Raw genomic sequence first — 72089 nt, forward strand, 5'->3', positions numbered from 1 at the left:
TCTGTTTATTCTAAATTTTACGACGATAATTTGAACTGAAATTTTGTTGTCATTCGTTAATTTAAATAGTTAATATTTTCAATTATTTCAATAAAAATGTTGACATCATGCTTACATGTTTTTTATTGGGAGGTTAATTTTTTTTAAATCATGTAGCATTTTAAGTGGATAGTTAATTTTGTTAACTATTTTGATTAGGGATTGTAATGAATATTGTGTATTTGGATATTTACGGATATTCAGTTAGTTTTTTGTCAATTCAGATAATATTCATATTCAAATGTTTTAATTATTATCTGTAGCAAATAATGGATATCTAAATCTACTTTATTTTAACAAATAATGAATTTAGATATCTAAATTTATCATTTGCATTACTTTTTAAAAATTTTATTTAAAAATATTTTTATACCGACTAAATGTTGATACTAGCGGATTGGGAAATTAGATAGATAATTTAATTAGTTTGGATTTGGATTTAGATAATAATACTCGTTTTTGATATAGATAATAAACGGATTATGATTTAAAAGCAAATTTGCATATTTGGGTTCAAATTTTAAAATTTGCAAATATCCAACATGTTGTCATCCTTAATTTGAACTAACTAATGACATTATAAAAGTAGAAAGATCAAGTTTGTAACACCCCTTACCCGTATCCAACACCGGAATAGGGTACGAGGCATTACCAAAACACATACACTTGTAAACGTATTTAACCGAGTTATAAAATTTCATCAAAATTAAAACTTTCAAAATAATTAACATGTTTCTATAACTTTTCACAATATATCCTCAAAATATTATAATCATAATAATTAGGGCCTGCAAGACCCGATACATACTCATGCAATTTAATGCTTCATTTCCATTTCATTCAATTCGCAATTTCTCATGCTCATAATTTAAATCATATCACTAGAAATTTCCATTTAATTCACGTACAATTCAATGACATCAAATTCAAAACTAATACGTATTTACCATTTAACTCAATGTTTATTGATTATACCATTCAATAACACATTTATGAAATTCTCAATTTAGCAATGAAAATATCACTTTAGTTTGAATAACAACATCGTCCTGATATAAATACACTACCACTTATCCATTTACTTTAATTCTTTTGGGCCCATTTGTCACTTACCATCCTTAATCAAATTAGGGAACGGTCACGGAAAATTGAGTACTTCACTTTCACTTTGCCATAGTATAACTATGGTCTTACGTATGATCACTTATCACTTGTCCCTGATCAGATAAGTGTAGCCACCTATCACTTTGTTTCTTGATCAGATAAGTGTAGCCACTTATCACTTTGTCTCTTGATCAGATAAGTGTAGCCACTTATCACTTTGTCTCTAGATCAGATAAGTGTAGCTAAAGCTATCACTTATCACTTTTCACTTGTCACTTGATCAGATAAGTGTAGCCGAAGCTATCACTTATCACTTTTCACTTGTCACTTGATCAGATAAGTGTAGCCGAAGCTATCACTTATCACTTTGTCACTTGATCAGATAAGTATAGCCGAAGCTATTACTTATCACTTTCCACTTGTCACTTGATCAGATAAGTGTAGCTAAAGCTACCACTTATCACTTTGTCACTTGATCAGAAGTACTCAAATCCGGCGTTCCGCTCAATTTGATCATTTATTCATATATCAGGCTTACCAACATGTGTTAATTCATAAACCATTCATGGTATTATTTCATGCCAAATCATATACTGAATATACCATACACACATACTATGAAACTTTATTTTCACACATGAGCTTAAACCATGACCAATAATGCACAAAAATAAGCATCATTCATATTTCATCGTTTATGAGTTATAATCAAACATATGACCATTTATACACGAATCATTCATATATTTCCCAATTTTCCTCCTCCTCCTCTCCATTCCACATCCTTAATGTGTATAACACACTTAAACAACATTAACCATAATTTCAATATTCACTAACATGTATATTCAAAGCTGTTTATCCGAGTCAGAGTCACTAAATTATTTTTATCTGGAGCTACAGAGCTCCAAATTAAGATCCGTTAATTTTCCCTGAAACTAGACTCACATATCTTCATACCATAAAATTTTCATAATTTTTGGTTCAGCCAAATAGTACAGTTTATTCTTTAAATTTTCCCCTGTTTCGCTGTCTGACTGTTCCGACCACTCTTCACTAAAAATTAATTATCTCATTGTACGGAATTCGGATGATGTTTTAGCTTGTTTCTTATAAAAATAGACTCATTAAGGATTCTAACCATATAAACTATAACTCATAATCATTTTTGTACAATTTTTAATGATTTTCCAAAGTCAGAACAGGGGAACCCGAATTCATTCTGACCTTGTCTCACAAAATCTATTATATCTCATGATTTACAATTCCATTGCTCACATCATTTCTTTTATAAGAAACTAGACTCAATAAGCTTTAGTTTCATATTTTATTCATCCTCTAATTCAATCTCTACAATTTTTGGTGATTTTTCAAAGTTACACTACTGCTGCTGTCCAAAACTGCTTTAGTGCAAAATGTTGATTTCCATTTTGCCCCAAATTTCACAGTTTATACAATTCGGTCCTTTCTCAATTAACCCCTCAATTAATCTAATTTTCTCAATTAGTACTTTACTAGACATTATAAGTTGTTACACAACTATTGAAATTCAGAATTTCCACATATAACTCTATCTTCAAACTCTTTTACTATTAGGTCCCAAACATTCACTTTCTATTCAATTCTTTCAATAAAATCAGCATATGAACAATTTAAAGCTCTAATTTCATGCTAAATCATCATATACTTCCAGCACATATTCATATCAACTTTCAACTTCTTTCATAAAATAAAAAACTAATGGATTTAACAAGTGGGCCTAGTTGTAAAAGTCATAAAAATACAAAAATTTCAAGAAATAGTCAAGAATTGAACTTACTTGTAATAAAAATATGAAGAACCAGCTTGAAGAAGCCCTTCCATGGTGTTTTAGCTGATGAGAATTCAGAAAAATGAAGAGAAATCTGGATAATTCCACTTGGGTCCTAACTTTATTAAGCAAAATTTGCAATTTTCCAATTTTGCCCTTAATTCTCCTTACTTTCTTGCTGATTTCATGCCTCTGCCGTCCAGCCCAAATAGACCTTGGGTCTATTTTCCTTTTAAGCCCTCTTCCTTTTATCATTTAAGCTATTTAATCATTTCCCAAAATTTTGCATTTGTTACAATTTAGTCCTTTTTGTTCAATTAATTATCGGAACTTTAAAATTTCTTAACGAAACTTTAATACTAACTTTTTAACACTCCATAAATATTTATAAAAATATTTATGGCTCAGTTTAAAATCCCCGAGGTCTTGATACCTCATTTCGATTCTAATTATTTTAATATTTATTTCTAGTGCACTATTCACTATTTCAAAAATTTTCCTAACTTCATATTTAACTTATACTTACTAAATTAATAATATTTTCTACCCATTTGTCGAATTTAGTGATCTCGAATCACCGTTCCGACACCTCTGAAAATTCAAGCCATTACATTTTTTTTTTCGTCGGATTTGTGGTCCCGAAACCACTGTTCCGACTAAGCCTAAAATCGGGCTATTACAAAGTTATTTGAGAAATTAAATATACAAACCGAATCACTAATTTGAGCATAGTAAAGGGATCAAAACCATAAAAATCAAATTGTTTGTGTTCATAATATGTGGCTAGAATTTTCTTAGTTAACAATAGGGAGTCCTCAACTTCTAATTGACCAATAAAAAATTTTCCTTCATTTTCTAAAGTCACATGATAAACAAGTGGAACTGCATTAGCATGTTTGAATGAGGACTACAAATTCATGATTATACCATTCTTGTAGATTGTATTGAAATCATCTCATTCATATGAACACCTCATCTGTTAAATGATTGCTATAGAAACCATCATCTTTATTTTATTATTATTTTTTATGATTAAGGTATCATTCATATTGTTTTATAATTTATATGAAGATTAATATTTTCGAGTTTCATCTTCAGAGTTTGAACAAATCTTAACTATTATTCTTCTTTTATATGAGTTTTGAAGTTTGAACAAATCTTAAAATTGCTCTATCTAAATTAGCCTGTTTAGTAGTTGTCTCTTAATCAGCTAATGTATATATAATACATATATATATATATGGGGAAAGGATTGTATGAAACAAAAACACCACATCATCCTATATTATTTATCAATTATTTAATGTCATTTTTTTATGTCATTAACATATCATTTTGGTAATTTTTAACCTAAACCGTAGGTCTAAGATCCATGATCCAAGGTTTCAAGGTACAGGGTTTAGGGTTTAAGATTCAGGATTCAGGTTAAAAAAATTACTAAAATGATGTGTTAATGACAAGAAAAAAGATACTAAAATGACATTAAAATTGATAAGAGATACAGGATAATATAACGTATCTATTTTATACGATTTTTTCATATATATATGTACGAGAGAATCAAAAGAAACCAAATAGAATCTTTTTCATTGATGTTTCCAGGTAGACCAACCACTAATCATTCGCAAGCAATGCTAAGAAAAGAGTTTCAAGTTTGTACCAAAAGAAGAGAAAGTTAATTAAAAAGAAGGCTAAAAATATTTTTGGCATAACACATGCAAAAAGCTGAGGAAATGGTGTGAATGGATGAAATGTAGAATTGAAGCATAAGAGGATAATTATGATTGTAAGCCACCATTGCTCTCTTTTCTTTTCTTTTTTTTTTTCTCATCTTTTATCAAACCTTATTATAATGAAATAAAGCATATACTTTCCCTCAAATTTTGTAAAAGAGGGCTTTGATTTTTTGGTCCCACTCAAATCTTGGCTAATGTGGGCTACTTAAAAAATGTACCTTGTGGGTTGTCATGTGGTCACCTACAACAGTTCTAAGCACCATAGGTGTGTATATAGTTTAATTTGATTCTTTTGAATTAAGATTATAATAAAGTGTTCACACTTTTTTTTTTGACTTGCACACTTTGTTGATAAGTACTCACTTGTTGAGGCGTGAAAGTCTCCATTTGCTATTAATTGATTTTTTTTAATATTTAATCGTTAATCGAATCGAAATATTTCGATTAATTCGGTCGATTAATCGAATTAACTAAAATTTATATGTTTTTTTTTATTAAAACAAGTATAAAATATATCAAAAATATAAATTGATAATATTCATTTGATTGAATTAACCGAATTAAAACTACATATAATTTGTAATGTTAATTATTAATTTGGATTAATTCAGTTAATTACTCGATTTCAAATCGAATTAACCGATAATTAAACTTCTAAAAAATCATTAATCGACCTCCGATAGAATTAAATCAGTTCGATCGATTAATTCGATTTTAACTAAAATTTAAACACTCTTAATTTTTTTTATATCCCACAAAATCATTCAATAATAATGGCAAACAATTTTTTTGGAAATTAAAATTTGGGTTGCCGAGAAGGAAAGAGGTTGAGGCGATTGTATCAAGAACTTAAAAAGATATTTACCAAGTTATTTATACTTTGTTTTGATGGGTACTTGTGATACAAGTATCGAGTCATGGAAAGCCCTCAATTTGCGCACTTGAAAGTGATAAAAAAGAAAAAGAAAAAAAGTGATATTCTATAAGTGAGTGTTGGATCGAATTAAGTGAAAAAATTTTAAGTTAATTGAGTTGATGAGTCTTATTTTATCATTTTTACGAATCGAGTCGAGTAAAATGAAATTTGAGTCGAGTCGAATTGAGTGGAATTGTTCGAATTAACTTAAAAAAATCAAACATATCAAATTAAAATCTTGTTATAATATAACTAATTACATGTTATAGCGCATAAACTTGAAACCATATATATTTGAAAACATTTTCAAAGTAAAATAATAATAAAAAAAGATATTTTAGTATGATAAACTTGAACCATTTATTAACTTATTTAGGTTCTAAAATTATTATTGTAGAAAAAATTTTAAATTATAACTTTCTTTATATATTCTTTAGAATTTTTATAATTTTTTTTGAAATTGAAATTTTTATAAATATTTTGATTTTTTAAAATTTATTTTGAATTATTTTTAGAGAAAGATAAATTTGCTCATTTTTAAAATTGACAGATACCAAAGAGATATTTATACCAATGTGTTATTCAAATTATTCGAATTGTAAAGTTTAACTCAATTCAAACTCAAGTTACTTATTCAAGTTGACTTAAATAACTCAAATAACTCAATTTAATTAACTCGAAATTTATTTTTTTGTCAATTTTCTCAAATTAAATCAAGTTTTACACACCATGTTATTCTGCTGTATAAATTTTGTCATCCTATTGAATGATTCAACCTTCGTTTATTAGCAGAGGTGGAATATAAGTGGAATTAGAGTTAGAAAATTTTCATTAAACCTTTCAAAATATTTAAAGATTTTATTTAGATTCCATAGTTTTTTTTAGAGAATTCTTAATAAACTTTACAAAAATTTTAAAAATTTTAATTAGACTTCTTAAGTTTTTTTAAAATTCTCATTTAATTCCAAAACTTTCAAAAAAAATTAATTTAGATCCATCAATTTTTTTTTAAAAAATATATAATTAGTTCTCCTAAAATTTTTTCGGTTTAATTTATTAATTATCTTTTTGAAACTTCTCAATAAACGAAGATATGCATTCGTTTTGAAACCTTTTTTTTTTGGATAATTACGTTTATTTTCTTTAAATTAAGAGTTAATTTTTTAGCTTCATGAATTTGTTATCTATTTTATTATTTTTCACATGTAATTATTTTATTGAGTTATTTAACTACTAAATCACATCTCATTAAAAATATTCTACATATGAAATTCTACATAATTCAATTAGCTTTTTTAGCCATACTTTCATCAAACCAGTTTAAAAAAAAATAAAGGTTGATGGTAAAAAAAGAATTCAAAAATACAATTAAAATTATTTTGACTAAATATATAAACGTTAGTACCCAAATTTATCATTAACAGTGCACGTAAAATTTTGTACCCATTTTGTTTCACCCTCGTAATCCCATTTGCCATAATTACTGTAAACCACATGGATCATTTGTAGCTAAAGTACCATAAATAAAGACCCAAAACATACAAAATTAATTAAGAAAGAATGTACAAAATCTGGTAGCTAAAGTGAAGGCTAACACAGTACAGTACAGTACTTAGGTGACGCAGCATAAGAATTAGAAAGCTCATTATCACATCGATCTTCTTCTGTAAGAAAGTAGGCACTTCATTATTAAGCTAGTACCCACGAAAATTAAATTGTCTTAACTACTTCTATAATTAAGAAATTATAATTTTTTTTAAATTATAAAAAAAGATAAACTCCAATAATAATATGATTAGCACGACTTGAATCTAGACTACATCCAAAATGATGAATAACTTAATTATCAAATCAACACACAAGGTTCTAAGAAATTGTAAATTTACGGTATTGAATGATGGATATGGAGTTTAGAAGAAGGTGTTTTTGGAAATTCTAATTGTATTTTGACTTGGTATAAACGTATCTTGAGGTAGAAAATTGATCATGTTGGATGTATTTGTATTCTTCTTGATTACTCATGATATAGGGTTCAAGCTAGTGAAAATTACAAAGTCACGGCTCTCAATACATACATTTGGAAGTTATGGAAAGATGTATTGTCTTACCAAGGGTCAACATGTGGATTCGTTGTGACTTGACTGGGGCTCAAGCCTATGCATGCAAAGTCTTCCCGTCCAACGGAGGTTAGTCTTCAAGGTCCTATAATTACAACTACGTTTGGTAGTTTGGTTGTTTGGTTGTTTCAACGTGGTTGATAAATTATTTTATGGACTCTTTTTATTATATTATTTATAAATTTTTTTAATTATTTAATATATTTTAGTAATTTTTCTATGTCATTAACACATTATTTTATTTTATTTTTTTACTTTGAAATCCTCGAATTTAGAGTTCAGGGTTCAAGGTAAAAAAATTATCAATATTATATATCAATGACATGGAAAAAATTGTTAAAATATCATTAAATAATAGAAAAAAGACCATAGATAATGTAGTAGGAAAGATTTATAAAATAATTTCTCGTTATACTCTCTCATGTGAGTAGGGATGAAGTTAAGGACCCTAACCTCTTAAAATGAAAAATTTTATTTTAAATCCTTTAAAAATCAAACCCATAAAAAATTTCTAATTTCAACTTTACTAATAAGATGTTGACTAGAAAATACTAATTAATTGATAAGAATGTAGGTAGCTAAAGTATCATAAGTGAAGGCTAACATTGTACAATACCTTGGTGAGAGCAAAAGAATTAGAAGCTTAATTATTACATAGATCTTCCTTGTGGAAGAAAGTAGGCACGTCATTATTGAGCTCAAACCATGAAAATTAAATTGTCTTAACTACTTTTATAATTAAGAATTCCAAATTTACAAACTTGAATTATATGATAATAAATACTCCATAATTTTACTTTTTACAAGCAAAAAAAAAAAAAGTAGTGCTTGAAAATTGACCATAATAACCTCAATTTTAATGCTTTTTTTTAATTTTTTATTGTTTTTTTAATAATCTTATTATATGTTCAGATCATATCTGTTTTTTTTATACAATACTTAAAACTACCCATAATCTCTCCTCAACTCATAAATAGGAGGATAATGTGTTTCAATGCACTCAAACTCTTATCCTCGATAATAATACTCATATCAATCGAACTAATATCATATTTAAATAATGAATGGGGCATGATTTTGTAGGAATTTAAGGGTAAAAAATTACATTTGAATGTTTGGTATTAAATGGGATAAATTTTATGGCATGCAGGTGACATCATCTTGGTTTATTGTCCCACCTAACATATTCTTTTTTAATAATTTTGGAATTAATCTTTTCAATTTCACTATCAAATTATTACTCTTACGGAAATTAAGCCATTTCCCCCCCCCCAAAAAATATATCTTTTTTAAATTTACTTTTTGGAAAAGAAATGTATAAATATTGATTGTTTTTTAAGTAAAAAAAAAGTTGATAGAATAGTGGTAAGCTTTGAATTGTAATTGAAATTCAACCTGTATTCGATTTTTAAATTTGTAATTTTTTTATTTTTTATTTAAAAATAATATAAAAAGATAAAATGTCATCATAATAATAGAAATTTTAACTTAAAAGAAACGAGACATTTTATTAATTTTATAATTGAATTGATGATTCGATTAAAAGTGATATCAATTCAGTAAAATACTTAAACCCTGATACAGATATATATCAATTATTCAATTGAATTAATATTTTTAAATTATTTTATTAGTGTAAATCAAGTAATGAGTTGTGATTTTATGATTGAGAAATAGTATGAATGATAGATGATAAGATCTAAAATTGATTGGTATTTTATTGCAATTATGAATGATGTATGGTAGCCAAAACATTGGGACCCTTTGTTATTGTTGTGTGGTAGCATCTTTAACTATGGGACAACCACCCACATGGACCGTCATCCCCCTTCATTATTATTTAATTAACATTACTTTTAACTTTCATATCACATTTTTATGGCCTCTCATACAAATTTGAATTTTACTCTCTTGAGAAAACGAGGTTAATGGTTAAGGGTTTATAATTTACTGTTTCATCTGGTTTGAAAAGTTTGAGATGTAATTAACTTGTTAAAGAAATAAAATTGAAAGGTAAAATAGGGGATCTTTGGGGTGAAGGACCGAATTAAATCTATATAAGACTATATTTCTTCTATTAGACATTGATTATAATAGGGTTGTTTAACACTTAAAATGGGTGTAGTCGAAAACCTCTTGTATTGTTGTTTTTCAATATTAGTGAATTTCTCTTCCTCTGCCCGTGATTTTTCCCGATAAGGGCTTTCCATGTAAAAGTTATGTGTTATTATTTTTCTTTATTATTGCTTTGCGATAATTCCTACTACCATTGTTGACGTATAATATAACAATTTCAATTTTAACAACGTGCCATTAAATATATTAAGATTTCACAAATACATAAGTATAGTCTATAATACAAACATAAATATGTTCAATACAAAACAAATTGAAAATCGGAATAGATTTGTGATTTACATCAAATTAAATTTGGACAGGAGTCATACATAAATAAACTTAAATCCAAAATAATTTGAGGGAGAATCGAGCTATTTACACATGATCGGCTCAAAATTGAGTGTTCAAAATCTTAAGTCAATCAAAACTTCGTTGAAGGTATATAAAATCACAATTTTTTTGATGTTTTCGTAAAATAGTAATAATTATGTCAAGCATGATAAAAATATCATGGAAGCCCTTGTATTAGGACTTGAAATTTATTTTGCTCCCACTACTCAAAAGTCTCTAATAAAAATTACATTCATTTTTATTGCTAAAAACTTAAAATTTTAAAACCTTAAAATTTCGACAAATCATACACTTTTAATCCATCAAATATAATCCTATAATCACTCCAACTTTCACATACACAAACAAGAAATTGTTAATTTCAAGCAAACATCAAAATCCGGACTCGTGCAAGTACTTTCTTTTAAAATTCACTCTTTTTCTACATTAACCAAGAACAAATTAACATATACAAACAATATTGAATAAGGTCCAAAACAGTGGTGGGTAAAGCACTAGGCAGTGTGCTGCAACATGGGCATTGGCAAAGGGGACCAGTCGGAGCCGCCAACTCGGAAAATATATGCACTACCCACTGTCTCGATGCAGTAATTGCTGTGATTAGTGGGTTCCATTTATCTCCAAAATATTATTATTTTTTTAATATTAATTTCATTATACGTTTTTACAATGTTTAAAATTATTTATAGTCATTCTTTAACCCTTAAATAAAAAGATAATGTGCTTTAATACACTTGAATCTATATATTTCCGCACTGACAACAATACTTATGTCAATCGAGTTAAAACTCGTTCAACTATTATTGCTTTTTATTAACTCAAATACAAGTGTTGATCACTTTATCTAAATATAAATATTTATTAATTTAGGTGTTTAAAAGGTGATATTTCCCTATCATATTTAAAATATGAAGTGGATGGTGATGGAAATAGATAGCCCAGATTCCCACTATCATCAACCAGTGCCTCTGTTGACTTACACTTCGCTTTTAAGTAAACGCTTCTTGAAAATTGCTTTCAAGGACCAGATTATATTATTTACTCAGTGTGTATCAATTTATGTATTTATATGTTACAAAATTATGTACCTTGTAAATCCTAGCTACTCCTTTTTATTAGGTTTTATGGTTAAATTATCCTCAGTGTCACTAAATTTACTATTTATGTTTTGGTTACTTAATTTTAAAATATTAGAAATTTTTTTTACTTATGTTATTGGTCTGTTAAATTCGTTATTGTATGACCTTCTATGTTCGCACTAATTGAAAGCTTTCATTCTCTCTTCTTTTTTGCAATTTAATTTTTTTTATAAAATAGTTTTGAACGTTATTGATTTACAAATCAAAATTTAAACAACTTTCTCCAATCTTAGATATAAATCGTCAGATCGACTTGAATCTTCTACTCTTCGATGGGTACTAATTTACCTCACCTATTATTGAATCCTAACTTAAAACTCACTAGCAATATTTTTTACATAAAAAAATTAATAATTCAACTATGTAAATAATTTTTTTGAATAATTTAGCGATTTAATGAGAATTTTCAAACTTTTCAATATTTATTTTACAATTTTTAAAATTAAATGAAAAGTAATAAACTTAGGTAACAAAAACTTTCACAAATATAAAAGAAATAGATGGAAGGAACACTGTTTGGTGGGCAAACAAAACTGTAGAGACAGAATTTTTTTTAAATTTAATGCTTTATAATTTATAAAATCTTAAATTAATAATAATAAAACTATAATTTGATTCCTTCAAAATAATAAAAATTTAATTTAATATTTTAAAATTTATTAAAATATAAATTATTAAAATAAAAAAATTATATTTTTATTATCGTAAAAATATATTATTTAATTTCAACCCAAAATTTTTTTTTTACTCAATCACTGGTTTTATTCATTTTTAAAGTGTTTTTTTTTTCAGACAATTCAAGGACCTGGAAAACTGACCACATGATTAAGGCAAGTATCTTCACAGAGAGCTTTGTTGGTTTCAAGAAAAAAACTCACCTATTTCAGATTTAAAAAAGGGGATAAGCTTCAGGGAATCCAGAATCCTGTGGGAATTAGCGAACCGACAAATTTGTTAAAAAAATAGGAAAATTTTGGAACAAATCAACAGTTCTTATTGTATTTTCTTTTTTGTCTGAAAGATTTCTTTTTTACCGTTTTAATTAAATTTTAATTTTCGATTGAGTTTTAATTTGATCGGCATAAATATCATTGTCAATATAGGAGGATATAAGTTTAAGTGCATTAAAGCATATCGTCCTCTTATTTATATGTTGGAAAATAGGCTATAAATAGTTCTAGACATTATGTAAAAAAAAAAAGACCAGAACCTATAATAAAATTATTCTAAAAAAATAAAAAACAAATTTTAGTTTTTGTTCAATTTTCGTATTTTACTAATCTCGTCATATATGTGACATGATTTTTCGGTAAATCTATTTTTAAATTATTTCCATTTAGATTAAGAAAATAATTCACTTGATAAAAGAGTTTATTATTTCTCCCAATAAATCTATTTTTTTTAAATCTAGATGGAAATAAGTTTATCTTAAATTTACATATGACTTAACGGTAAATTGAGTCACGTAGATAATGAGATTAGAGACATGTGAAAAATGAACCAAAATTGAAATCTGATGTATAAAAATACACTCAATTAAAGTTCGTATATAATATTACAAATTGTATCAAAATTAATGTATAATTTTAAAATTTATGTCGTTCATTTTATTTATAAAATTTGGATATTAAACTTTGGAGATAACAAATCCTATATCACTCGACCCTACAAGTATTGATACTGTGTTCGTTATATTGAATATTCGCGTGATCCTCTCTTTTTATCCATTTTCTTTGCATATCGAACCATTATAAATATTAAATTGAGTACTTAACTCAATAGTTAATTCAATTCTAACAAAGTAATTAACCGAAAAAATAGTTAAAATATGCCATAATACTCTTAATAAATTTAGAATTCAGACTTTTTTATTTTTCAGATTTTAAAATTTTAAGTTCAATTATTGTTTTGTTAAATTCAAATTAATTACAACTTTGTTACAGTGCTACCAAATGAATCTTTTTTTTCTCCTTTAAAAATGTCAAACCGATAAATTTAACAATAAAAATTCAACAAGGTTAATAATTGAATCTAAATTTTAGGTTCAGAAAAATAAAGAGAATTAAATATCTAAAAATAAAAATATAAAAAAAAATAAATTTCAAATTTGCTAAAAATACAAAAAACCCATATCATATTTTAGCTTAAAAAAAAAACTCGAAAACACAAAATTTTGACAAACTTGTTGAAGGGGTGAGAAAAATAATTTAGTGTACCAAGATGAAAATAGACCTGTTATAAATTGCTGGGGTAAGATTAAATAGAATCACGGTTCTCATGTTATATATTCATATCCATTTCATTTATTATGAAAATTATAAGTCAAAAATACCCAAAATAGAGGGCAGTAAATCTTAAATTCTTTTTTTCTTTATTGCCAGCTAGAGTTAAATAAAATGATAAAATTGGGTCCACTGTATGCAAATGTAATAATTTCTTCAAAAATATGGAAGAAACTCTGCTCAGTGTTTACTGACCCTTGTCCCCAATTCTTACAAGTTAAATGCTTGGAAGGTAAATGAGGAAAAAGAAAAAAAAACATTTATTCCACATTACCTAAAAATTTGGAAGGTGGATGATATATTATGAGTGTAGTCAAAGAAAAATTGAATATCGATTTGAATTATTGTTCGATTTGATATTGTAGAATAACTGGAATTTTATTTCAAAATCGGTTCAAACGGAAGAGAAAGAATTGTATGAAATAAGGGCGTTAAGTTATTCTTTATCCTTTTTTTAATTCGATAATTTTTTAATTGAAACCCTAAAATTATATTTGAATCTCTTTTTTTTATTTTCTGTTTAGGGTAAAAGATTTACCAAAATTATATATCAATGGCATGAAAAAATTTATTGAATTTTCATTAAATGATTAAAAAATGGTATAGAATAACATGGTGTCATGTTTCATACAATCTTTTCTCTAAACTAAATCGTTATTGCTTTTAATTTGAAAGTAACAATATTTCATAATTAAAGTTTTTATATATATTTATTAATTCAACCTTAAAATTACCATTGAGTATAAAAATGTAAAATAAAAAAAGTAGATGGAAAATGGTCAAAGGTTTCATCTATTTTCCTCTTTCTTCAAGTTAAATTCAAACTTATAGTCTCAAGTGTTTCTAGTTGAGATTGAAACAAGTTACTTATTTTCAATAAATATTATATTATATTGTTTTTAATTTTAATTTTAAGTTTAAAATTATATTAATTATGATAAATTATTTTAATATTTATATAATAAATCAATTTCTCTTTATCAACAAGTGTTAAGTACGGTAGTCATAAATCTCGAAAGAAACATTAAAAATAAATTTTTTTAATATTTCTATATAAATAATCAAAGGAGGCATTATGTTCATGACTTAGTTCCAAATAATTGAAATTTATCCCATGATTAGAAGAAAAATTAACTTACAAGTTATAATTAATTATGGGAGGAATCACTTTACATGTCATTTTTCCACACTCAATTTTTTCATGACAAGTGAAAAGGAAGAAAAAATTTATGGAATTTCCACTTTCTATTTCTATTGATCTCAACTATAAAGTTACATTCTATTATCAATGAAGATATTGGAGGACTAGTTGGTAGTGATTTGGTACTTATGCCTATTTCCAAAATTAAAATTTTGCACAATTCCAACTCGATTTTATTTTAAATTTTAATACTTGAATATAATTTAGAAGATATTAAAAAAAATCCAATTTTCAAAATGTTTTTTTAAACAATACTTAAGATTACTTATAATTCTTTTTAACCATTAAATAGAATGATAAACATGCTTCAGCGTGCTTGACCCACGCTCTCCTACACTAGTAATAAGACTGATGCCACCAGGGGCGAAGCTAGAAAAAAGTTTTAGGGGTATCGAAATTAAATTGTAATTTTTACGATAGTAAAATTACAAATTTACTATTTTAATAGCCTATATCTTTATAATCTTTAAAAGATTGAATAAATTTTTTTTATCATTTTTGGGGTCAAATTACAAGCTTATCTTCACTAATTTAAAATTTTAAAAAATTTAAATAGCCTAAATGAAAAAATTTTCATTATAGGATGTCACCTCAAAATGTTATTTAATTTCTAAAAAATTAAATAAAATGCATATCTAACTAAAACATAAATGAATTATTATAAATTTAATAAAAGTTCATAATATTGTAATTAAAATATAGAAAATATTTATATAAAAAAACATTTTAATAAGTTTATCAAAAACTTAATCTTAGTCCAAACTTCAAAATTTTAATTAAAAAATAATATTTAGAAAAAAAAAACCATTCTTATAATAATCGTTGTACTCATGATGTAAGATCGAATTGTAAGAATTGTTTGTTAACAATATTCTCAAAACTCAAATTGATTCTAATCTATTTAATCAGTTCATCTGATTTGATCAATTTTTATTTAATTTAAATTAATTTTTTTTAATTAATATCCTTAATCAATTTTTAATTTAATCGATTCGATTTAATGATATGTTTCGTGAATGATTTTCTTTTGTCGGTAATGTGTGAGACGTAAAAAAAAATTGCATGGGTCAAAACTAGGTTCAAACCAGATGTGTAAGTGGTCAAAAACCGTCAAAAGCTTTGAACATGTCGTCGTCCTCTTGCAGCACACTAGTAAGGGCTTTCAGTTCTCACGCGTGACTCTCAGGACACTCAATACCAACCACCCCATCAGTCACGCTCTAAAAAACACTCCCAACAAAACACATTTGCTGTTTTCTGCCGCTGCTCTGCGCCCATATTTAAACACATCTCAGTTATCTCCTTGGATCCTCCATAATGCTCTGCGCCCATATACATTGTGGGTCATAAATATCTAAGTTTGAAACCCTAATGTGTAATTAAAATATGAGTCTCCTCAAGCTTAACCTTAAATTTTAACTATGTGCGGTAAATTTTGATTATCCGTATTCGAAATTCATAATTCGTAACTAAAATATGTATATCTCTTCGAGCTTCATTTTGAGCTGTAATTACATATGATAAAATTTTAATGTTAGATTCATTATGTATAATTAGTATTTACAGCACCAACTGATGCTATATGGGAATTTTAGTTCAATTAATTAATATACTTAAATATAATTATTAAAAAAAAGTGGAAATATAGTTTTTAAGTTATCATTCACAATAAAAATGTCCCCACCATAACGCTCTCTACACTTCTTCTTAATCAGCTCTTTCTCTCTCACTCTGTTGCGCATTCATTCATTTCATGTCTCTCTAATGGCAGAACACCATCTTTGTCACTCAAAACCCCTCCCTCTTCACCTCTTTCAAATTCAAATATATTCACCCCAAAATCTCTTCCTTTTCCTAAACCCTTAAACTCAATCTCCTCCACCATTACCCCCCACCCCCCAAAAAAAATGCTCTTCCATTTCCTCTCTTTTCTCTTCTTCTTCTTCTTCATCACTCTCCCTTCACTTTCCCTGTCTCTCAACCAAGAAGGTCTCTACCTTCTCCAACTCAAATCCTCACTTTCCGACCCAGACTCCGCTCTTTCTTCATGGAACCCTCGCCACCCCACTCCATGCAACTGGCGCGGTGTTTCTTGCGACGCCGCCACCGCTTCCGTCACTTCCCTTGACCTCTCCAACGCTAACCTCGCCGGTCCTTTCCCTTCCTTCCTTTGTCGCCTCCAAAACCTTTCCTACATTAGCTTCTATTTCAACAATATCAATTCCACCATACCCGACATTTCCACGTGTCGAAATCTCGTCCACCTTGATCTCTCTCAGAACCTTCTTACCGGCGAGCTTCCTCACACTTTGGCCGACCTCCCTAATCTTAAATACCTCGATTTGACGGGTAATAATATCTCCGGTGATTTTCCGTCGTCGTTTGGCCGGTTTCAGAAGCTCGAGGTTTTGTCCCTCGTTTACAATCTGCTAGACGGGACTATCCCTGCTTTTTTGGGGAACATTAGTACGCTTAAAATGTTGAATTTGTCCTACAACCCGTTTAGTCCGGGTCGGATCCCGCCTGAGCTTGGGAACTTGACCAACTTGGAGATTTTGTGGCTCACAGAGTGTAATTTAGTCCGCGAGATACCTGACTCACTGGGGCAACTCAAGAAACTTGCTGATTTAGACCTTGCACTTAACCATTTGGTCGGGAATATACCAAGTTCGCTCACGGAGTTGGTCAGTGTAGTTCAGATTGAGCTCTACAACAACTCGTTGACGGGCGAGTTACCCCGTGGGTTCTCGAATTTAACCAACCTGAGACTCCTCGACGTGTCGATGAACCGGTTAACTGGGAAGATTCCGGATGAGCTAACTCGGCTCCCACTTGAAAGTCTCAACCTTTACTCCAACAACTTGGAAGGAACATTGCCACCGAGTATCGCCGACTCACCAGCTCTGTACGAACTCAGAATCTTTCAGAACCGACTCACCGGTGAGTTACCTCAAAATCTCGGCAAAAACTCACCGCTCAGATGGTTCGATGTGTCCAGCAACCAATTCACCGGCCCAATCCCACCCAGCTTATGCGAGAAAGGGAAGCTAGAAGAGATGTTAATGATATACAACTCGTTTTCAGGTCAAATACCGTCGAGTTTAGCCAACTGCAGGAGCCTGAATCGGATCCGACTCGGTTACAACAAATTATCCGGCGAAATACCCACCGGATTTTGGGGTCTCCCCCATGTTTATTTACTTGATCTCGTTAACAACTCGTTCTCTGGACCAATTGGGAAATCAATTGCAAATGCTGCAAATTTGTCCCTTTTGATTATATCTAGAAACGAGTTCAATGGTTTCTTGCCTGAAGAACTCGGTTTAGTTAATAACTTAGCTAAACTCTCTGCTAGTGACAACAAGTTCAATGGGGCATTGCCTAAAAGTATAGTAAACCTTGATGGATTAGGGATCCTTGATCTTCATGGGAATGAATTAGAAGGTGAATTACCTAATGGGATCGATTCGTTGAAGAAATTAAACGAGCTGAACTTAGCTAACAACAAGTTTTCTGGGAAAATCCCAGATGGAATCGGTAGCTTATCGGTGTTGAATTATCTCGACTTGTCCGATAATCAGTTAACCGGAAGAATCCCACTCGCTTTGCAGAGTTTGAAGCTTAATCAGCTTAACCTCTCGAATAATTTGTTATCTGGTGAGTTACCGCCTTTGTTCGATAAAGACATGTACAAAAACAGCTTCTTGGGGAACCCTGGTTTATGTGGGAATTATAGTGGTTCGTGTGGTGGTAAGGATGAAGAGAAGCATAAAGGTTATGTTTGGTTACTTAGATCCATTTTTATACTAGCTGGTTTGGTGTTTGTTGTTGGTGTGGTTTGGTTTTACTTTAAATATAGGAATTATCAGAAAGCTAAGGCCATTGATAAGTCTAAATGGACTTTAATGTCATTCCATAAATTGGGTTTTAGTGAATATGAGATATTGGATTGTCTTGATGAAGATAATGTGATAGGGAGAGGATCTTCGGGTAAAGTTTACAAGGTCGTGCTTAGTAACGGTGAGGCTGTTGCCGTGAAGAAGCTTTGGGGTTGTTTGAAAAAGGGTTGCGACAGTGTAGATCTTGAGAAAGGTCATGCTGAGTCACAGGTTCAGGACGACGGGTTTCAAGCTGAGGTTGAGACATTAGGGAAGATTAGGCACAAGAATATTGTTAAGTTATGGTGTTCTTGTACTACCCGGGATTGCAAGCTTTTGGTGTATGAGTACATGCCGAATGGTAGCTTGGGTGATTTGTTGCACAGCTGCAAAAGTGGTTCACTCGGTTGGCCGACGAGGTACAAGATTATCGTGGATGCAGCCGAGGGACTTTCGTATTTGCATCATGATTGTGTGCCTCCGATTGTGCATAGAGATGTCAAGTCCAATAATATCTTATTGGATGGTGACTTTGGCGCTAGAGTGGCGGATTTCGGAGTTGCCAAGGTGGTTGATGCTGCTGGAAAGGTCGCTAAGTCTATGTCTGTCATTGCCGGATCTTGTGGTTACATTGCTCCAGGTTTGTTGATTATCTTTATTATCAATCTAGTAATTGAAAACGTTAATGTTTGCAATGTCTTATGGAAACTTTTGGTGCAGAGTATGCGTATACGCTTCGGGTGAACGAGAAGAGTGACATATACAGTTTTGGAGTAGTAATACTTGAGTTAGTCACAGGCAGACTCCCAATTGACCCGGAGTTTGGCGAGAAGGACCTCGTAAAGTGGGTCTGCACCACTCTAGATCAAAAAGGAGTGGACTATGTCCTCGATTCCAAACTCAATCCATGTTTCAAAGAGGAAATGTGTAAGGTCCTCAACATCGGTCTCCTTTGTACAAGTCCACTCCCGATCAACCGACCGTCGATGAGAAGGGTGGTTAAGTTTCTGCAAGAAGCCGGTGCCGAGAACCAGCTGAAGGCTGCCAAAAAGGACGGGAAATTAACTCCTTATTACTACGAAGACGGCTCGGATCAAGGAAGTGTAGCTTGACAAAAAAATATTTTTTCACCCCCATAGCTTGTTGCAAAAACAAGGTCACAAAGTGAGACACACAGCCACTAATTGTTTTTGCTGTCAAGTTTTTGCCTTTCATTGTTACCCTACTTGATGTTTTGCTTTTACAGGCTTGGTTTAGTGGGGAAGAAAAGAGAGTTGGGGATGAAATTTTCACAGTGAAAAAGATAGATTCATTAAGGAGTTAATGGACCAAACTGTAAATTTTATTAACAATTAAGGTCTTGAAAATGATTTTCAATTCCCACACTAATGAAAGTGATGCTGCAGATTTATTATGCCCACCAACTGCCTTACTGCACTGTGTCCTAGTCTAAACCCAAATTCTATCTTTTTTGGGGTCTAATTCTACTATTAATCTTTGTACTCTACTTAAGTTGTGAATTTGATCTTTGTACTTTAATTTAATCAATTGTAGTTTATATATTTTTCGAATTTATATTTTTGTACTTTTCGGATTTTCGAATTTCAAAATTTCTTTCTTGTCACAAAAAGACAACAGTTATCTACCATAAGCAGAGTTTCACCCATTATCTATCATTGCCTGCTAAAACTGGTTAGACAGGTCTCAGCTATGAGCTATGAGATTTTACAGTGTTGTATCTATTTTATTCCTTGGTTCATCAAGTCACTCAAATGTCATCCATTGATGAAGTAGTTAGGTATGGTGGGTTGCCATTTATTAGAATGGAGCTCTTGGATTCTGCAAGCTTTATTATTGCACTACTTGTTAGAGACATAAAATGAAATCCATACATCAATTTGGAAAGTGACATTGGACAACACCCATAGTTCAGATCAAGGCCACAGAGTTGCTTAGGTTGTCATTTTGCATGCCTCGTTTGTTTCTATCGCTTTAAAACCCAAATTTCACACAATACTGCAAACAGTAAACCAATGCCTTCAATGTCTATTCTTCTGTCAATCTACTTTTTTGGTAGAAATCTTGATAATTTTTTAAAATAATGTTAGTGCAGCAACTCTTGCGGTAGTTCTAATGTATTTAATGTTGCCAAGGTATTAATTATTTTATATGTCATGTTTAATAAATAATTTTAAAAAAATAAAAAGTTAATAAAAATTGTAAAAAATTTGAATTACACATGAAAAGGGGTGAATCTAGAATTCTTTTAGGAGAATGAAATTAAATAATAGATTTTTGAGAGATCAAAACATAATTTTATAATGTATTAACTTATTATTTTCATCATTTTAAAAGATATTAAACATAATTTTCTTCATTTTGAGGGCAAAGTGTAATTATACCATAAATTTAAAATTAATTTATTCATCTTATAAGGGATTTAAATAGTAATTTTCTATTTTGGGGTCAATGCCTCTGCCTACCCCTCAAATTCTCCCCTTGCATGTGGATCAACATAAGAGCTGCCATGTTATTTAATGTTTTGGGCAGTATTTTTGTTTAGAAAAGCAACAGTTCAACTCTTTTTTTTTAAAAGGCTGATAGTCAAATTTGAATTTTTTAAAAGATTGAAGATCAAAATTAATTAAAAAAAGAATAAGGTCAATTTGATAAAAGGTGTAAACGCTAAAGGCTAAATTTATCTTTATGTTGTTTTTTTATCCTTTATACTCATTTTATGAACATTAATCCTTTTAAGATTCTCTTTTAACAAAGTTATTTTCAAAGTTTCTCTGCCTTAACAGTACACCCGATAATACCATCTGGAAGATTCAAATTTTGAATGGGTGATAAACCAAAAATTCCAATATAATGGGCCACTAAATAATACACTTAATAAACTAGCTTTGTTTGTTTGCTTTACAGAGTTAGGCCAAGCTTTCCTTTCAAACATAATTTAGAAAGCTGTGCATGTTCTCCTGCCTACCCAACAAACTGCTGGATTTGATTGAAACTTTGGGTCTTCTTCTTCTTCTCCTCTTCCTCTTCTTGTGTGTCAATTTACGACGAGGTAAATTCAGCATTGAAATATCAACTTTATTTTTATTGCAATAGACGGACCACACCATGCCAAAAAATTCCCACAGCTAAAACAAATTTTGATGTAATTTGCAACACTAAATTGATGCTACATGTAGTACTAGTTTGGACCATATCTATCAGCATCCATTTTTGCTGCCTATCCTTTATTTTTTCACCCATATATTGTGGATTTGAGGGTAAATAAAACACTAATGAAACACATTGAATTGTTCCAAAATCTATGGGAAATTTACCATCTTTCCCTCTTGATGGGTATCGAGGGTAAAATTTTAGTATTAATTTATGCTGTATGTTGTGGATTTAGTCTCTTACTCTATTTGGTTGTTTTCGGTGTTTGTATTTTAAGAATTTAAAATTTCGAAGCTCATTAAGTTTTGTTATTTTCCAAAATTTGATGAGACAGACATATTATCATATATGTAATGTTATGTTAGTTTATTTTTTTCTATATATTACTCACGAAAAAGTCAGTTTATGGATTTAACAGTTGTGATTTGTATCAAGATTGAAATTTCGAAATTCGAAAAGTATAGAGACTAAAATTTATCAATTTTAAAAGTATTAAGCCTAAAATAAATCAAATTAAAGAATAAGGACTAAATCTAAAATTTACACAAAACATAAAGATTAATAGTAGAATTTGATCTAGTTCTCAAACTATTATGGATGTTTAGGCCTCTCTCTTTTATAATAAATAAAATGGTTTGTTGGTGAGACTCGAACTCTAATACTTCATACTTGTTACAATATTAATGATGAGACTCAAACTCTAAATTTCATTCTCATAATAAAGTATTAACATTTCTTAACGAAGAATCAAGTTCGAAAACTGAAGTTAGAATTAAAAGCAAAGCCCACTTATGAAGCCCATATGAGTGGACTAAGTCCATTATATGTTATAGGACACTTATCAACCTCTAACCATGTTTATGAAGTCTAAAAATTTCACTGACAATGTACTAAATATTTTCCCGTATATAAAACTTCAAACAAATTAAAATTTAACTAACATAAAAGAAATTTACATTGAGAATGCTACAAATAAATGTTGGATATAGTGACAAGACATATTCCATAACTAAAACGAAAATTCAAATCTTGAAAATAATATTATTTTATAGAATATAAAATAGATATAAAAGATATATTGATTAAAAAAACATATAAATTTCTTAATAATTAAATTTTGCATAATGTGATCTTAAATTATGTTTCTAAAGAATAATTTAAAGAATATATTAATAAATTTTCATAAATAAACTTAATAAAACAAAATTACATGAAAAACTATAGATGTAATTACGTGAATAAATTTATTTTAAGGGAGCAAGATTAAATTATATTTTTTAGGGGAGGTTAAAGTAATAACATATTATCTCATAATTTTTAAATGGATTAAAAAGAAATTTTATTATTTGGGGGTTCTAAGGCCCTTGCTTGCTCTTTCGATGTCGTCCTTGATTGTTAATTTTTTTTGTTAAATTTATCGGTGTGACATTTTGAAATAAGGAAAATACGCACTTGATAACAATGTAATTAAAAAATATTATAATAAATCTGAATTGAATAAAATAATTTTAATAATATTAACAGTTAGATCTGAATTTTAAAATCTGAAAAATAAAGAGACTAAATTCTAAATTTTAATAGGGTGGACTACCAAGGCGAAACTTGAGGGTAAGTAGAGCTGCCTCCCCCCAAAACTGAAAATTATCCCTTTAGTCCCTTGAGTATTTATGATGTTTTAAATTAATTTAATAGTAAAATTATATTTCTACCCTTCTTAAAATTTAAAATTAAATTATGTCTTTTCCAAAAACAAAATGTTTATAGCCTAATCCTTTAAAAATTATAAAATTTTATATTTATACAATAACTGAAATTACATTTTTAACTCACTCAAAAATTTATAATTCAAATTTAACCCTTCCAAAGAAAAATCTCAACTCTCCCTGCCTTATAACACCCTAATATGATCCAATATCCCTAATCCGAAAGGACCTCAACAATCAAACTACTACAACAAATACAAACTTCAATTTAGACTCAAGCTTTTTCAATCATATCCCAAAAAATTTATATATTAAAAATAATATAAAAAATGGAAGAAATAAATTCCTTAGCCAAACATGAAGAAATAAAGAAAAAAAAAAGCTTCTTTGAGCTTGTTGCAGAAGTGGGTGAAATGAACACCATTATTAAGGGATAAAAACAACTATAATAATAAGACCACCACCACAACAACAAGAAATAGAGAGATGACATGCTGCAATAACTCCGCCACCGGCGAGTTCAAAATCCGTTGTGGCATCTCAACCATTGCTTGCCCTTCATATGGGCATAACATATGCTCCCAAGATGAGGGAATACATGACTATTTGCCGGGGTTACCATCGGGGGTGACAAGGCAAAGCCAAATTCTACAATCTATACCATTTAGAGGCAAAGGCAGTATCTGATAACTACAACCTTCTTCATCCTTTGATTGATGAGTTTGTTCAAACTCTAGAAGGTGAAAATGGGATTTGCTGTACTCATCCTCAGAGACTTCCAGGTATTTTCATGCTTTTATTTTACTACCATACCTATAGATTCAGCTTTTACAGCTACTGGCTGGTCGTCTCAAGGGATTTAATCAAAAATTTTAAAGATTTAATGAAAATTTTCAAAAAAAATTAAGGGTATAATGAAAAGTTTTAAAATTTTTGAGGGGGTCCATCTCCTTTTATAAGGTTTCCACAAATAAGAAGGATAAAATAAAGTTGAGGCTTTTAGAAATTTGGAATTTTCAATTTCAAATTCCACTCTTGTAAATCTTATATGATTTTTGTTTTAATTTTATTCTGGTTTAAATTTTATCAAGTATGAATCTATCTAGATTTATTTTAATTTAATTATAGATATATTCTAATTATCATTTCGATTGTAGTTTATAATAGTTAATTTTATTTATATTTATGTGAATGTATGCTTATATTTGCAATTGTATTTGTATCCTCAAAAACTTTCTACTATGATAAAATGTGATTTTTATTTTATTTTAATTTAGTATAATTTAATTATTCGTAAATTCAAATTAATATGAATGTGAACTACTATGGTTAAAATCCACATTATCAACGATCGATTAAGTCACAACTTAATTTGGATGAGCATTGTTATCAATGCAGGAGGACATAGGTTTGATGCGCTGAAGTGCATTATTTTCTTATTTAGAGGTTGTGGAGGGGCTATGAGTAGTTCTAAACATTATGCTTAAAAGAGCAAATATGATCAGAATCTAAATGATGTTGGAAAATATGGACATCACATATATAATAAAGGTAATTACATGTGTTGTGTTATTATTTACTATCATGATAGGTTAGCCCAAATTAAAAGTAGTCTAATTTGATTAGAATTTTATTGGGCTTTAATTATTAAATAAAGTATAGGTTAAATATATGTAGATACTTTAGTAATTGAGTTCTAATTGGGTCAAATATCATGGATTCAGGTACGTTTCCGTATCTAGTTTTGTTCTTAATTTATTCTTGATGATTTGACATGATAGATCTTGATTTATTAAGTTTTATTTTAGATTTATTTTACAAATCTAACAAATGAGCCTTAGCGGTGAAAGTATGATTGAGGCCTATATACTAGAATTCATATTGTATTTTTTTCTATTAAAAAAATGGATAAAGTAGTTTATATATGTTAAATTAAAAGTTCTTTATGATAAAATATTCATCTATTTGTGTTGTTAAAAATTGGTTTAGCTAACGAAATAACTAGATAATGATACGTGACGTGTCATGTATACCTCATGATAATGTATAGGGACAAGTTTTTTACAGTAAATATAGATAGAATTTTTAATGAAAAAATTAATTTACTCTTTAATTTAATATACATGTGAGTCTATGACTCGATATTATTGCAATAATAAAAAAGATATGAATTCTATGCTTATTTTCTTATTGGGGATTTATGGATAATTTATTAATTGCATAAAAGGTATATATGTTCACGTTTCTAAATGGTACATGCAGGGGTACGCAAAGACACTAACAAAACTAGGGTTTAGACATTCACAAAATTCGAAATCAAATTGGATTCAATCTTTAAATGTGAGATAAAGTGTTTTTTGTCATCCAAAAATTCGAAATTGAAATTTTGCTTAAAAAGACATCAGAATCTTTTATCTCTCAATCCTGTTATGAAATATTTATGTGGATGTCATTATCAACCCCATAAGTTATAAAACCCTTCCTATACCCCATAAGTTATGAGACTTTTCCTGTACCCCATTAATATGGGAGATAAAAGGTCATGACCCTTTACATGTCCTATAATAATTAGAGAGTTACTTTTAACCCCTTTATATATGGGGCTCATGTACTCATGAAAAATATATATAAAAAAGAAGATACATTTTCTCTTCTACATTCTCTTTACGCTCTTTCTTCTATTACATTTTAGTTTATTCTTTCTTTATTATTTCACAACATGTTATCAGCACGAGTCTCTAATACAAGAAATCAAGGCCAACAAATTTTTCCTTAAAGATTGCTGAAGGACGCTTAGGTGAAGTAAGGATAACAAGTTGATCTATTTCATTTGCATATGTGTTATTTCATTTGCATATTAACATGCTTTATTTTACATTATTGACTTGTATATTTTATCTTATAGTTTTATAATGTCAAATCTTACAAAACTTGAATTTGTGGCTCTGGACATCACTGGAAATAACTATTTATCATGGGTACTAGATGCTGAAATTCACTTAGATGCAAAGGGTCTTGGTGAGGCTATTAAGGAGGGAAATGAAGAAAGTACACAAGATAAGGCCAAGGCCATGATTTTCATTCGCCATCACCTCCATGAAGGTCTTAAGGCCGAATATTTGACTGTTAAGGGCCTTCAAATTCTTTGGGCCAATCTAAAGGAAAGATATGACCACCAGAAAACTGTGATTTTGCCTAAAGCTCGTTATGAGTGGCTGGATTTAAGATTATTGCAAGACTTTATAACTCGGCCATGTTCAGAATCACTTCACAATTGAATTTATGTGGAGAGAAGATTACTGATGCAGAAATGTTAGAAAAAACATACTCAACTTTCCATGCAAATAATGTTGTCCTGCAGACACAATATCGTGAAAAAGGCTTCCAGAAATATTCTGAATTAATTTCTTGTCTCCTAGTGACGGAGCAAAACAACGAGCTGCTAATGAAAAACCATGAATTACGCCCAACTGGCTCTGTTCCATTCCCTGAAGCGAATGTGAGTTTACACAATGGGCAAGAATTAAAAGAAACACACCATGCAAATAGTAGTGTGCGTGGCCGCGGACATAGATATGGATATGGTCGAGGTGGTCGTTTTAAAAATTCACATTCCTACCAGAAGTGGGATCGGAAAAATGGTAACAGGGAAAAGAAAGAAAAAGGTGAAAATGTGACTAATATATGCTATCGTTGTGGAGGAAAAGGACATTGGTCTCGTGTGTGTCGCACACAAAAGCATCTAGTTGATCTTTATCAGCAGTCCATAAAACAGAAGGGAAAGAAAGTAGAAACCAATCTTATGTATAAAGATGGCGAAGGTGATTTTGATGATGGCAATGCAACCCACTTAGAAGTGACTGATTTTCTTTCTACCCCTAAAGGAAATTATTAAGGCCACAAATTTCGATAAATAATAAAATAAACCTCTACTACTCTATGTTTCATTTAGCAACTTTAATAATGATGTTATGACCTTTACTAGTGCTATGTTTTATGTGATAATTTTGTTTTATAGACCTTTTAGTAATTTGAACTTTGAATACCTATTTTTACCATTATGTGTGACATTTTGTGGTTATTTTGTTTCTTTGAAGAACATTATCTCGCAGAGGAAATCAGCTATGAATGATGAAAATATATGTCTAGCAGACAGTGCAACTACTCACACCATATTAAAAGATAAGAGATATTTTTCTTATTTAATAATGAAAGAAGAAAGTGTGAGCACTATATCTGGTAGTACAACTATTATAGAAGGCTTCGGAAGAGCAATTATTTTATTACCAAGGGGAACAAAAATTGAAATTATTAATGCATTATACTCCCCTAAGTCTCAAATAAATTTATTGAGTTTTAAAGATATTCGCCAAAATGGATATCATATTGAGACTTTAAACGAAGAAAATTGTGAATTCCTTCAAATTATGAGTATTGCTCAAGGCAATAAACAAATTGTTGAGAAATTGCCTGCATTCTTTACTGGTTTGTACTACACAAAGATCAGTTTTATAGAAACACATGCTATAGTAAACCAGAAGTTTACTAATGACTCTGTTCTTTGACATGACCGGTTAGGCCATCCCGGTTCAATAATGATGCGAAAAATAATTGAAAATTCATGTGGACATTCATTGAAGAGCCAGCAGATTCTTCAAAACATTACATGTACTGCATGTTCACTGGGGAAATTAATAATCCGACCATCACCAGCTAAGATAAATAACGAACCACCTACTTTTCTTGAGCGAATTCAAGAGGATATATGTGGGCCTATACATCCCCCATGTGGACCATTTAGGTACTTTATGGTTTTAATCGATGCATCGAGTAGATGGTCTCATATATCTTTGTTATCAACTCGCAACCTGGCGTTTGTGAGATTGCTTGCTCAATTGATTCTATTACGAGCCCATTTCCCAGATTTTCCTGTTAAGACCATCCGTCTTGATAATGCTGGTGAATTTACTTCTCAGTCTTTTAATAACTATTGCATGTCCATTGGAATAAGTGTTGAACATCCTGTAGCTCATGTTCACACACAAAATGGTCTAGCAGAATATTTAATAAAACGACTTCAATTGATAGCAAGGCCATTACTTATGAAGTCAAAACTCCCAATCACTGCTTGGGGGCATGCAATTTTACATGCAGCTGCATTAATTCGCATTAGGTCAACAAGTTATCATAAAGTCTCCCCCTTACAAATAGTTTATGGTCAGGAACCAAATATTTTCCATCTAAGAACATTTGGATGTGCCGTATATGTTCCAATTGCTCCACCACATAGAACTAAGATGGGACCTCAAAGAAGGTTGGGTATATATGTTGGATTTGAATCCCTATCCATAATTAAATATCTAAAACCATCTATAGGGAATCTATTTACGGCTCGTTTTACAGATTGTCATTTTGACGAGTCAATTTTTCCAACATTAGGGGGAGAAATCAAACAGCTGGATAAGAAAATTAGTTGGAAAAAGTTGTCATTAGCTCATCTTGATCCTCGAACTAAGCAATGTGATTTAGAAGTTCAAAAGATTATTCATTTACAAAGTTTAGCTAATGAATTGCCAGACGCATTTTCTGACCCAAAGAAAGTGACTAAGTCATATATACCAGCTGTGAAAGCTCCAATAAAACTTGATGTCCCAGAAGGACAAAATCTAGTTGCTACTGAGTCTAATACACGCCTGAAGCGTGGCAGACCAATTGGTTCCAAAGATAAGAATCCTCCAAAAAAGAAAGGAGCAAAGATTAATGATGGCGAAATCAAAGAAAAATAATTATACCGGGATCTCCTGAAGAGACTATAGACATGACTGGAAGAATAGTTTTAGAAGAAAATCAGGTACCAGACAATGAAGAGATCTCTATTGATTATGTCATGTCCGGTATAAAATGAAACCGAAATCAAATCGACGTCGATGATATTTTTGCATGCAATGTGGCACTAGATGTTATAAATAATAAAGAGGATTATGAACCAAAATCGATTGAGGAATGTAAACAAAGAGATGATTGGCCAAAATGGAAAGAAGCAATTGAAAATGAATTGAAATCGCTAGCGAAAAGAGAAGTGTTTGGACCTGTAGTCCGTATACCTACAGGTGTGAAACCAATGTGATATAAATGGGTTTTTGTGCGTAAAAGAAATGAAAAAAGTGAAACTGTAAGGTATAAAGCACATTTAGTTGCACAAGGATTCTCACAAAGACCTGGAATTGATTATGAAGAGACATATTCTTCTGTGGTGGATACAATTACATTTAGATTTTTGATAAGTCTGGCTATAAGAGAAGGGCTTGATTTACGCCTAATGGATGTAGTAACGGCTTATTTGTATGACCCACTAGATACTAACATTTATATGAAACTCCCTGAAGGATTTAAACTGCCTGAAGCAGCGAGTTCAGGTTCTAGAGAACATTATTCGATCAGATTGCACAAATCCCTTTATGGATTGAAACAATCCGGACGCATGTGGTATAATCGCCTAAGAGAATATTTGTTGAAAGAAGGATACAAGAATGATCCAATTTGTCCATACATTTTCATTAAGAGGTTTGGATCTGGATATGTAATTATTGCAGTATATGTTGATGATTTGAATATCATTGGAACTCCTGAAGAGATCCAAAAGACTGTTGAGTGCTTGAAGAAAGAATTTGAAATGAAAGACCTTGGAAGAACGAAATTTTGTTTGGGGTTACAAATTGAGCACCTAAAAAAAGGAATCCTTGTGCATCAATCAACGTATATTGAAAAGGTGCTAAAGAGATTTTATATGGATAAGGCACATCCAATAACTACCCCAATGGTTGTAAGATCACTTGATCCAAGTAAAGACCCTTTCCGTCCTCGGGAAGATAGTGAAGATTTTCTTGGTCCTGAAGTGTCATACCTTAGTGCAATTGGGGCATTAATGTATCTTGCTAGCCATACCTTACCTGATATATCTTTTTCTGTAAATTTGATAGCAAGATTTAGCTCATGCCCAACTCGGAGACATTGGACTGGAGTAAAACAGATATTTCGTTATCTCCAAGGCATAAAGAATATGGGTCTATTTTTCCCTAATAAATCCAAGACAGAGTTGATTGGTTTTGCAGATGCAGGATTTATGTCAGATCCTTATAATGGAAAATCACAAACTGGATATGTTTTTACATATGGAGGTACTGCAATCTCTTGGCGCTCAATGAAGCAAACAATTGCAGCGACCTCGTCTAATCATGCAGAAATCTTAGCAACCCATGAAGCAAGTCGTGAATGTGTATGGCTAAGATCTATGATCCAGTATATAAGGAATAATTGTGGTTTATCATCTGGAAAGGAAGCTACAACTGTCTTGTTTGAAGATAACACAGCATGCATTGATCAGCTCGATAGTGGATACATCAAAGGTGACAGAACAAAACACCTTGCACCAAAATTCTTCTTCACTCATGACCTCTAGAAGATTAAGGAGATAAAAGTTAAGCAGATCAGTTCAAGTGAGAATTTAGCAGATTTATTCACTAAGGCGCTTCCTACATCAGTGTTTCAGAAGCTTGTTTACTACATTGGAATGCGTCACCTTCGAGATCTCAAGTGATGTAGCCATTAGGGGGAGTTAATACGCGCTGTACTCTTTTTCCCTTAACATTGGTTTTATCCCACTGGGTTTTCCAGGTAAGGTTTTTAATAAGGCAGCATATCAAGCGTATAATTATGTACTCTTTTTCCTTCACTAAGTTTTTGTCCTACTGGGTTTTTCTTAGTAAGGTTTTAACGAGGCATAATTAGATAATGAACAACCAAGGGGGAGTGTTATGAAATATTTATGTGAATGTCATTATCAACCCCATAAGTTATAAAACCCTTCCTATACCCCATAAGTTATTAGACTTTTCCTATACCCATTAATATGGGAGATAAAAAGTCATGACCCTTTACATGCCCAATAATAATTAGAGAGTTGCTTTTAACCCCTATATATATGAGGCTCATGTATTCATGAAAAATATATAAAAAAAAAAGAAGATACACTTTCTCTTCGACCTTCTATCACATTTTAGTTTATTCTTTCTTTATTATTTCACAACAAATCCAACATTTGTTTGCAATAATTAAAAATTTTAACAATGAAATAATTTAACAAACTCTAAATATGATATACAATTAGCTATTAAACATTTTTTTTAAAATCAAATAATTGAACCGATCAAATTATCGGTTCAATTAAAATAATAAATAAATTCAACCGATTTTTAATCGGTTCAACCAGTCTAAACTGCCAACCAGTTGATTTGACCCGGTTCAAACATCGATAGCTATAACCATCCATTTTTATAAGATTGATGAATACTGTAGCCAATCAACAAAAGTCATTAGACCCCCAAACCAAAACAGAAAAGAGAAACAAGAAATTTTACTTCTTGTGTAATAGCCAAAAAGCAATTCCAAACCTAATTTACAGTGATAATTCAGGCCAAGTGAGGTGAATAATACAAACAAACTTACAATATTCCTTCAATCAAGTACTAGGTTTAAGAATTCAGATACAACTATGAACGTAAAAGAAATCACACCCTATAATAGTTTTATATATAAAGAAACCCAGTGGGTCACCACAATCAAATACACATAAACATTCCTATATATGACATAAAACCCTTGATGATGTCAGTTTAAATCAATTATAAAGAAAAGAGAGCTTAGAATTTTACCTAGCTCAGCTCGGCTCGGCTCATCAACTCGACTCTATCAAACTAAAAAGTAGATTACAGGTGTACCTCCATATACAAAGTCATATTATCAACTGAAAACAAAACTATCATGATTTCTGCAGTACACATTTTTCATACAGAGCAAGGATTTCTTTCTTGTTCGGATTCCTCAGCGCAAGCAGCTCTGCGCCAAAATTGTGTTTCGTGAGTTCCTGTTTAAGTTTTTGTACAGTGAACTTCGTATAATCCTCTTGATTGTTTTGTTGGTTCTGGTTGTCATCATCAGCTTTGAATACTGACCCGCCATCTTCTGACGGTGAATACCTGAGGGGGCTAGTTGTGCTCTTGGACTTCTTATTTGCTCTTAAAAATCGGTCACTCGTGTCTATATCTTGCACAGATCCGACTCCCACTTCATCATCTGTCCTCAATCGCTTTCCGTGAGAAGCAGCTTTTAGCTTACTATCCAATGCAGTTTCGTTTAGACGAACAGAAGTCAACTCTTGCTGCAATTGATCAAGTTTCGCCTGTGCAGCTTGTAGCTGAAGAGAAAGGGCTTCAGCTCTGTTATTAGCGTCTGCATGTGCTGCACGTTCAGAGTCCAGAAGGTCTTGAAGTACTTTAACTGTACTGGCCCTCTGCTCATTGTTTGTTTTTAACAGTGACTCGATCTCTTTCTCCCTCTCTTCGACTCTACCCTCTAATAATGCAACTTTTGAAACAGCGTCCATCTCTGACACACGTATTCTATGTAATTCGTCCTCCAAGTCTGTTTTCTCTCTCTCCAAGTTCTCGATTTGTCTCTCAGCCCTCTCAATACGAGCCAATCTTTCCATTGCCGTCCTCTGTATCTCATTTTTCTCCTTTTGAGCAGCTACAGATTCTGCTCGTGCTTTATCAGCCAACTCGGTTGCTTTCCTCGCTTCTTTCTCAGCTATTCTACACCTTTCTTCAACTTCTGCAAACCTGTTAAACTCAGATGAATACTTCTGCTCCAAATAGATCTTCTCCTGTTCTAAAATCCTTGCTTTTCCCTCAAATGACTGGGCCTTGGAGTTAGCATTTTCTAGCTTATCTGCTAACTCCCTGATTTCAACCTTTAATGATGATATCTCTGCATCGTAACTCCTGATTTTTGACTCAGCAGCCTGCAAAGCATTTCCCATTATTAAATACTGCGAAGTTTGTAAATGTACTTAAACATTGTTCAGCTCATTAAAGGATTTAAACATATAACATTCTTGTACATCATAATTTTAAAACTGTGCTAGTAATCATGTGCCAATCCATTAGATATAAACACATACATAATCATATGCATATCTATATAACAAGCTCACCTTCAACTCTAGCCTTAGTGTTGTCAAGCACTGCTCAGCATGCTCAACCTTTGCTGTCTTGTCCTTTATTTCCTCTTCCTGCAATGTTCATCAGAAGATAAAACAAATCACATTTTCTTGCTGCAACTTACATTTGCATATACATGATTGAATGAACAAGAATGCAGGAGTGAATGCAAGGCAAAAAAGATACAGCACCTTCTCAGCCAATGAATGTGAAAACTCTTCCCTCAGAGAATCTTCCCTGAGTTGAATTTCCTTGCTTGACCGCTCTTGCGCAGTTGCTGCCTTCTCCAAAGCAGTCTTAGCCTCTCTAACAGCAAAGTCATACTTCCTTTTCCACTCCTCCGCCTCCTCTTGAGCAGACTCAGCTTGCTCTCGAGCAGCAGCCAGCCTTGCTTCAGCAGCAGTGCTCCGGGACTTGAGCACTTCAATTTCAGAGGCAGTCTGATCTTCTCTGGCTTTCTGTTTTGATAACACCTGATCATATTTTCTTCTCCAGTCTAATGTTTCTTGCTTGGCAGAATCCAATGTTTTCATTAAACTAGAACATCTCTCCTTCAGTGAACTATTATCACCTTGCAAATTATTCATACGGCTTGCATATTCATCAGCAAGCTTCTTCTTGTCATTGATAGCATCATCATAACGCTTCAGATATTCAGATTTATATTTCTCACTATCTTCCAGCTGCTTGTTAACTAACTTCATCTTATCCTCAATTGCACGACATTTCAGTACAAGGGAATTCTTCTCTGATACAATCTGATCTATATGTCTCCTGGTGAAATCCAGTATTGGCCCCTCCATACTGACAGTTGAATAGAATAGACAAGATAATAATAAAAACTAGAAACTTAATCCACAGTAGACATGGTATAAATATCCAAAAGAAAATAATAATAGTGTTGATACAAACCTTTGCTGTAAAAATACAGCCAGTTTCTGCCATTTTCCAGGGCCATGGCATGATGCTTCATATTCAGACAGAAGAGCATCAAGAACCTGCATAAAACATTCTAATATACCCAATGAATACCACACACTATCCCTATAACTTGTCTCCATTGATGTATATATATATAATATATAAAAAGAACTTTTCATAGGATCTATACAACAGCAATAAATTAAGACTGAAACAGAAAGTCAAAAACAGATAACTCCACTCAGGTTGGTTGATTAACCAGCCTTCTTCCTTACAATTTTAGTGATATAAAATCAAAATCAGGAATATCATTAAAAACAGCAATTAATGAGAATTAAAGTTCCAGGATTAGATTGAAGTCCTTCACATGAAGAATAAGTAACAGTGATTGCTTACCTTCACAATTTTTTCTACACTTGCATCAGAAGCATGGCATGCTGCTCTCAATCTCTTTCCCATGCTCTGTATAGCATTCGAACATTTCAAATCTGCTTCCATAAATGCATTCCTTTTATAATCCTGCATAAATGACCAATCCATAATACAAGGCTTACCATGAATTTTGATAACATAAAAATAAAACGTTATGATGTAGCATTTGAGTAACTCTATACCTCAAATGCCTTTCTGAAGAATTTCTGTAGAAGCTCCTCATTTTTCTTCCTCATTGAACCAACTCCTACAGCACTAGCATTGTATACAGCCAGCGATCTTTGAACTGCTTCTTCATGAGCCTCCCTCAACGCCGCCTAGGACCATCAAGATTAAAATGCTAAAATATTATAAAAGTACCACCAAACAATTATGATAAAAGCATCACTTACTTCCTCAGGTGACTTTGTACGGTCAAAAGTTGACATATAAATCTCTGAAGCAGAATCATATGCCCTTCGACACTCAGCTTCTTCAACACTCTGTATGAAAATAACACTGATAAGAATCCTTCTAAGGAAAATGAGGAGATTTTCATACCTTTTAAGCTTTGGAATATTTATACAACTTTTTCAGCATCAATGTCTTTTTTAAACCTCTTTGGTACCATTAAAAATGCATCTGGAAGCATGTCCTGACAACAGGAACGAACCTGCCATGAAGAAGATATAGTGGGCACTGCACCTTTATTCAAAGCATCCAGATAAGATTCTGTGATACCTATAAGAACAGGCCCCGTCAGTATAGTAGCCCCAACCTGCTTCGGTCTTGTTCTCTCAAAAACAAATTTTGTCAATGCATCAAGCCCGGTTCGGAATTCAGGTCTCAGTTTGTCAAGCTACATATTAAAACTAAGGTCTTAGTACATAAATTATGCATGCCAAATAGAAAAAGGCACAATCAGCACTAAAAGAGGGAGGAGGGAGAGCAAAGATAAAAATAATAGTAGAAAACAGAGAGAGATTGGCATATATGAAAGCAGCTAGATACTAACCGAAATTTGATCAAGTCTTTGGAGATCATTTTCATTGTTCAAAGGCCTCACAAGGGTAAAGCATTCTCTATCAGGAAATAGACCTCGAATGGAATCTCGGATCTACAATAATTAACAATGCATAATCAGAAAGTATCATAGAGAAGAAATTTTCAAATACTTTAGTTAATCATTTCCTTCATGATGAATACTGGAGAGGTGAATCTCTAATCTGTGAAGGGAGGAAGGTCTATGACAGAGAAGAAAAATTCATCTACTTAGTTCTTCATATCCTTCATCACAAACATTGTAGAAATGAATCTCGTGAAGAGAGGAATGCTATTAGGAAAACATCAGGATGAAACTCTAACTAGAATCCCAGAGATACTTAACTTCAGCAGATAAACTAATTCATAGAATTTATACTGACTTCCTTTACTCCCCAAATTAAACCCATATTAAGAATTACCTCATTTTTGGCAGCTATATCTTTCCCACTACCTTCAACTGGCCGTAAAGCAAGCTCTAGGTAGTCACGGGGAGTGATTTTCTTATTATCCTCCACCAAGTCCAGATAAAAATCCTGCAAATAAGACAAATATTTTACGAAAGAGAACTGAAAAAGTGTATTTTACAATCATGAGAAAGCTCATCACATCCATATTCAAGAATCAAACATGTCACAAACAATAACAAGACAGTGTGTGCATGTTTCTGTCTGTAATCAAATATTACCCTAAGAAGCCAAACAAAGATTGGGGAGAACTGCCCAAGTTCAGAAGCTGTGGTTGTTCTTGCTCCAGCTTTGACTCGAATATGTTTTGTCATTTGAGTGACAAGAGAGAGACGATCCAGTGCAGTTTCATCTATGCCTCCCATCTAAATATCAGAAGAATAACCTTATTAACATGGCGCTTAAAAGGATTAATGTCTCTTCAAAATGGAAAAGAAAAGAGCCAACCTGGTTGTAGATGAACATACTAGATAAGAGGACAGCTAAGGAAAATATCTGAGTGCTGTATGTTCCCTGTCAGGTTTGCAAGATAAGAGCATGAGTAAAAAATAATCAAACCAATAAATATAATCAACCCATTCCCACAAAAAGTAAGTGAAAACTAACTGTTTGATCGTAGGCATCTATTCCTTCAGAATCTAACAGCAAAAGATTGTACTCAGTTCCATCAAGAGCAGTTCTCTTTAATGGTGCACTCCACAACCAAAGCCCTTTAGTACATGGTCGATGAGTTGATGCTACTTGAAATCCGCTACTCCTTCCAAGAAGCTATAGCCAAAAAAATGAATGCATAGCAATCTCATAGGTAAAAGAGACAATATGCATTACAGTGCTGATAAAAAGAACAGATGACATGCAAGATTCAATAGAGAGAAAACCACTTACAAGTTTACAATATCTAACCACAATACCACAAACAACTCCATAATTTATGCCTTACAACAATTGAAATAAGAGTAAGACTAAGTTTTATAGTAAAATTCACATCTCCTATGAATAGAGCAAAGATGTTTCACGTTAACCCATATATATTTTTCTCTATACACATACTCAATTAAACATTATCATAACCAATGTGCTTTTCCTAACAAGTTCACATTTCTCACATCTTTAGTAATCTCCACTTAAATAGTTAAACGCACTAATATGAACTTAAATTAAAGTTGATATTTTCCCCTTACAGCTATAATGAATGAGGGCTTCTGAAAGCAGAAAAGTTACGCCAAAAGTCCTCCAATTGATCAAAATTACACATTCCGTTCCCCTAAACCCTAAGCTTACAATATAATCTACTCCAAAAGTCAAAAACCCTAGAATTCATCATTTAACGTACAAAAGCACCAAAACAACATAAATTTCTTCCAATTTATAATCAAAACAAGTAACATAGAAGAAATTAAAATACCTGATTTAAAATGAAGCTCTTTCCCTGACGAGCCCGGCCACAGACCGAAACGACTCCAATTGGTTCCTTAACAAGCTGCAAAGCCGCAACGGCTTCCGGATCCATCCGGAACTTCCCTTTCTCATCGCAATACACCAATCGAATCGGTCTAGCTGGACCGGTCACTGGAGAAGCCGACGCCGACGCCGACGATGGAGAGGCCGAATGACCGAATGATTGCGGGGACACATCAGCAGCGGACTCTTTTCCTCTACCAAAATATTTCATCATCTTTGCTCAGATCCTCCGCCGATCAGTTGATTTTCTCTCTAATTTCTTTCGTTGTTAATTTTTTAAGATTTTCTTTGGAGAAGGGCTTGGCTTTTGCAACGTTTTATTGGTGTTTCCACTCAACTGACAGAGGTTTAAAATTGGGGAGGGAAAAGGCGAAAATGACTTTTGCGGCTTTATTTATAGGGCTACTTAGAATGGGATTGTAAAATTACGCTGATATATTTAATTGGGTTAATTTTACCAAAACTCCCCAAATAATCGCTAAGATTCTAAATTAGTACCCAAAGTAGCAGTATTATATGAATTAGGTCATTATGTCCACTTAGCGAGCAATTTATACGTTAAATACCGGTTTAAAAGTATATTTAAAATATATGAATCAATTTATAAATATGTGCACGCATGTCTATTGAGCATACAATTTGAATTTGATTTATTAAAAAATAAATAATTTAAATAAAATTTAAGAATATTATATTTTGAATACGAAGGATACAAATTATCTATGTAGTAAATGCACATTCAAGGCCAAAGGAGGGTGCTGGAAGGGACCCTTTTCCCACCTAAAATAAGAAATTATTGCTTTAAATCCTTGAAATTTATAAAATTTTAAGATTAATATATGGTAAAATTATAGTTTGGCCTCTAAAAATGTTAAAATTTTGATTTAGTTCTTTTAAAAATCATAAAAATGTAAGTTAATACAATTGGGAAATTTTATTTTAAATCTTATAAAAATATATAAATTAATTTTGACCCCCCATAAAATTTTTGGCTTTACCCCTTGCAGATTTATTTATAATTTCATACATATGCCTTATATATGCTACACATGAAATTTTAGATTGTGTTTAACACCTAAGATAATAGTTAAACCGACAAAAGTACACAATTAGCATGATACTGATTCTTTAAACACTTGATTAGAACGTTTTGTAGTATAAGGATCAATTTAGAATTTAGGTCACAATTTGGGGCTGTCTTTTGAAATAAACCTATTTGTTTCTTTCGGTTGTATTTGTTGGTACGGTGAAAGGGTGTTTTTGTCCTTTTCTGACTATTTTAGTCTCACATCCTGAACATCAGCTTCGTAAACTAGTCATTAAGTAATTTTATTTTATATTTTTTTAGTATCTTATTTTCTATTTACTTATCATTAGTTATTACGAGTAATATTATAGTATGCATAATGGATATTAAAATTATAGCATGCATTCATCCTCTCTTATTCGCAATTGGATTCGTTTATATTCTGGTGGCGCTATCAAGTTGGACTCAAGAGAAGTAGCTGCTGAAAGAGTGTTGAGGGATCGTCACGGCCATTGGATCATTGGGTTTAATAAGATATTGGGACTCTGTTCTGTTTTCAATGCTAAGTTATCGAGTATCCTAGCTTGACAGTTCTTCATAATAGAAGTTGGGACAAAGTATCGATTCAAACAAATAGCGTAGAAGTTATTCAGGTCATTCAAGTAGTTTTCTCAATATCTTCTAATTCTACACTTATCAGACGAATTCAAATATATATTATCGAAAATGAATCAATAGAAAATGTCATATATTTCTCGAGAAGAGAATACAGAGACTGATAGCATCGCTAAGTTAACTTTTAATAGGAAAGAAGGGTTTGCAGTTGTTTGCAGAAAATCTATTAAGTTTTAATGGTTTAATCTAAGTATTGTATTCACTATTCTTTTCACACAAAAAAATTTTATAGTTTGTATTTTTTTAGTTCTAAAAATGTCATCGCAATGATTTGATAAATTGATTTAAGTTTAAATAATCACATAACATTGGTGCATATTGCATACAGAATAGGGTTTAAATTTTGGAAACCTAGTTGTTAAAGAGAAATAATCATATATGTCTAAATATAAATAAATAATATGTATATTAAAGATTTGAGAGCAAAACGTGCCAGCCATATCCAGTTGTTAGTTGAACTTTGTGGAAAAAAGAAAAACACTACTTTCATTGATTCAACCCAATGGAGCATTGGGGAATTCTCTGATTCCCTTTCATTATTCTTTATCTTTGATTCCCTTTGTTGTAATCAAACGCAATATTTATAGTATATAATAACATGAACAATATATATCCTTTCCTTTGTTTGGTAATGAAAAACCTCACACACCATCGTTACTTGAAGAAGCCTTTACCATTTCATCCAAAGCTCCAACAGACAGTACCCTCTCAATGGACTTCAGCACCTCTCTCATACTGGTATCAATGGGTGTTGGAGGATACTCTGGGGACCCTTCTTGAAACACCTTTTCATCGAGCTCTTCACTTTCAAGGCCGACCATCTGGTCCATTGTAGGTAACTGATGATCATATTCATTGATTCCAATGGTGATTTGTATTGCCATCTCTTGACCTTGTAAGTACCCACCAGCCAATGGAGCTTTGCCTTTGTGACTAACTCGGCATAGAACCCAATCATCCAACTTAAAACAAGAAGATACACAAAGAGTTTAAAGTGCAGTGACCAAGTCCTATAGTTTCAGTGGAGAAGAAAGTAACATAAACTTACTTGCATTGATCCTTTAGGTCTTTGAGATACAAAGCAATCATCGAGCAGTCTATATTCAATCATCATCCAATCGGTTTTTACACCTTTAGGAGGACGTCCTTTGTAAAACGCTAAAGCTTTCTTCATTCCAAGGCATTGTGAACCAGCAGAAGCGATGATCGGTTTATCGGTCCCGGTAGCCTTCCAGTATCCCGATGCCGCTGCTCGGTTCGGACGTGTTCCGTTCGGATACTTCCTTTCTCTTGGACTAAAGAAAAACCACTCGTTCTCACCAAATAAAGCCTTATCTGTAAACATGAATGCCATAAACATAATATATATTATATCAGATGACAAGCAGAAAGGAGAAGCCTACCAGGAAGTTCCCATGGATTGAACTTGTAGATATTAACATCAGCTATAATGGAGAACGTTAGGTGATGATTGGAGGAAGGGAAAACCTTCTGGTTTAGATAATGAATGATAAGCTCTTCATCAGTAGGATGGAATCTGAACCCTGGTGGCAAGTTAGCAACATTAGACCTATTGTTTCCATCCATGGGACAGTGGGGAAGATAGTAAGAATCATTTGCTTCATATTTATATATACCATAATTTATACAAATTGGTGGTGATAAACAAGAAGATTAAATAATTCATTTCATGAAAAATCTTGGAGAGATCACCAACCATACATAATAATCATAAACAATTTATAGTCTGTCACTATCTAATAGTTGGATATTCTAATATGTTGTTTTGCATTTGGTTTTACATGCATGGTTACTAGTCTCCATGCAGTTGACAAGAAATCTAGTATAACATCCTCGTACTGATTGGTTGCAATTATTAAAATATTGGTAATTAATGCTGCGAACCTTCGGTTGGGGACGTTGGGGGTGAAAGGTTTTTAAAAACGGTTCTTACAAGGATGACGGCCATTATAGGAAAAAATTACCAGATACAGCACATGCCAGCTAACTGTATCAGTGAACATTATGGATGCTGCATGCGCATGTGCATTGCATGACTTATATATATTATACTCCCTAGTCATTGGATGCCAGCATGCATGCATGCTGATTAGAAGTGGAATTATATAGAAAATATCAGATACAATTTAGGAAATCAAGTCGAGACAGTAGTTCAGCAGAAAAAAATATATATATGCGATTTAATGGAGGGGGAAAAATGACAGAGATCGTACCATTGCAGTTGATTCCAAGATAATTAAAGAAATGAAGTATTAAAGAAATGAAATCGTATTTATCAAAGTTCAAACTTTAAAGACAACATTAATATGAATATGAATCCTATATATCTACCTACTACCCTTATATTTTAACTCATTTTGTGTGCACAAATGAAATGGTACATATCCTCGAAGACTCCACAATCAAAGTCCCTGCAATATTATCTTAATCACAATCTATTTGAGCCAGCAAACATGTTATTAGTGTATTCTTTAATTCCAATGGGAAGGGTTATTTTAAGAAATCAAAAATATTTGGAGGGGTTTTAGAAATGATAAAGTGCCATTGTCTTAATCTTTTGACCATTCCTGAAACATGAATCTTCAAAAGGGTTTTGATTTTTATTTACTTTTTGTTTCTTGTTTTGGGGCTCTTGAATATTGCAGAGAACAGTATAGAGTTTAGAGCCAAATATACGAATCCTTTGGCCAGTTGGTGCCTGCATATTTGATGTTGTCTTATAGTCTTTTAGTTTGGCTCTTTTTGAGGACATAGAAGCGAGCAATGACAGTAACATCTTAACTGAAAATTATATTTAATTGGATGAATTGACTAACAATGGCAATGTATCGAGTATTTATGCTAATCTCTGATTTTTTGCTCCTACAAAAATAATTACAAAATATAAGCGGGTTACTAGTGTGGTTGTATCTCTTAACTTTATCCAAAGTTAAAGTGTCTAGATAAGCGATAAGTTGATAATATAGTGTAAAAGTATATTGTTAGACTTTAACTTATACTCTATAGGATAGGGGAATGCGACTATTTGAGCTAGCTATAAGACATAGGTTCAAGTCAAACCATGTTTAGTGTATATGGTCCGTCTTCTCAAGCTCCTAATGAATCACTCCTGCTCTTTGAAATTGTTTAGAGCTAATGAACTCTTCAATTGATTGGTACGATCAATATAGACGAAGCTAGAAATTCATTTTAGAGGGACCGAAATTAAACTATAATTTTTTTAAAATTTTTTCATATATTAATTTATAATTCCATTATTCTTTACAGATTAAATAAATTTTTTTATATTAAAAAAGTTAAAAGTGCAATTTTATTCATAAATTAATTAAAAATTTAACTAAAATTTTTCTTGGGGATCCAAAACCCTATTAGCTCCTAGTGTCGCCTTGAACAGTATACAAAGAGTTTAGCCTCTCCCAATTAGAGGTCTCCATGTGCTAGTCTAAGCCCAAACAAAATATTAGGCCTATTTGTTAGGCTTAAGTTTGGCCCAAATTAAAAAAATGGGTCGAAAATTTTACTCAAGTTCAATCCAAATAAAAATGCTAAAATACGGGCTGAGTTGAGCCTACCAGTATTAATTTTTATATTATTTTTTATATACATAAAAATATCTAGAAACATTAAAATAAATATTTCCTAACAAGTTGAAAGTAAATTAAAAATATGTATAATTAAATAATACACAAATACCTCTAAAATAGTAACAAAATTAACAATAAAATAAAAATTATAAAATATCCAAATTCCAAATTATAATAATAATAATAATAATAATAATATAGTAGCAACATAATAATGAGAATTGAGAAAACAACAAAAAAATAGCAGCAGAACAGATGAAAAAAACAGCAAGAAAACAACAATAAAAGACAGCAATTTTTCTTTTCTTTTTTTTGTAAATTCAGCTTGGGCCAGGTTCAATGCCCAAAAAGTTTTACCTAAGGCCTGACTTATTTTTTAAATAAGTATTATTTTTTTACCTAAATTTATTTTTTAAAATTATATTTTTATTCAAATTTTCTTACTTTTTAAACAATATGAATAGCCCAACTCATTTACAGTTCTACTCCAAACCGAGTCGAATGCTTGAAAAGGCAAAAAAAAAAAAACCAAACAAACAAAAAACGCAAAGCAGAGGTCCCTAAGAAGATAAACCATGAGCAACAAACCTGGACATTGCATGATTACAGTCCAAGCCCAACTCACTGCCTCATGGGATATCCAAAACATGATAGTTTATTAATTTTTTTATATATTTAAAAAAATTAGAAATGAAATAAATTTAAGTGGTTTGTAGTTGACTTAGAGAAAGGTTTTTTTAATTTGACTGTCCTCTTAATTAGTGGTTTAATCATTAAATGGCTCAGTTATGATCAGGTTTATCCTACGAAATCCATATAATATTACATAAAATTCGGTGGAAAGGAAAGCCTAAGACCTATCAAGATAAGGGCCACTGTTTTGGTGTCAATTGATGGTCCTAAATCTTAATTAATGCTAATTAATTAAAGAATTGCATGAACAAGATCTTAAAGCTAGAAGTTAATCAAAATATTAATAAAAAATTCATGAGAATTAAATAAGATGATAATTTTTTTTATTTTACTTTAATCAGTTTTCTAATGAATCTATAAAATACAAAAAATTAATTATTAAACTCGTTCTTATAACTATTTTGAAAAAATTAAAAAAAATAATGATAAAAAAATTTCAAAATAAAATCAACAGTTTCTCCACTTTGTATGATGGACCAATAAAATAGTTTCCCGGTTAATTACTTATCTAATTATACCTTTTTTTCTGGGATCATCATTACCCAGCACAATTAATGGAGAATGATGAGCTGGTTTTATTTTTTTTAAACATTTTTTAATTCATTTTTGTAGATCACCATTATCTTTAACTTTAATTTATTATTTCTTATACTTGGTTAATTTTGCTTCAATATGGGTTCTGAGAAAGGTAAAATTGTAACGGTAATATAATTAGCACGACTCGAATTTAAGTCGTATTTAAAGAGATGAACACTTTCATCATCAGACCAATACGAAGTCCGATATAAATTTTTAATTTTATATATGCATATTGGCTTAACCACTAAATAATTTTCTAACTAATTAATAAAATTGTAGAATAATTGTTAAATAGAATTTAGTCAATATCTTTGAAGCACCGTTATATAAGGCAGATAAGGAAATCTAAGGATGTGATTAAAGAGACTTATAAAATATTTATTTCATTTACTCCCATTCTCAGCTGCCCTAATAAATACATAAATATTTAATTTCGGGGGAAAAAAAGGGAAAGAGAATAGACAAAGTTGAAATTGGTTGACTTGAAACTAAGTGCATTCTAGAATATTTAATTGAATTTGGTTGACGGGAACGTAGTTTTCTTCAGAATTGATATAGCGTTTTTTAAAATTTCTTCGAGTTTTTTAGAGAATTTTGTAAAAATTTTCTAAGTTTTTTGAACTTGTGAATATGTAGAGCGGTTTTAATAACCCCTTTTTATAATGTCAACCATTTGAATAAAAGAGAGTTTTTTTATAGAATTTAACCGCTTCATTTGAACAAATCACATTTTTGAACAAATCACATTAATAAAAGAGTGTTGTTTCAAAATTTAACTACTCCGATTAATTGTTCTATAAGAATTTAAGCTCTTTCTTTGACAAGTTTATGGTGGTTGAAATTGCTTGGATTTGGTTAATTTCTTGAATTTTAAATACTGTCCTAATCACTTACCATAAAAAAATACTGTCCTAATCCAGGTTTAATCCATATCCTCATGATGCAAGCATTTAATTAAAAAATTTCCCAAAAAATTGCATTTAAACCCATCAACTGGGAAGGTTGAGTTAATCATAGGTAGGAGCCATATGAATTTGGTCAGTTCAAATGTTGTATTTTTTATCATTTTGGTCCTCAGTCATTTTAAATTTTGGTAAATATATGATTGAGACCTTTGTAATTACTAATTTACATCATTGGGTCAAATTATATTTTTAAATTCTATCAAGTCCCTCAAAACATTATCAAAATAAAGTAAAAACTGTTGAATTTCTAAAAACAAAGAAAAAAAAGTAAGAAGAAGAAGAACAGTAAGAACCAAAAACAGAACACAATAGAGATTTCACAAAACTCATAGCCATAAAGCACCAGCATCTTTCAAAACAGGCACCAATTCACCAGATATATGAGTAGACATTACCCTATCCAATCCCCCAAACATCTTCCCTCCCACGAACACAGCCGGTAACTGAATCCCACCACCACCACCTCCATCGTCGTCGCCGCCGCCGTCGATCCTCGACAACTCGCCGATCGCCGCCTCTTCTTTCCCTTCCTCGACCTCGCAAACAACCGGGTTCACTCCATGCCCTAGCAGTAACCTCATCACAACATGGCACATGCAGCAACCACGTCTACCGAAAACCACCACGGCATTCTCCTCCACCAGCTTCCTTATATTGCTTTCGCTACCATTGGCAACCACACCCCCACCACCACCGAGGAAGTTAAGAAGCGGAGAACGGCTGCCGACGGCGGTGGCTGTGGTGGTCGAATATGATTTATATGGGATTGCTTCTTGCATTGAGAATTTGAGATTGAAAGAATGTTTGTTTTTTTTAATGCAAAGCAAAGGGGGAGGGAGGGGGCTTTTATTATAATAATGGTTGTCATTATATAAATAGGAGGGGTGAATAAGAAGACTTTCACGTCAACGCTGATTACGTACTGTGGGACATCACGGGGACTGTGGGTGATGTTGTTCTGCGTCACCGTTTGGTAGACCGATTCTCATTGCCCGCCCCCCCCCCAACCCAACCCCCACAATTGAGCGTGACCTTTTCTTTATCCTTTTACACACTGTGTGACAAAAAGCCAAAAGACAAGAGCCAATATCTTTGTAAAATTCTACTATTAAACCCTATAATTTGCGTAAATTGTAGATTTAGTAATTTACTTTAATTTAATCAATTACATTTTTTATCCTTTTCAAAATTTAAAATATTAGTTTTGGCCAATGGATAGCAATTAAATTTGTTTGGTTAAATTCAAGATTTTCAAAATTAGACAAATGATCGAAACGATCAGACCATCAGTTCGCCAGTTCAATTAAATAAATTTTTAAAAAATTCATAAAATTATTAAAAATCCAATTCAACTGGTTTTTTTACTTGGTTCAACCGGTTCAATGATCTTCTCTAGAATGGTACCCTAATCAATTTCCTGTCCAACTAGTTGATTCAGTATGGTTCGAATATCATTAGTTAAATTATACTATTAATCTTGTATTATGGGTAAAGTTATAGATTTATTCAATATTCTTCAACTAGATTATTCTAAGTCGCTATATTTTTCAAATTTCGAAATTTAAATCTTAATGCAAAACAATAATGCAAAACAATATTCGTTAAATTTATTGATTTTTTTTTGTAATTAATATGTAGAAATAACAAACTGCTATGCATTACACGTGCCATAATATGTTTGTTACATCAAATTTTTAAAATAACAATTACCATTTGATAAGACTAAATTTTAAAAAATTTAAAAATACAAAGATTGAAAAGTAACATCTTAAAATATACTAACTAAATACATACTTAAACATGGTAGGAGAAATAATTGCACAACATAGCTTCTTTTTTCCAAGGCAGTGGCTAAAATTCCATGCGGCTGGCACAACACTTTAATATTTTCCAATGAAAACGACAACAATAGCCTCCAAAGTTATCTGTCCCACGGCAATGTGATAACTAAATGACATGTTGTTTTGAACGTAATAGGAAGGTGACCTGTCAGTGCATGGAAAATATGAGGAAATGGGATATTGCAACGTGGAATTGAGTGTGGTAAATTGGAATATTTTTATTGATTTCATCTATTATTGTTGCTTCTTGGTTCTTGCTTCACCCTTTATATAATAAATATAGATATATTTATAAAAATATTAAAACGAAAATAAATAATTTTTATAGCAAAGTGAATTACTCTAATACTCTTAGAGTGCTAACACTTAATCAACTCAACCTATCTATAATTAAACAACTATAAAATACAATAAAACCAATATAAAATACAAATTGACAAATAATATGAATATAATCGTACAAAACTCATTCATGACAATTACATATGATGAGTTTAATGATCAACATATAACAATTGAACATAATGAGACTCGAAACTATTACTTAAATATTCACAAAAACCTCAACCTTTACTATAAATTTCATTTATTTTTCAATGTTTACTAGTAAAAATTGATAACATATATATCGTGCATAAAAACGAGATTAAAAACACTCGTGTTTATATGATAATTAAAATATTTATCGTCCCAAAATATAAATTAAATTCGATTCACATTAGAACGTTACTATTAGAATTTTATCTCTTATAATAATTAAAAAAAAATCCATATTCAATTACCCGTAGCGGAATGGGTAATGAGGAAAAAAAAAACAATTGTAACAAGAGGCGTAAGCAAACATGCAAGAAAACACGAATGATGAGATCAGGCATTAGATCACACAAAGGCCTTTGGTGGTTCGTACGAGTTATGTTCTGTAATAAGGTGGGACACGTGGCATGTTTCATCAAAAGATCACCGTGGCTTTTTAATTCCAATCTTCAATCACGTGTTAAGATTGCTTAGGATGAGATCACAGACTTGGGACCCACAACCTGACGTGGACGCTTCTTTTCTCTCATTTCTCACCTTTTTAAACTAAAAACAGAACTCATTTAATTATATTTATTAATTTCAAATTTTAATTTAATTTAACAATGAAACAAAAAATAATTTCTTTCCCTTGAATAATTAGAGTTCAGCACGCAAGTGAATATGCTGATAATCTTATATAATTTAAATTTAAAATAAAATAATTAATAAATAGAATGAGTAAAAATTAAAGCACAAAAAATATTTTTTATAATATACTATTCTAAATAAAAAAAAGTAGAAAATCTGATCATGTTTTCTTTATTGTCCTATTTTCCACTGTTAAAAGTCTATGGTTTTGTAATTTATTGAAAAAGAAAGATTTTTTGTTAGATTTGTACAGTTGATTTTGTTAATCACGTGGTTAGACGCATCATACTTTAATTATTAGCTTTTGTTTTCTTGAATCATTAAATTTGTTTTAATGATTTTAGTAAGTCTATTGGTATTTATTAGTTAGCAACTTAAGGCTGCCACTTCTCTTTAATTTAATGTTCTCTAGATATTTTCTAGAGTCAAGGTCACTTGTCCGATTGATAGAACATTCTCCGATTAATTAAACACGACATTTACACCATATTTATTTAACTTAGCTTAATTCATCTAAATTATATTTTAAGTTTCAGACATGTGAACTTGAATAATAAACAATTAAATGTTGTTTTTAGTGTAAATAATCAACGGAAATGTTGCGGAAAGAGAGAAGAGACAAAATAAAATACTATTCTAACACTAATTGGGGGCTGTTTACTTTGAAAGAAGTTCGGTCTGTCGGTCAGTTCCAACCCAGTAAAGAACCGGTCATCTTTTTACCCAATCAAAACGACATAAAAAGCCTGTCGTACTGTGACTAGGTAAGGTGCGGATTTAGGTAGAACGGGTAGAAGCGGATTTTCAATTAGGATTATTTGTGAAAAAAATCTATCCAAAAAAAACAATTAAATTATTGTACTAAATTAGTATCTATTTAAATTTATATTGTTAATTAAAATAATCAACTAAGTTCTTTTATTAGTGGTTTCTATTATCAGCTACATTAACTATTAAAATAAATTGTCTAACTAATCAGATAATGACACGTGGTAGTTTCTGGTTTAATCTAATGTTTTTCTCACAAAATTAAATAAAAATTATAAAAAAATTGAAAAAAATTAAAATTAGTATAAACTTATTAAAATTATAAAAAATATAAATATTATAAAATCTAATAAATCTAATAAATTGTAAAAATATATAAAAATAATAAAACTTGTTTAAAATTTAAAAAATAAACCTACTAAGAATTCTTAAAAACTAATATTGTAAAAAAATTATAAAAATATTAAATTTATATAAATTTATAAAAATTATATAAAAAAATCATAAAAACTTTAACCGGACTAGTTAACCTGAAATCGACAAGGTGTCAATCCAGAGAAAACCTTTAGACTAATTAACCCAAGAACTAAGCGATTTAACCAATTTTTTATTTTTTTAATATTTTTATCAAATCAAAATTAAATTTTGTAAATATTTTTATATATCTTAATTAGATTTTTAAACTTCTATAAGATTTATAATGTTGTAATTGCTTTATATATATATATTGTCATATGTTTTTAATTATCATTTATAATATACTAAAAATCTTATCACATGCGTATATTCGTAAAAATCACAAATTTAGAATATAAATATGTGTTTAAAAATAACATGCACTAAATAATGAAATATAAGATTTGAAATTAATTAATAATAACACGTTAAATATGTACGATGTTAAAATTAAAAAAAAAAATAGTTTCCGTTCAAATTCTATCATATGCATATTTTTATTAATTTTAAAAAAGTAAAATTAAAGTACTCTCAAATAATATAATTAATTTTAATTACGAAAAAATATTTCTGTAATTTAACAACTAAATTGATATTCCGATTGAGAGTGATATAAACTCAAAAAAATAATTAAATAATAATATAAATACTTAATTTCAAGATTTAAATCTCTAGAATTTTAATTATATGAAAGGAAAAGATTAATGTAAACTATAATATACATTCGTCTCAAGGAAGAAGCTTCGATTTCCAAAGAATGCAATAACAACTACACAGTCAAATGTTCAAAGCAGCTGGGCTACGTCATAAGAATAAAGAAAACGGATAAAGCAATATTTAATCTCTTTTAACTGTTTATTTTTTCAAATAAGTCCTTAAATTTTTTCATCCATATTAGTTCAGAAACTTGACAATTTTGTTTTCTCAATTTGACCCTTAAACTCCTTAAACATGAACTTAAACATGGTGTGATGACGTAACACTCTCTTAGTACGGTCCTTCATCGCCCGGAAATTTTTAAAAACTTTAAAAGAAAATTTAATTTTTTTAAATTAAATGATGATATGACATAATCTTATAATTTTGAATTGTCGCACTTTAACGCAATTCAAGTTCAATGGCCAAATTAAAAAAAATTTCAAGTTTAGAGATGATATGGATAAATAAAATTCGAATACAAAAAAAAAACTAAATCTAGAGATTAAATGTTGTGTTTATCCTTAAAAGAAATGGGTAAAACTATACCCAGTGTCACCAAGCTATTAGTAACTTTATGTTTTCGTCATAACTTCAAAATGTTACAAAATGATCACTAATTTATTCAAAAAAATTAAGTCCCTGAAGTATTAAAAAGTTTTTATTTAAGCCACTGGGTTAAGTTTTTTTTTTTAAGTCCAACTAGCAAGCTCCAAGAATTAATTCAACAATTGTCACGGTGAATCAATACCATCAATGAGTAGAAGAACATAACTTACCTCCAAGTTGATCTAATGATTACTGTCGGAGATCAGAGAATTTTTTTTTGAATTTTGATTCACAGATTGTGACTTTTAAAGTTGTTTCATAAAAAAAAACTAAACTATAGGAAAGAAAGGGTAGGAGATCTTTTGATTAGTGTAGGCGGTATGAACAGTGAAAATTATACAACGGACTTTTGAAGTAATTTAGTTATCATTTTATAATTTTTTTAAAATTAAATAATCAAAATATACACTTATTTATAGTTTAGTAATCTTGGGTGCAATTTACCCAAAAGAAAAACGAACGAACAACAAAATCACACGGCAGAGTAGAGTGTGAAAGAGCGGAGAAATTTCCTTTCCAAAACTGCGGCTCTGTTTTCTCACGTTGTTGTTGTTGTAATATTTGTCCATATCCGACCCTACTGTAATATAATAATGCTGTTTTCAGCTTTCATTATAAGCCTTTTATTCAAGGCGTCACAGTTATTTGTTAGTTAGTACAGTCCACAGTCGCGGAGCCAGGGGTTCGCAGGGTTCGAGTAGTTTAAAATAGAAAAATTTTGATTATTTATAATTTATGAAATTTTAAATTAATAATAAAATTATATTTTAATTTTTTAAAAATAATAAAATTTGATTTAAATTTTAAAAAAATATAAAATATAAAATATTAAAATAATAAAATTATATATATAATTTAACTTCGATCTCAAAAAAAAAAATTTATGACTCCTCTGCTACCAATTCATCGACCGTTCTCAGCAAATACTCGGGCCTCTCTCTCGAGTTTGATTTTCCAAATCCAATACAAATAAAAAAGGCATTTTTTGTGAGTTAAATGTGTATTCCAGCGAAAATTAGACTTAACTAACGTTATCAATAAGTTTGGCCGGCACCGGCAGGACTTTCACAACACACAACCTTAAATGTAAACATGTTTGTTTTTATTCTTACACATCATGTTCAATTCATGCCTAATTTGTTAGATGTTAACCTTTTTTGGATATGGAAAATAGAAAGGGTGTGCAAAATATCGGTTAAACTGAATTGAATAAACCAATTTTTTTTTATTAAATCGGTTTTCTGTTTATTTGATTATCTATTTCGGTTTAAATGAGTAATTCAATTCCATTTTAATTTAATAATTTAAACTGAAATAACCAACTAAATCGATTCTTGTAAATATTAAAAATTATTTTTATGATTATACCCAACAAATTTAAAATAAAATCAAGCCCAAGTAACCAATCCAAACACCAAAGCATACAAAATAAAACTCAAGCCCAATTTATTGCTTATAATTCCAATTTTATAATTAATTTAATTATAATTTATTAATTTTATTGTATATACATAAATATAATACATAAATAATTTTTATTTTGAAAATCTTAAAGGTAAAAAAAAACAACAACAACAATAACAACAAAACCCAATAGATCGAACTGAATTGATGAAATTCGGTTTGATTATTTCGTTTATCCCTTAAAATTGGATTTATTCGATTATTGCAATAAAAAATTGAACCGAACAAACACACACCCCTAGGAAATGTTAAGAGTTGATCAAAGATAAAATCTGAGATTAACATCAACTGAAGTCTCTCCACTCGTTATTCAATTAATAAAAATTGATTTAAATTTTATTTCATAATTGAACTCTTATGATTGGCTTGGTGCCCAAAGATGTTTAGCCATAAAATTATGGTTGTTTGAACTAGATTGGAGCGACTTGCTAGACCAAAACCTATCGGGGAATTGATTTGGAGAGAGACATCAAATCAGATGACCTAAGAATCGATACAAATTAGTTGAATCGAATTTTCCATTTTTTTATTATTTATGATTTTTTTAATGATCTGTTTAATGGAACTGACCGAATCGGTTGGAATGACAAACTAATGGCCTAGTTGGTTTGACTATTGATCCAATTTTGAAAACCTTGTATAGAACGCACCCAAGTTCGAGCCTCCAGGAGAGAAAGTGGAAGGCCTTTATTTGAGCAGCATCCTTTAATCGTCGTGTAGATGTGCCTCAACTATGTACTAGACCTATCCAAGGGCTAGGTAGCCCACCGGCTCGGCCTCACCTAAATTGGCCCGAATTCAATTTAAATGATAAAAGATTAAATTTAAATTTAATTATAAAATATCAATTAAAATTTGTATTATTATTTTTTATTATTTTTGAACAATAAAATGAGCTTTTTGGGAGGGTTGGGTCAACAAAAAATGGGCCTAAACACAAATTTATTGGAATTGGGCCTTGGATTTGCCTACGAACAGTTCTAGTAAGTACTAACCTTCTAAATGTATAGTGCCAAAAGAATTTCATAATTGGTTTGGATATTAAATTTATTTAGTAAATAAATATTTATATTAATTAAGAAATTAAAGGGATTAAGATTTTTTTAGTGCTAATTAATAAGGTTTTGTTGAGGGGTTTTTTCTCTGATCCCCTTCGCATGGAATTTATCTTCATCTTTATAAAGCACGATTCTCTGATGGGATGTGCTAGGGGATAACTGGGTGTCATGCATAACGACACGTTACCCCTCTAGGTTTGACACGTAACCTCAAAGGTATCTTAGAAAGTGCCTCCTCGTAAGTAGATGAGTTAGTAGGTGAAGCTGGAAAGTGGCGAACTTACTAGCAGACAAACAGGGAGGTGGTGAACCGCAGATCAATTAACTAGCAAACAGGCGAGCTGTGAGCAAAGTGGTGACTTGAATGACATCCCTTCCTTAATCGGGTCGGAATATGAATCACCTGAGCAGACCAAATTTCGATTTTGTGAAGTATAATATAACAAGTTTATAAACATAGGATAGTTATTAGTTTTTAGAATTACGAGATACATGTATTGTTGAGTTTTATAAATTCTTTGTAATATTTATTTATAGTGTATTTTGCTTTTCGTCCGTGAATATTGTAGGTAATGAAACCTAACCATATTTTGTGTGTATAATTTGTTCCATAAATAATCTAATCTTAATTACATTTTTTTTCTTACAAAATCCTAAAACCTCTTTCTTGCCTAATAATCTCATTCCCATAGTTTAGAATAATAAATAAATAAATTAAATATATCTATGTAATAATATCCGACACTCATCCTAAATTCGAGCAACATATAATAACTACGTAAAGAAATGAAGAAATGACACTATCGACTATACAATCCATAAGGCTGATATTTAACCACAATAATTTCACGACACATTTCTAATTAAGATCAAAACCACCGAAGGAACCTCTCTTTTGTTGCTCCATTTCTGCTTCTCTAGTTATCGTATTTTCCCTTTCTTCATCTTCCACCATCTCGACGGCAAGGTGATCGGATTCGGGTACTCGATCAAACATTACCGAATGAGACGGATCGAGGCTGAAAGAAGGTGAAGTTCCGAAGGCAGATGCGGTCTCAAGTGAAGGCCGTGCTGAAATGTAATTACTTTTTAGGGCGATTTTTTTCTAGCATTGGCTCGCCATCTTTTTAGACCTTCCACCACGTTTTCAGGGAACACAGCTTTCTTCATTGATGTCCCCATCTGTTAAAAACATTAACTTGCAATCGGTTAATAACAATTAACTTAAACCCTAATGTATCTTTGGATTTATCAATTTTAATTTTACATTATATTCAAACTCGAAAAAGATCTTAATTTTGTTATTTTGAAATATTAATATCGTATCAATTAGTTTTTATTGAATTTAATAGTTCGTGAATTCTATATTATCCGTGAATGCTTCACATTAAATCTAAACTAACATTTAACATCTAACCTAACAATCAAATATAAGAACATCTAAAACATGCAAATATACATGCAATTTAAGTTCGGGTTGAATCAAATGATTACGAAATTGAAAACAACGATGAAATTACCTGAGTGACTAAAGCATAGAGAGGCAGAGTAACATATCCACAAAGGATGTGAACCAAAACTCCCATTACTACTCTTATCACAATGTCTTTAGTACTTCGATGGAAACACGATGTTAATCCAAATTCATACTGCATATTTTATAACAAAAATGTTCAAAAAAAAATTAAATGGAAAAAGGAAAAAGTGTAATCAGCTGCAGAAATGCTTACCCACGTCCAGGTGAAGAATGCTAATTGAAAAGAGTTCTGCAAATTAACAAACAAAAAAAAACATGATTTTTTTTATTATTAGGTTTTCGGAAACAATCAAAAGGGAGTAGAAATGGAAGGTTAAAAAAAAAAAAGGTGACCTGAAACAAAATGAAGTGCATAAGGTGGAGAAGCAGTTTAGGCCAGCCAAACCAGAAGAAATCATCACTAGGCCTAACCAGAAATGTTCCTCTCACTACTTGGGACCTGTTATGGCTGTCCAAACACATCCTTGTTATGATGCCTTGTAGTTGTGTCCCAACCACCAATAACATCTGTTAAGCGTTACATTTTACGTTATGTCTAAAACCTGTATCTCGATATAAATATCAGATATGAATATAGCTGACACTTGTGTTTTTGAGCATAAGTTGTTTTACTTACCAGTAGTGGAATGAAAGGAAGCCAGAGATAATTATGAAAATCTGAAAATTACATTTGAAAAAAAATGAACTGGTTTTAGCATTAACAGGCTTAATTGTAAAATTGCATATATATATGTATTGTTTTGAGATAATTACCATGTGCATTGAAGAATATGAACAACACTGAGAAGATCCAAATCCAGAGGCTGAAACCAGTGGTTAAATATATCATTATCAGATTCAAGTATAATATGTATGGGAGGAAGACAAGCATCTATTCGGTCGAGTGGTAAAAGTAAGGTTTCGGAAGAAGACAACGTTGGACCGGCTTTATCTCTCATTTAGGAGTTCGATTTATTGGCTCGATTCTAGATTTAATCGAAGTTGACTGTAATTACTGAAAACCGGAGGTCTGAAGGGGAAAACACACACACAAACATGAAGATGGTTCATATGAAATAGACCAACCTTATCCCCACAACCACTCCAAAGTCCTTTTCCAAAGCTCTTTTTATGTACTTTTGGAAGTCAAAATTGCTTCCCTCTGAAAAATGGGCCTGGGAATATATACTAAGAGTTCAAAATTTTGGATCAAAATGAAGTGGTCAAGTGCTTATATTATTACACATTGTCAATATTACCGTAATGAATCGATGTCTGAGCGTGAAGTAGTCCACTTTGGAAACAGATGAATAGAACTGTCGAACAAAACATGCCTGCAAGAATAATACATGTCAACCAAACATCGTCATCAGTTTTTAACAGGTTTTCATGGTTTTTTATGTTTATGATAATTGACATGATCACAGTTTTCTGGCAATAAAACGAACCGGCCAACGAAGAAACTTGTGTTCACTCCAGAATCTCAGGTGTCGCCTTGCAAATGATGTTTGATGGATAAGTTGGAACCTCCGAGGATCTAATTGTAATGGATGAAAGTAAGATGGTTCATAAAGCAATTTCACAGTAATATATGTATAGAATACTGATGATCATTAGCTGAAATTATAATAGATAATAAACCTCGGGTTGCAACTTGCAATCGAGTTAATGTTAATTCAATCTTGATTCTGAGTTGATTGAGGGATTGTGTTAGTCGTTAATTTTTATAAAATTAATTGAATTAATAGATTTTTTTTATTTAAATACACATACTTTTATGTACATTTAAGGTTGAAGTCAGAAAAATTTTTGAGAGCCGAAATTAAATTGTTTATTGTTATGATAGTAAAAATGTAATTTTATCATTTTAATAACCTATATCTTTATAATTTAAAAAGAATCAAAATTTTTTATCACCCCCAGATTCGTCACTACATGCATTATTGATAAAAGTTCCAACTTCTTTAAGAAAAATCTGTGAAGTATTGTATAGAGACGAAGTCAAGGGCTAGCGCCTTGACCCCTTGGTCAAATAGAAAAATATTATTAGTACTACAAGTATTAATCATTCATTTTAAGGCCTTTAATCATTCAAATAAATGAAAATTTTGTAATTTTTGCTCATCCTAAAAATTAATTATATAATCTAAGTTCTCTCAAAATAAAATTTTTAGTTTCAATTCCCTTAAAATTTTAGAATTTTATTTTGATCACCTAAATAAAATTTTTATCTTCATCCCTAGACCCGAAGTGTTTATACTTAGTTTTAACTCTAGATTTTATCTCTCGACTTTACTGAACGCCTCAAGGGGCATGGATTAAAACCACATCAATTTTATCTCTCCAAACTCTTGACAAAATCGAAAGATAAAATTCAAGGCTAAAACCAACGAATGTATCTCAAAACTAATATTCTTGTCCAACCTTCTCAACAGTTCCCAACCCCAATAGCTTACCATTTGAGAAAAGATATTCCAATGTTGTTGTTTCAGCTTCCCAAGATTTCCATCTTCTCATCTGTCCAAAAAAACAAAAAATCAAAGCAATAAATGTCAAACACAAGTCGCATTTTCCCACTTAGCTTTCTGAGAGAAAATTTTACTTTCTACGGAATTTCCTCTCACAGTTCCCCTTTTCCATTTAGTAGCTGATTTTGATTTGTATTGCATTATTTTAGGGGGAATAACCAGAGTCAAAATTAAACCACCAAACACCCCATTGCTGTCCTTTTTACATTAAAAGAAAGATAAGAAGATAAGAGATTAACATGACCCCTAGAGAGAATAGTAAAAGGACTTGGTAGAATTAACATTTTATTTAAAAAATAAATATTAAAATTTTACATTAATTTTTTATTCTACGTGTAATTATATATATTAAAAAAATGAATATATATCAATTTATTTTTATATTGAATAAGTATAATTATTTGTATATGTAATATAATAATGTTAGTTGTTCCTGAAAATTGAATCAAATTAAAATATCATGTATAAAAATGCACATAAATTAAAGTACAAGTATATCATTACACATTAAACTAAAGTTCATGTGTAATTTTGAGATTTATCCATTTAAAAATTATATAAAAAATATTTTTTTTTCCATTTGTAGAACCATAAAAGCTTTAAAGATATTAACTTTGTTAAAAAAATAAATGACATTTTTTAAATAATAAATGTTAATTGATGGCAAAAAAAAAATGTTAACTCTATTAAAATTGAAACTAAATAAAATTTAATTTTTGATAATTTATCAAAAATATAAATCATTGAAAAAATTGAAAATGTTACCTTTGCCATTCCAAGACTGAATGTAAGGACGCAAGACAAACAATGGAAGAAAGCCAGAGTAAACATCAAGTATTGAAGTTCCTTCACACCTTGTCTTGACAACAATGATACCTTTCCCTGTTCTAAAAACCAAACATAAACCCCACTAATCCATTACTTAAAACACGATTAATGAATATGATTAATGTTTGAATATAATAGTATACGTACCTGTTCTTGGCATTTTGCTTCTTCTTCGCTATCATTTAAAGGATCATTGCAAGGGAGAAAAGTTTCGCCTACGTTCTTCGGGATACAAATGTTTGCTATTCGCTTTTTGCTTACAGTTAATAGCAATGATATGAAGCCCAACAGCATTAATTCTAAGTGCAAGAATGTTAGTTTTATTCATAGTTAGTAACACATAGAAAGGATGATAAGAAGATGTTGATACACAGAGGACGTTGTGGTGGCACTGCAATTCTTTTGAGAAGTTTGGGGGTTGAAAAGAGCTTAAAACACCTCAAAGGATGGTGGACAGGTAACAAGGATTGTATCAGGCTAGGTGTACGCTCGTCGATCAAAGGGTTAATCTCGAGAGAGGAGTCACCCACAAGGCGGTCCTCCGTGTGAAGTGAAAATGTTTGATTTTAGTTTGGATTAATCCTCACCTGATTTGATCTTGTCAAGGGCTTGAATGAGTGACTTCCTTCTTTTCTTATTGAAATACTGAAAATTTAAGGGGAAAAAAAGAGTGATTTTTGTAGATAAAACCTTCATTCATGGGTTACAGTCTGTAACATACCTTAGCCAAAAGATGAAGCAAATACTCAAGAAAGATGGAGACCACAATCAAGAGAAAAACAACCGTGGCAACAGCCCATGTCGGGGTTGTTTCGAGTGTTGTTTCAGAGCTCGTCGTTGTCGTCTCTTCCTCATCTGCCATGTCCCCTTTTTTTTTTTTTTAATGTCTGAAACACCTGGACTTTGTAATTATTTGTGGAAATAATAGACGAAATATATATAAAGTAAAAACAACGCAGGGTTCTCGGTTAGCCAACACATGGTGTTTTGTGTAAAACAGTGATTCGATTTCCTGATACTGTTTTTTTTCTTACGGAATCCATTACGTGCGACATGACAAAGTTGAAAAGAAGTTGAATCTAATCACCAATTCTTAACACACCACAAATATAATAAATTTCTAATTAGACAGCTATTTGGTGATTGGTGAAAATTTTATGGGGTTTTGGTTGTTTATGTGGAACTTTCTGAGATTTTTTCCGACTTGTCTTAGGAATAACTTAAGAATATTAATTGTTACGAAAACAGATTGAATGAAAAATTATATATAGAAATATCCGTTTGTTATACTACTTGACGGTGTTCCTTATCAACTAGCGGCACCATTTTTTTTCCCTTAATCATCAGTGTTTAAAAATAATAAATTTTTAATAGTGTGACTTGATATAGTGGCGACACTAGACTAAAGTACGATTATATAAAACATTGAAGAAGTTAGTGAAGCAATTATCCTTTTTAGATTGGCTTAAGAAAAGGTGTTACCATCAATGGTTTTTGGTATATTTGCATGTTAATTCTGTCTCTTTTTGAAAAAAAACCCTTCTCATTTTTTTTATTTTTTAAAAACAATAAAATTAAAAAACTATATAAAATTCTTATTTAAATTACCCAAATATATCCCTAAAAAAATTTCCTCAACTTTATCTAAATTCAAATATAATGTGGTGCCGCCTAAAATTATTATTTTTTTAAATATTGAGAATTGGGTCATAATCAGAGGGAAAAAGGAGATGGTGTCATCGATTGGTCAAGCAACACCAACGGGTACTATAGCAAACGGGTCATTTTCGCATATAATTTTTCCTCTAACCTATTTTCTTAATTAATTAATATATTTAGGTTATTTATATAAAAAAAAAAGTCAATCCATGTATGTATATATTTGTATAATCAATGTTGAAAAGTGAAAACATTCAGGGCACGTTTGGTTCGCTGCATTGGATTAGAGGCGTATTGGATTAGAGGTGTATTGGGATTAGAGGTGTATTGAATTAGAGATGTAATAGCTAATCCACTGTTTGGTTGAATGTAATGGAATAGAGGCGTAATAGTAATCTTGTGTTTGGTTGAATGGAATAGAGGTGTAATAGCATAATAGAAAAAACTAAAATGACTAGAATACCCTTAGCATAAATTTGTTTTGGTAAATGATTATTGTTATTGTTATTTAAATTATAATAAGATTTTTATTATCAATAATAAATAATTTAATCATATTTAAACATAATTATTATTAAATATATTTTAATTACAATATATAATTTAATAAAATTCTTAATAATTAATATTCTTATATTAATTTACTGAAATCATAATATATGATACTGTAAAATATAAATTAACATAATTATTATTAAATATATTTTAATTAAACTATATAATTTAAAAAATTCTTAATAATTAATATTCTTATATTAATTTACTCAAATCATAATATATGATACTGTAAAATATAAATTAACATAATTATTATTAAATATATTTTAATTAACTATATAATTTAAAAAAATTCTTAATAATTAATATTCTTATATTAATTTACTCAAATCATAATATATGATACTGTAAAATATAAATTAACATAATTATTATTAAATATATTTTAATTAACTATATAATTTAAAAAAATTCTTAATAATTAATATTCTTATATTAATTTACTCAAATCATAATATATGATACTGTAAAATATAAATTAACATAATTATTATTAAATATATTTTAATTAAACTATATAATTTAAAAAAATTCTTAATAATTAATATTCTTATATTAATTTACTCAAATCATAATATATGATACTGTAAAATATAAATTAACATAATTATTATTAAATATATTTTAATTAAACTATATAATTTAAAAAATTCTTAATAATTAATATTCTTATATTAATTTACTCAAATCATAATATATGATACTGTAAAATATAAATTAACATAATTATTATTAAATATATTTTAATTAAACTATATAATTTAAAAAAATTCTTAATAATTAATATTCTTATATTAATTTACTCAAATCATAATATATGATACTGTAAAATATAAATTAACATAATTATTATTAAATATATTTTAATTAAACTATATAATTTAAAAAATTCTTAATAATTAATGTTCTTATATTAATTTACTCAAATCATAATATATGATACTGTTGATGCTAGTTTTGCATAGATGGTATAATAGACGTACATTTACATTTATATCAGAGGCCACTATCTTACATGATATACAAAATGTATAAGTGGCCTCAACCATTGATGCTAGTTTTCTTTCACTTCAAATTTACATCATGTAAAATATATGCGCCGAACCAGAGTAACATAATCATGAAGTTTGCAAGAACAACACAGGATTCCAAAACCAAAACCAGCAGATTTACTTATCAAACTGTTGCAGCTCAATTTTCCAGGCAGATGCCAATTGTAATAGAAGTTGATCAGGTACTGCGCCTTCCCAATTCTCTGGTGGATCCATCGTGGAAGCTGCTTCATGTAAATTCAACAGAAGCTCTTTCTTCAACTCCATCGTTATACCCAATGCATCATGTCCGTTTTCTATCACCACTTTGACCAGCTGAATAATTACAGGAATTTTTTTTTTAATAGTAAACTTATAAAAGAAAATGTCTAAATAGAGCAGCTTGAAGTAAATGGCTCAAAGATGAAGAACCCATACCTGTTGAATCCAGGATAGACAAATATCAAACAAATCTTGCTCCATAAGAAATTGCACAATAGCGTGCAAGGCTTCATTTGCTATCTCATTTGACAGTTGATCAACCATAGGGCCTGATCTATCCATCAGCTTTATAAGCAAGAGATCATCCCCTGTAGAGAGAACTTCTGCATAGGCAGAGTCCATATCACCTACTTGAAGGGCATGCATTGCATTGCTCCAAGAAGTCCAGACATTGCATTGCATTGCATTGCAGGGCAGAGTCCCCTTGTTTCGAGTTTCTGAAAGAATTCAGGATTCAACTCTCTGTCTGTTAATGCAGGTGATTTCTTCTTTAAAATTACAACTGCTTTGTCAATAATGCTTCCACCTTTGCCTTCAGAAACAGAATCTGAAGTCTGTGTTTTTTTATCACCCGCACTTGGATCTTTGGAGCCATTCTTTTCTGATGATTCAGCTGACTGAGCATTGTCACCATCTACAGCATTGAAACAAGTTTAATCCAATAAGATGAATGACCTACACATCAGAAGGACAACCCGTAACACTTAACTGACACACTTACCATGAGACAAGGCTTTCAGGTCATCTGCAGCTCCATCTTCCCCTTTTCCTGCAATCTTCTTCCATAATTGCAATGCTTCTGTCATGCTATCTCTCACAGGTTTCATCTGGTTGACCAATGATTAAACGTTACAATAGAATAAAATTTCCATGAGGCAGTGTTGAGTAATGTAAATCTGTCATATCTGCACCATTAGAAGAGATGATAGTGAAAGGACTTCAATCCTAACCTTGCTTAATCATAATGTGCTAGCTGAAAGTCCCTTGAAAACCAATTTAGAAAGCATGGATGCATACAGTCCAAACCCACATTTTCTATTAGTCTAAATTCTGTCACACAATTAACCCTAGGATTTCTAATTATATCAAGTTCCTACAAAAAAAAGGAAATCTATGTGGAGGATATACATGTTTTCCCGAAGCAAAGTGACCAGATCAACACATGTAATGAAGAAAAGAAAGTACATGGTCTGGCACCAGTCATGTCCAAAATATGTATCAAAATTTCACAATGAAATCATACACAAGGCATTGATGTAAAAGTAATATACATATATATAAGTATGTATGCATGCATGCAAGAAAAATGACTCCAAAAAGCTACCCTATCAAAGCGACAACCCTCAAGTATGGTTATTGTCGAAGATGCTCTATCTGCAATCAAGTTGCTTGAATGCAGTGCCAATGCACTTAAAGAATCTGCAGCTGCCTTTCTCGTCGCCCAATCTGTGCTCCCAAGGCATTCGTGGATGCTTAGCTGCAATGCTTCCAAGCTCTGAGGTGCAATTGCTCCCACCTACATGCTCATCATAAATTTACAGAACTTCAATTTTCTTTTCCTATTTTTTGACCAAAAAAACAAATTGTTCCTATTTGTGGAATTTTCCATATCTATTCCCCACCTAGCTACCTAATTCACATGATCAAATAAAACAAGATCTACAATACCAGCCAAAAAAACAAGCACAAAGTAAACAATAAAGAAACTACAAGATATTCATTTACGATGATACTTGACATCCACAAAACCAACAACATAAATCATCAATATCCTTATGAATCAAACACAAAACAACTGCAATACACAAACCTGTGACAAACTTGCCACTACTGGCAAAAGGGAAGCCTTGGCCATAAAATTCTGGTTATTCAACAGCTTGCAGATCCTTGGACACAGTTTCTGAAAAGCAGGCAAAGGAGGATCAGATGCACATTCCACCATCTTAGCCATACACGTCGATGCACCAGATTGTACCCCTTTGTTCTGCTCCCCCATTGCTATTTAAATTACAACAGAACAAACAACAGAAATCGAAGATTAGCAGAGAAGAGAGAACAACTTCGAACGGCATGCATTTCTTAAGCCTAACCAACAACAGAAAACACATTTCAATTCAACATGCAATACAAACAGAATAAAATTGGCTAAAACTAACCTATTAGCAAATCGGGGCACAATGAAGAACCTGAAAAAAGCAAAAGGGGAAACCGATTAGATAAAAACAATAGATCATATTTACCTCGAAAGTATTGGTTTTCATCTACAATAGCAAAGGATATTAATCTATCGGGAAACATAGACTAACCGATGACGCAAATCGGCAGAAACTGTGAGCAAATCGGCCGAAATAGAAAAGAAAATAATCGGGGGAGCAAATCGGCAGAAAAGGGAAGAAAATAATACTGGGAAAAAGCAATGAATCAAGGAAGCAATTCGGATGAAGGTGGGAAACGGAAGAGAAACAGAGGGGATCGATTAGGGGTAAAAGAGGAAAGGTTTAGGGTAGGGTCATCTAATCTGAGAATAAGGGGGGAGTAGAAATCGGTGTTTTTCACCGATTAGGGAAGTAAGGGGATAGATGCGTATTAGCAATACGCTCAACCAAACGGCGTCTTAGATTGGTATTAGGTGGGCCCCACCGATTAGGGGTGTATTGGCTTAGCCAATACACCAAACCAAACAAGCTCTCAGATCCAGTTGCAAATTTGTCTAAGTTTCAATCTGTCATTTGATTAGTTTATGAATGTATATGAATAATGCATATTGAAAAGTGAATATATTTAAATTCAATTCGACTCAATCAGTTCGTACCAATTCGCAAACCAATAGACTTAATATATTTCTTGATATCCCAACTAATTGAGTTCAATTAATCATATCAAACACTTCAATTTTAATGCAGTTAAAAAAGTGAATAAAAATGTAGGGATGATGTTTTCTTTTTAAGTTTATACTATACAATAAGCAACAGCCTTTGGAGCAAAGTAGATGTCTGGCGCACTTGGCTTTCTCAATACTCAATAACCATTCTTGACATTAAGTTTTATTGACTTAATTAAAAAAATTAAAAAGTAAAGATTTAATAAAAAAAATATAAAAATAGACCTAATTCAAACTTTTAAAATTTTTGAATTAATGAGAATTTACTAAAATTTTAGAGTTTAATTATAATTTAGAAAATTTTAATAAATTTTTTTAAAATTTTATCTTCACTATTGTATTATTAAAAATGTAATATAACACTGATATTTGTAATCCTCCTCTATCAATGAATATTTTTTTAATAAAAAAGTAGCAGCTGAGAACCGCATATATTGCAGTTCCACAGAGCATTGAAGGACAAGAATATATGTCTGGTGGCTACGAGGTCAAAATTTTTGTCCTCTAACTGTCATCACAAGTCATATTTCTCACATCAGCAATGGGTTCTATGTTAGTTTCAATCTTGAAGTCAAAGAATTTTACTTTATAGATCCTTGCAAAATTTATATTAAAAAATATTAGATTAAATTATTAATTTTTCTAAATGGTTAAAAAGTAACGTTTTTTAAAATGAACTGTAATTGATTATGTCAAAGCATTGATTTATCGATCTGATTAATTTAATTAAATAAATTTTAAAAAAATCCCAGCTTAACCACTTATTCAACTAATTTTTGAACAATCTAATTGTAAATTCTAATTATATACGTTGTTTTTGACACAATACTTAAAACTATCCATAATTATTTCTCAACCCATAAATAAAAAAATAATATACTTCAACGCACTCGAACTAACATATCAATCGAGTTAAGTCTCAATTGACAGTAGTGTCATCATTCTTTAATACAAGGTTTAAGGTTAAATTACAACTACAGTAACATATAAATACAATTCATAAAATACAAGAACATATATAATTAAAATGTAGTAAGCAAAACATGGCAACATTCAATGTGACAAAGAGCGGATTATATGGAACAGAAAGCGCATGAGGCTTGAATGGAGAATAGTAGAGTACCACCACAGAGGTCAATACATTACATGGTGTTTTTAACATATCCATAGAGCAGTTAAAAGTTAGAATCAAAGTCGTTTCATAAAATTATTACAAGTTTTTTCAGTTTTAGGTAATGGAAAACTAGATTCTTGCAATAAAAATACATGCAACTTGGCCAACCATAGGGCATCTTTCTATGCTCAAACATCAGCTGCATAACGTTTAAGACAATGTTGCAGAGTTCCCTGTAAAAAGAATGTCCGAAAAACTATCAAATGCCGAACCAACTTGAATACAAAAACTAAGAACCAACCATTTTCAATAAAACCCTGACTATAGAACTCCATATTTGTGGACCCGAACAAGCTATTCTGTGATTAAACTACAATGCAATATAAAAAAATGCATATCTTTGACAGCATAGAGATTGCTTACTTTTAGTACAATTGCTTCCAAACTGTGCTTGTCACTGCTGGAGGATTTGGATGGAAATTTTCTCCGATACAAGGTAAAAGCGATCCACGACCCAATGATAATGTTGCATGTACCACGCTGTCTTCCTTAGTTGCATCAAGATCTCCTTCAGTTAAGGAGAAACCAAAAAGCCTGCAGCTATTTTTGCAGGAGGCTAATTCTTGATTGGTCCCAAAAGAAGGTTGAGCTGCCAGAGGTTGTGAATCATGTTCGCTGATTGACGATGACAGTAACTTGGCTCCATAAGTTTCGGGCACACGAAAAGAACTCACTCCCCGCTCCATTTCCTGGTTGAAGTTACGAGCAGGATTGAAGTTCGGAACTGGATTGCTTGCTTGTTGGAACATCAACACAGAAGACGGTGAGGAAACTTGCACAGATGGTTGTACAGGACTATGTGTATTATATCCCTGCATCGAGGAAGACCATCCACTTCTAGTTCCCGACATTTGCCCAACATTAGTGAGACCAGCACTGTCATTTCCTCGAGTCTCTTCCATAGTTGAGCCTTTTCTATACAGAGAGCTTAGAAAAATTTCTTGACCTTGCAAGACCTTATGGAATCCAAAAGATTCCCCAAAGCCTACACCTTTATACGAAATAACGGGATTCAACGGAGGGTCTCTACCAACATTTCCAATTGTAGCAATGCCAGAACCATTAGATCCAGGAAAGCACCGTCGTATTTCAGACCGATGCATGTTGTGACTATCAGCACCATTATAAAGAGTGCTAAAACCCAATATTTCTTGACCTTGCAAGACCTTTTGGAACCGCAAAGGTTCCCCAAAGTCGGGTGCTCCAATTCCATCTGTTATAATTGAATGAAGGACCGAGTCAAATAACATTGTGTAACACGGGAAGAGAACTAGTTATGGAAAAGAACCTACCAGGAACCATAAATTCCGGTTTTCCTGAAGGCAATCCAACCCTGTTCCTTTTCGAACAGGGTGAGAGCAAGCAGTTAGAACTAGAAATAGAACCGGAAAGTTCAATTTCCCAGGGAGAAACCCTCCCGTGCTTGTTGGCATCAATATCATCCCACCTCACCTGCAAAAATGAGTCAGAAAGAACCATTAGATGACCTCTAGCAATGTTCTGATAAATCAGAAATAATGAAGATATATCGAACACATACCGACAAGCATTTCCATTTTGACCCAGGCCATCTAACAGGATCCAAATCACTAGTTCCAGTTATGAGTCCCGAGGATCTGCAACAAAAGAAAACTTCAATCAAGGACCTGATACATTGGTAGTGTAGGTCAAAGATAATATAATTTTAACTCAAAGAGTTGCGGGTTCAATCGGGTCACACCTTCGTTCTGGTGCATTTTCAGTTTCAAACCGCATTTTGAACCTCATTCCAACAGAAAATGAATGATCAAGGCTCTTCCTGAATTTACAGACCGGAACTATGAACTCCGATGAACTAGCCCTGCTACACATAAAAAAGATAAGCTATTCCGTTCTCTGGGTGAAAATGAAACAGTTAGATATAACAGTAAGACTAAGGAACGAGCTTAGGAAGATTTCAACAATAATACTGGTTTGTATATGACACGTATATCTACACTAAAGACAACTTTAGAAACTTCTCTATATTAGGTCTTAAACAATGTCTGACCAAGGTATAGTACACTTGGGCTTGAAGCGAACGGGAAATAGAGGAAACAAGTGAGAAATGCCAGCCTAATGTTAAACACTTCAACCCCGAGCATTAATGTGCATATCACAGTTCAATTTGTATCTTGATAATATTGCTTGTGTAAACAGCAACATACCTTGGATTGTAGTAAATGCTGAAAACACTTTTCATAGATATAGCATGGACCGCATCTGCAAAAGTTCTGCGGTTCAACTGCTTGCTGCACAAAGAAAGAAAAGAAGCCCCGTTTTTAATTTGGGCAGCTCTTCGGATTCCCAGCCTCAGTTCTCCATCCTCGCCTCTGCTATCAACAATAAATAAGATTCCAATAGGATATTAAATAAGCCTTCACAAAAGGAAAACCTTTGAACCTAAGAAAAAGCACAGCATCTCCGGATACGAGTTTCTTCTTGTTTACGAAAGCACTCCACCCAGTAGTGAGCAAATGCCTCCGTGGTTGCCCTACACGATCCAAAAAAATCTTAGTAACAAATAGATGAAATCCATAAGCATTCGTTCCATTAATTTAGTGTATATACCTCTATAAATGTGTCGAAATCTCCATTCTACACCGTGTAGATCTTTTGCAACGAGCTCTTGTGATGGCCTCTGCTGATCATAATCCTATAAATCCAATTAACTTAAAATCAAAATCCCATACAGAAGAATGCTTAACGAAAACATACCAAAGTCTTGTAAAAATAATATCGAAACAAGAGTACAAGAGAATTACCAAGGGAGCGAAGCAGTCCTCGGCAGCTCGACGTGGAACGGAGAAACCACCATGAGTACTGGTATCGGAAGCCGTAAGGGTCTTACAGAACATGTGCGGCGTGGCTAACTTCATATCTGCTTCGGCATCCTCATCGTCACCATCTACCTCTTGCAAATTCTGCTCAGTTTGCTGTATTATTACATAATTTACACAAAACCAGGCACAAAATTTGTAGGTAAAGAAAATAGAAATCACCTTGCAACCAAACAGGAAATGCATTAACCAATAAAAATGATAAACCAAATTAAGAATTAAGTTAAATGAAGGACCTAAAGTAAAGCATATTGATTCAAACTGATTACACACACATATATATTACTTATGGTTTTACTATAATCAAACCACTGAAGTAAGCAATACAAGAAAATGGAATAAAAACTAACCTCATTATCAGGAACCAGTGAAACTTGAGCATAAACCTCATCTGTAGCACCCTCAGCCTACCAACAAAAGACAAGCATTTCATAGCAAATATTATAACAAAAAACATAAATTTTCAATAAAAATATTAATTTTACATGGATTTTCTTGAAAGTTGAATTAAACCCAGAACCCCCCAAAAAATTTGAATAATTAAAACCCAAGAAACCACCAAAAATCCAAACTTTATAGCTCTTACAAACAAAATAAAAGCGACAGCTTTGAAAAAAACATGTATATAAGTAGCTTACATGGAGCTTAACATCAAGAACCCGACAAAACACATGAGGAGGAAGATCATAAACTGAAGCTAAGCCGGAAAATTCGGCAGCTTGTTCCAAGTGGCCTTGAGGGAAGTACACCACTACACTTCCTTTCTTTGGTAAAGATATAAGTGGACCAACACAAGCATGCAAAAGCTCTAAACAAACTGAAGAACTAAAACCAGAAGCACTCAATACAGAAGATGGTGATAAAGAACAAGACGACGGCGTTTCATCTTCTTCAGTAGTGTTCAGATCGATTAAACACCCCATTGGGGGAGTCAAAGAAAAAGGGGTTTTCTCAAAAAGTTAGAGAAAGCTTTGGGTTCTTTTTTGTATTTGTAATGGAAGTGAGTTTATGAAGAAGAAGAGCATTTCATGACTGCATATTTAGAGAGCATGGTTTTTTTTTTTTGCCAAACTTTAAAGGAGTCGATTGTCGAGAGACCCCTTCAAAAGAAACCAAAAGAGAAAGCTTTTTTTTTATGGGGGGGATGGGGGAGGGTAGTCTTGTTTTAGATATCAAAAACAGAAGCTTTAATTAAGAAGACTTAATAATTAGATTTAGATATGTACATGTAAACAGTAAAAGATATATTTGGTGAACAGTACAAATTTATATAGAAGGAAAATTATATTGGATTATTGGAAAGTAGGTGGGTATTTTTGATGTTTTATTTTTGGGTGTTTTCTTGACTGAAAGGTCTGCAAGGAAGCAGAAAGCAGTGCTGCCACTGCTGCTGCTGCTGCTGCAATGCTGCGCCTGCTGTGAGTGATGTGTGGCAGAAAGAGAGAGTGAGTGAGTAACCAGGAACTAAAGAGAGCTTTGAAAGTCAAGTAATTATATACAAAAATAAAATAAAATATTACAAACATGGAAAAGATAAAAAGTTTTAAGGTATAGAATAAATATATAATTTTTCTCGTGCTTGTTAAGACATATGAATAAATTCAAAGAAAATAATGGAATTTTTTAAATTTGTATAATTTTGAATTAAATATATCTCTCTCATTTTATTATTTTAATTTGATATAATTAATTTTTATGTGTTAAGATAAAAAATAATAATTTTTTTATTTTATTTTTATTTTGTTCTATGGAGAATACTCATTTATTTTATTTTTTATTTAAGCACACATTTAATTTCTGAACTTATTTTTTTTTCAACTTGTTCTTTAATTTTTTTTTCTATTTTAATATAAATTTAAATGGACTATGTGTTTACTTGCAGTTAATGTAAAAATAATAATGACGGTGATATTAGGTATTGTAACGTGAAATAAAAAGTAAATTAATCGCAACATCCATTCAAACTCATCATTAGTCTTTCAACTTAACAATTTCTCAATTTCGATCATTACGATGATACGACGTATCATGTAATCACTCATTTTTTTATATAAAAAAATATATTATTAAGTAATGATACGGCACGATACTAAAATATCATATCGTCAACATGAAGTAAAAAAAAAATTGTCAATTAATGTAAAAATTTTATTTTATTTTTTATCAAATTTAAAATTTGGTTTATTTTTACTCTTAATTTTTGAAAATTTAAGTATAAATGTAAATTCTTCGAACTGCTTAATTAAGCTTAAAATTAATCTCTCTCTCTCTTCTTCTTTTTTTTTTTTTTCTTTTTCAACTCACATCCTTCCTTCATTGATCCTCTATGCTTTTATCAGTATTCTTGATGCACCAATTAAACATCATTTCTTGAGTATCACAGCAATAAGCTTTTTTCTCTCCTCCTTTACTTTCTTGTCTTTTCACTTTTGACATTTTTTTCCCCGGAAAAAAAAAGATGGAAATTCCTCTATATCCACAAATTTTATTTCTTATTGACTCAAAATCTTGACTTTTGAGTTTATTAACAAAAAATAACGTGATTATTGCTTCATGTTTAATAATTTTTTTTTCTAATTTTATCTTAATTTTAAAGTTAAATTACATTTTTTTAATTGATCAAATAAGTCGAATTTTTAAATTTTAGGGAAATAAATATATTTTGAAGAGAGTTTGTGAAAATATGTCCAGTAGACAAACACGTTTTCTATACAGTTAGTAAGGAAACATCTCCAGCTAGTCGCGCTATTCTTAACATATCAACAGGAAAGTACGTCTAGCTGGACGTGTTTTCATACTCTCCTCAAAAAGTTAATCTATTTAGCCAATAAACTTTTTTTTGACATATTTAATCAATGTGATTATTGAATGCAAAATAATATTAAAATTAGTGAATCTTTTCTAATAAAGGGACAAACTCTTTTTTTTCCCAACTTCATATCCAGCCTATATTTGTTTGAAAAAGCAAAACCCTATAATCTTCAACTTGTCAAGTTGTTAGCCATGAGATATTTACATACATTTATATGTGTATACAAATGGAGATAAAAAGGGGAAGTCATAAAATTTTTTAGAGGGTTGAAATTAATTTATATATTTTTGTGAGATTTAAAATATAATTTTATAATTTTAATAGTTTACATTTTTATAAAATTTTAAAGAATTAAATCAAAATTTTATGATTTTTTAGGGGTCAAAGTATAATTTTACCTTATATTAATATAATTTTTTTTTATAAATTGTAAGTTAA

General features: G+C 31.0%; 6 protein-coding genes and 2 pseudogenes across 11 annotated transcripts; 2 read left to right on the forward strand and 6 right to left on the reverse strand.

Moving 5' to 3' along the window:
• Positions 1-16494: 16494 nt before the first annotated feature.
• On the forward strand, positions 16495-20266 carry LOC121208557 (receptor-like protein kinase HSL1). Of its 2 annotated transcripts, XR_005903662.1 has the most exons (3): positions 16518-19331; positions 19412-19855; positions 19938-20266. XR_005903662.1 is itself a non-coding variant. In XM_041079524.1 (2 exons), the coding sequence occupies exons 1-2, from the start codon at positions 16721-16723 to the stop codon at positions 19801-19803; spliced, it is 3003 nt and encodes a 1000-aa protein (XP_040935458.1). In that variant the 5' UTR covers positions 16495-16720; the 3' UTR covers positions 19804-20266. The 2 variants fall into 2 exon arrangements, 1 of the variants encoding a protein (XP_040935458.1); XM_041079524.1 differs by having other exon boundaries at positions 16495-19331; positions 19412-20266.
• Positions 20267-26477: 6211 nt separating this feature from the next.
• On the forward strand, positions 26478-27460 carry LOC121208513 (uncharacterized). The gene is made up of 2 exons (XM_041079373.1): positions 26478-26750; positions 26927-27460. Exons 1-2 carry the CDS (start codon positions 26478-26480, stop codon positions 27458-27460), a joined length of 807 nt encoding a protein of 268 aa, XP_040935307.1.
• Positions 27461-32123: 4663 nt separating this feature from the next.
• On the reverse strand, positions 32124-38287 carry LOC121208558 (guanylate-binding protein 3). The gene is made up of 14 exons (XM_041079525.1): positions 37869-38287; positions 37070-37231; positions 36911-36976; positions 36685-36828; positions 36419-36532; positions 35971-36072; positions 35629-35814; positions 35369-35458; positions 35159-35293; positions 34941-35063; positions 34536-34621; positions 33815-34427; positions 33617-33694; positions 32124-33424 (listed from the first exon to the last, which is right to left on the reverse strand). The coding sequence occupies exons 1-14, from the start codon at positions 38136-38138 to the stop codon at positions 32384-32386; spliced, it is 3210 nt and encodes a 1069-aa protein (XP_040935459.1). The 5' UTR covers positions 38139-38287; the 3' UTR covers positions 32124-32383.
• A 2296-nt stretch (positions 38288-40583) lies between these two features.
• LOC121208514 (NAC transcription factor 56) lies at positions 40584-41213 on the reverse strand. The gene is made up of 2 exons (XM_041079374.1): positions 41030-41213; positions 40584-40961 (listed from the first exon to the last, which is right to left on the reverse strand). Exons 1-2 carry the CDS (start codon positions 41211-41213, stop codon positions 40645-40647), a joined length of 501 nt encoding a protein of 166 aa, XP_040935308.1. The 3' UTR covers positions 40584-40644.
• A 4480-nt stretch (positions 41214-45693) lies between these two features.
• LOC121208559 (glutaredoxin-C9) lies at positions 45694-46329 on the reverse strand. Its single transcript, XM_041079526.1, has one exon. It carries the CDS (start codon positions 46245-46247, stop codon positions 45795-45797), a length of 453 nt encoding a protein of 150 aa, XP_040935460.1. The 5' UTR covers positions 46248-46329; the 3' UTR covers positions 45694-45794.
• Positions 46330-54206: 7877 nt separating this feature from the next.
• LOC107925000 (MLO-like protein 12) lies at positions 54207-59422 on the reverse strand (annotated as a pseudogene).
• Positions 59423-61643: 2221 nt separating this feature from the next.
• On the reverse strand, positions 61644-63945 carry LOC107958590 (microtubule-associated protein TORTIFOLIA1-like; annotated as a pseudogene).
• Positions 63946-65907: 1962 nt separating this feature from the next.
• Positions 65908-70324, reverse strand: LOC107925223 (auxin response factor 3). 5 transcript variants are annotated; one of them, XM_041079527.1, is made up of 11 exons: positions 69478-70324; positions 69190-69246; positions 68765-68935; positions 68571-68655; positions 68403-68493; positions 68168-68332; positions 67702-67824; positions 67522-67597; positions 67274-67433; positions 66345-67194; positions 65908-66154 (listed from the first exon to the last, which is right to left on the reverse strand). In XM_041079527.1, exons 1-10 carry the CDS (start codon positions 69760-69762, stop codon positions 66347-66349), a joined length of 2061 nt encoding a protein of 686 aa, XP_040935461.1. In that variant the 5' UTR covers positions 69763-70324; the 3' UTR covers positions 65908-66154; positions 66345-66346. The 5 variants fall into 5 exon arrangements, with proteins under 5 accessions (XP_040935461.1, XP_040935465.1, XP_040935464.1 ...); XM_041079531.1 differs by having other exon boundaries at positions 67702-67821; positions 68765-68923; positions 69478-70305; XM_041079530.1 differs by having other exon boundaries at positions 68765-68923; positions 69478-70280.
• Between the last annotated feature and the right edge of the window lie 1765 nt (positions 70325-72089).

Source organism: Gossypium hirsutum, chromosome A10 (assembly GCF_007990345.1).
Source record: "Gossypium hirsutum isolate 1008001.06 chromosome A10, Gossypium_hirsutum_v2.1, whole genome shotgun sequence".
In the NCBI taxonomy this organism is placed as follows: domain Eukaryota; kingdom Viridiplantae; phylum Streptophyta; class Magnoliopsida; order Malvales; family Malvaceae; genus Gossypium; species Gossypium hirsutum.

Coding starts and splice junctions, on each gene's coding strand:
- LOC121208557 (XM_041079524.1), top strand. CDS start 16,721: ATGCTCTTCCATTTCCTCTCTTTTCTCTTCTTCTTCTTCTTCATCACT. Junction 19,332..19,411: donor TTGTGGTTACATTGCTCCAG/GTTTGTTGATTA, acceptor CTTTTGGTGCAG/AGTATGCGTATACGCTTCGG.
- LOC121208513 (XM_041079373.1), top strand. CDS start 26,478: ATGTCAAATCTTACAAAACTTGAATTTGTGGCTCTGGACATCACTGGA. Junction 26,751..26,926: donor GATATGACCACCAGAAAACT/GTGATTTTGCCT, acceptor GTTGTCCTGCAG/ACACAATATCGTGAAAAAGG.
- LOC121208558 (XM_041079525.1), bottom strand. CDS start 38,138: ATGATGAAATATTTTGGTAGAGGAAAAGAGTCCGCTGCTGATGTGTCC. Junction 37,232..37,868: donor AGAGCTTCATTTTAAATCAG/GTATTTTAATTT, acceptor TTTTGGCTATAG/CTTCTTGGAAGGAGTAGCGG. Junction 34,428..34,535: donor GCTGTATTTTTACAGCAAAG/GTTTGTATCAAC, acceptor TTCAACTGTCAG/TATGGAGGGGCCAATACTGG.
- LOC121208514 (XM_041079374.1), bottom strand. CDS start 41,213: ATGGATGGAAACAATAGGTCTAATGTTGCTAACTTGCCACCAGGGTTC. Junction 40,962..41,029: donor CAATCCATGGGAACTTCCTG/GTAGGCTTCTCC, acceptor TCATGTTTACAG/ATAAGGCTTTATTTGGTGAG.
- LOC121208559 (XM_041079526.1), bottom strand. CDS start 46,247: ATGCAAGAAGCAATCCCATATAAATCATATTCGACCACCACAGCCACC.
- LOC107925223 (XM_041079527.1), bottom strand. CDS start 69,762: ATGGGGTGTTTAATCGATCTGAACACTACTGAAGAAGATGAAACGCCG. Junction 68,494..68,570: donor ATTTCGACACATTTATAGAG/GTATATACACTA, acceptor TGGATCGTGTAG/GGCAACCACGGAGGCATTTG. Junction 67,598..67,701: donor GAAAATGCACCAGAACGAAG/GTGTGACCCGAT, acceptor CTTTTGTTGCAG/ATCCTCGGGACTCATAACTG.